Here is a 72,089-nt window from a genome sequence, read left to right as displayed (position 1 = left end):
AGATGTAAGAAATAGAGGAGAGGAGCAGCTTGGACGAGACACTCTGCAGAGGGAAAGCTGAGGATAGTACCCAGGCCAACCGGGTTACTTTGGTAAACTTCAAGTAAAGAAGTGCAAAAAGCAAGAAAGAAAATGTATCCGAGTTGTGGGAGACCCGCGATCTTTACACCAGCAAAACAAAATAGTTTGCACTACACAACAAGGAAATTGTGGATTTGCTCCACCATAAATTAATAGGTTATTAGTAAATTAAAATCTACTAGTCACAGACAAATGACTTGACATGCTGCCATCTTGGATCCTGATCCTTATCACCATCCAATATGTTCTCAATGGTACAGCTGTAGAGAAATTCTGAGGATTTGAGGGCCCATTCCACATTTTTTCAACCTCCTGAGGGGGAAGAGGCACTGTCACACTTCTTCACGACTGTGCGTGTTTGTTTGGACCATTTTAAGTATTTTTCATGATTTGGACACAGAGGAACTTGAAGCAGTCTACATGCTCCACTGCCGCCCCGTCAATGTGGATGGGGGCGTGCTCGCCCCCCCGTTTCCTGTAGTCCAAGATCAGCTCCTTGGTCTTACTGACGTTGAGGGAGAGGTTATTTCTCCAGCACCACACTGCCAGATCTCTGACATCCTCCCTTTATGCTATGCTGACTCATAGTCGCCGGTGATCAGGCCGTCGTGATAGCACCGTCGTGTCGTCAGCGAACTTGATAATGGTGTTGGAGTCGTGCGTGGCCACACGGTCGTGGGTGAACAGGGAGTACAGGAGGGCACTAAGCAGACACCCTTGTGGGGCCCTTGTGTTAAAATTCAGCTTTGCCGGGGTGATGTTGTCTACCCTCACCACCTGGGTTCGGCCCATCAGGAAGTCCAGGATCCAATTGCAGAGGGAGGTGTTCAGACCCAGAGTCCTAAGCTTGATGACGAGCATGGAGGAGACAATGGTGTTGAACGCTGAGCTGTAGTCAATGAACAGCATTCTCACATAGGTATTCTTCTTATCTAGGTCAGTGAGGGCAGCTTGAAGAGCGTAGTCTATGGATCTGTTGGGGCGGTATGCAAATTGGAGTGGGTCTAGTGTGTCTGGGATGGTGGAGTTATTGTGAGCCATAACCAGCCTCTCAAAGCACTTAATGATTACAGAAGTGAGTGCTACAGGGTGGTAGACATTGTGGCATGTTCTTAGGAACACAAATGATTGTGATCATCTTAAAACGTGGGGATTACAGACTGGGACAAGGAGAGGCTAAAAAGTACCGTGAATATGCCTGCTAGGGGTTCTGTGCATGCTCTGGAATACCGTTAGGGCCCGCAGTCATTTTCTAATGAAGCCAGTGTCGGAGGTAGTTAGCTCGTCAATGTTATCGGCGGAGTCTCGAAACATATTCCAATTAGCGCTAGCAAAGCAGTCGTGTAGCATAACCTCTGATTCTGGTGAGCATTTCTCAACGGAGGGATTTGCGGGTACTTCCGTTTTCTGCTACTGCTACTGCAATAGTACAGAGTCATGATCTGATTTGCTGAATGGCGGACGAGGGGGGGCCTTGTATGCTTGCTTGTGGGTAGAATAGCAGGGGTCTCAGACTTTATCGCCCCTAGTGGTGTTGGAGACGTGTTGATGGAAGTTGGGCATCACGTGTCTTAGTGACGACAAATTAAAATCCCCGGCAACCAGAAAGGCAGCCTCAGGGTGTAGGTTTTCCTGCTTGTTTATAGGCTAGTACAGTTTGTTTAGCACCAGCTTGTTATTTTTATTTTCCGGAGGTGGAATGTATACAGCAGTCACGATAACAACTGAAAACTCCCTTGAGAGGTAGAAGGGAGGCCTCCCGGGTGGCGCAGTGGTTAAGGGCGCTGTACTGCAGCGCCAGGTTCGCGCCCAGGCTCTGTCGTAACCGGCCGCGACCGGGAGGTCCGTGGGGCGACGCACAATTGGCCTAGCGTCGTCCGGGTTAGGGAGGGATTGGTCGGTAGGGATCTCCTTGTCTCATCGCACACCAGCGACTCCTGTGGCGGGCCGGGCGCAGTGCGCGCTAGCCAAGGTTGCCAGGTGCACGGTGTAGCCTCCAACACATTGGTGTGGCTGGCTTCCGGGTTGGATGCGCGCTGTGTTAAGAAGCAGTACGGCTGGTTGGGTTGTGTATCGGAGGACGCATGACATTCAGCTTTCGTCTCTCCTGAGCCCGTACGGGAGTTGTAGCAATGAGACAAGATAGTAGCTACTACAACAATTGGATACCACAAAATTGGGGAGAAAAAGGGGTAAAATGTCAACAAAAAAAACAACAAAAAAAAGAGAGGTAGAAGGGTCGGCATTTTACCATCAGGCATTCCAAGACACTTCCACCACGCAGGTATTAGCTTAGCAAACCAGTTGGAGTTGATGAAGAGGCAAAACCCTCCCCCACTTGAGATTTCCCCGACTTCACTGTCCTGTCTGCCTGGTGAATGGAGAATCCCATCAAGTTGGATAGCCGTGGGGGGTTTCTTGTCCGGGAGCCATGTTTCTGAAAAGCAAAGAATATTGCAGTTCTGAGAATCCCGTTGGTAGCAAATCTGTGATCGGATGTCATCGATTTTATTATCAAGTGACTGTACGTTAGCCAGTAGAATGGAGGGAAGAGGTGGTCGGTTTTCCCTTCGCCTTAATCTCAGCAGGATCCCCCCTCTCTTGCCTCTGTAAGGCTGGCGTTTCCTCTTGGGTAGCCCGAAAATTGGGTTGGAATTACATAGAGCCCAATCTGATGTTAAAGACTTCTTGTTGGTTGTAGGAAATAATAGTGGATACATTTAGTGAAAATATAGTAAAAATAAATGCCAAAATAATCACAAAAAAAATGGATCAGAGCTTGCAAAATGGTGGCCATCCAGTACAGAACCATATTAACTAGCAGTAGGCTATATGCCTACATTTCATGTTAATTCAATAGAGTTCTATTTTGCAACATGTAGGCTACTGTCTGTAATTTGTCTCAATATACTGCATTCAATGATATGTGACCTAACATGTGCGCAATGATGTGCCAAATCGGGGATTTTGTGAATTTTTATTGGGTAAAGCATTATAATAAACCGCCTCAATATTTGCAGCCGTAGGTGGTAATATCTCAGTCGTTAGTATTGTGACATAATTCTAATGTTAAGGAAAGCTTTGAATGGAGAAATCTGATATGAAAGCAGCATTGCTCCAACGACGCACTTAGCGACCATTCTCTCTGCATGGCGTTTTGGGAAACACGTTACATTTACGACTGTTGTAGAAAATATGGATAGTTTAAAACACTTGTAAGCCTAAATTCCATCGCTATTGGGAAACGAGCAAAGGAAACGACCCCAGGACCAGAGCTAAGGCAGGCACAGCTCTTTATTTAGGAAACGGGCCCAGGACCAGAGCTAAAGCAGGCACAGCTCTTTATTTAGGAAACGGGCCCAGGACCAGAGCTAAGGCAGGCACAGCTCTTTATTTAGGAAACGGGCCCAGGACCAGAGCTAAGGCAGGCACAGCTCTTTATTTAGGAAACGGGCCCAGGACCAGAGCTAAGCCACGCACAGCTCTTTATTTAGGAAACGGGCCCAGGACCAGAGCTAAGCCACGCACAGCTCTTTATTTGTTAAAAGGATGAGCAGCATCCTAGCGGCAGGTAGCCTAGCAGTTAACAAATATCATACCCCCCCCAAAAATGCTGACCTACCACTAACGGTGAGAGGTTAGCATGTCTAGGGGGTATATCTGTGGGGGGGGGGGGGGGGGGGGTTATGTACAAAAGTGCTGTCATTTCTCAACGGTTCACCCGATATGGATGAAAATACCCTCAAATTAAAGCTGACAATCGGCACGTTAACCTCATAGTCATTATTTGAGTTATAATCCAAACTATTGGGACTTGAAGCGTTTGTCACAATTCCTTTCCCGCCTCTTCAATGTTAAGTGTCAGCAACAACAACCTGCATTGCTTCCTAAGAATGTAACGATGTTTATGTAAGGAATGTAGACCTTTAGGCTACTAAGTTTTATTTCTATTGTCAGCTGTTAACCATATTGTCAATCATCCTCCTGCACTTCAGCTTAATCCCAGATCCGTTTGCTCTCTCGCCAACTCCACTGCTGTCATTGTGAAGCCAAACATGTCATGTCTGGAAGAAAAATCCATAAGGAATTGACAAGAGAGCAGAAACTGACTGACATCCAGGCTACCTCCACTAATTAAAATGCGAAGCAATCGCCATAAAATCATTACAAAATCAGGTTTATTATAGTGTAAAAAAGGAACATAAAATCAATTAGAATGTTGGTTGAACCATTATAAATGCCCACACAGCTTTTAGACACGTGTGAATGTATGTACAATAAGAAAAGAGATGTGATTTGTGCACTTTACTGCATGCACCCATCCATCCACTCCTCCCGCCATCCCATCTGGTCTTTATCAATCACTTTCGCATAATATCCCCCTTTTCTGACAATTCTTCTGCTACTCTAGACTCAGAAGTTGCTAGTTTCCACCCCGGCTCCCAAAAGTAATCCCTTCCTCCCTCTTCAGGCACCTAATCTCTGTCCTATCAGAGAGGTAGAGGTATCTCTCATTATCGCCATCAACATCCAATCAGAGGGCTGTCTGACCACCCTAAGCCAATTACAAGCCAGTGTCTGCGTCGCAAATGGCACCCTATTCCTCATATAGTGCACTCCTTTTGACAAGAGCCCTATCGATCCTGGACTAGTTTTTAACAGAGCCCTAATGAGCCCTGGTCAAAAGTAGCGCACTATATAGGGAGTAGGGTGCCATTTGGGACGCAGGCAGTATCTTAGTGCGGGGACTGTGTGCTGGCCCCGGGAGAGTCTGAGCGATCCATCTTCATCCCGGCCTCCAGCGAGATGGGAGAGGTGGAGGAAGAGGAGGGGGGGAGCATGCCACTCTTACTCTCCAGGGAGGAAGAGGCGGACGTGGGGAGAGACACCACAATGTACTTCTGGAGGGGTCGCGACCCCCCCAGGCCGCCGGCCCCTCTGGACTCCAGCTTGACCAGAGGCTGCAGGGTGGAGGTAGCGCTGGCAACCGTGCTGGTTACCGAGGAGCCCGAGGAGGAACTCAGGGTGATCACCTGGAGGAGAGGGGAATATTACATTCCACATCACAACACTTAACTAGGGCATCGAGATAATCTAGAGGCTTTTATCAGAGAAACTTGAAGGTCTATAAAAAAGGAATGTATAGGATATCAATGACTGTATATTAAATGTGTAGTGAATCTAGGAGGACATAGAGTGAATACAAGAGTTTGTTTTTGTTACTATTTCAAATAATTGCAAATCAATATAAAAAAACAACAACAAGACTACCGTCCAGTACCTGCTGGGTGGAGGACGCCCCTGCACTGGTTGCCATGACGATGTACTTGGTTGCCGGTGGCGATGGCTGTGTTGGGGTGCCTGGTCGGGTGGACATGAGGGTGAGGGAGCTGGGAACCTTGATGATGCTGGGGGAACGGGACCCCCCCGACCCTCCTATCCCGCTCTGAGACACCGTTAGGGTGGGCCGAGGCTGCAACACAGACAGACAGATGGGGTTTTGTAACGTTACGTTGGATCATTACAGATGCTGATATTGTCAGTTCATATCAGCGTTGAGGTCAATTCCATTTCAATTCTGGAAGTTAACAGAAATTTGTATCATTTTTTTAATGAGAAAATTTGAGAAAATTTGAATTGGAATATAAATTGAACTGAAATGGAATTGACTCCGACCTCAAGCAGTTCATATACATGGTTTTACACATCTAGGTGCCCTACCTGTGTGATGGTGAGTGTGGTTCTGTTGACCTGCTGGGCCTGTAGTGCTGCCTGGGCCCGGGCCTTAACCACGTGGGAACAGAGCGTGGGCCCTAGGTAACCGTAGTCTGCCCGGTACTGCTCCATGTTGTCAGGCAGGGGACGAGTCTTGGCGATAACGCTGGCACAGTGTTTCTGAGAGAGAAGAGGATATTAGTCAAGGATGTCTCTCTTCCAGGTGGGTATGTGTAGCCAGTCTTAGACATGTTCAGTGGAGCTTTTTAGTCCAGAACTGGGCTTAATCTGTGTCTGGGAAACCATCCCAAAATGTATGTAGCGGTCAATATGATACGTTGTCTGTGGTCCTAATTAAAACAAAAATGTTTTATCATAAAGATGCATCTTCAATGAAATATTAACATTGTAGTCAACAATAATTCTCGGGCCGACTCTTTTCTCTGTATATATCAATGATGTTGCTCTTGCTGCGGGCGATTCCCTGATCCACCTCTGCGCAGACGACACCATTCTGTATACTTCTGGCCCTTCCTTGGACACTGTGCTATCTAACCTCCAAACGAGCTTCAATGCCATACAACACTCCTTCCGTGGCCTCCAACTGCTCTTAAACGCTAGTAAAACCAAATGCATGCTTTTCAACCATTCGCTGCCTGCACCTGCCCACCCGACTAGCATCACCACCCTGGATGGTTCCGACCTAGAATATGTGGACATCTATAAGTATCTAGGTGTCTGGCTAGACTGCAAACTCTCCTTCCAGACTCATATCAAACATCTCCAATCCAAAATCAAATCTAGTCGGCTTTCTATTTCGCAACAAAGCCTCCTTCACTCACGCCGCCAAACTTACCCTAGTAAAACTGACTATCCTACCGATCCTCGACTTCGGCGATGTCATCTACAAAATAGCTTCCAATACTCTACTCAGCAAACTGGATGCAGTTTATCACAGTGCCATCCGTTTTGTTACTAAAGCATCTTATACCACCCAACACTGCGACCTGTATGCTCTCGTCGGCTGGCCCTCGCTACATGTTCGTCGCCAGACCCACTGGCTCCAGGTCATCTATAAGTCTATGCTAGGTAAAGCTCTGCCTTATCTCAGTTCACTGGTCACGATGGCAACACCCACCCGTAACACGCGCTCCAGCAGGTGTATCTCACTGATCATCCCTAAAGCCAAAACCTCATTTGGCCGCCTTTCCTTCCAGTTCTCTGCTGCCTGCGACTGGAACGAATTGCAAAAATCTCTGAAGTTGGAGACTTTTATCTCCCTCACCAACTTTAAACATCTGCTATCTGAGCAGCTAACCGGTCGCTGCAGCTGTACACAGTCCATCGGTATATAGCCCACCCAATTTACCTACCTCATCCCCATACTGTTTTTATTTATTTACTTTTCTGCTCTTTTGCACACCAGTATCTCTACCTGCACATGTTCATCTGATCATTTATCACTCCAGTGTTAATCTTCTAAATTGTAATTATTCGCTCCTATGGCCTATTTATTGCCTACCTCCTCATGCCTTTTGCACACAATGTATATAGATTTTTTTTTTTCTACTATGTTATTGACTTGTTTATTGTGTTATTGACTTGTTTATTGTTTACTCCATGTGTAACTCTGTGTTGTTGTCTGTTCACACTTCTTTGCTTTATCTTGGCCAGGTCGCAGTTGCAAATGAGAACTTCTTCTCAACTAGGCTACCTGGTTAAATAAAGGTGAAATAAATCAAATAAAATAATAAGTAGAACAATAACAGTCTGTGTTCGGCTCCTCACCAGTAGAAGGCTTTGGACGTGGTCTGCTCCTATCTTATCGATGTTGGAGACCACAGGTCCCTCAGACACAGCTTTGATACGAGCTCCTTCTACAGTGAGCCTGGGCAGGATTAATGTCTTGATCACCTGGAGGGGAGAAAGAGATGAGAGACAGAGTACTCTATTATACCACAGCTCAGACCAGGGTAAGAATATTTCTTCAAATGGCAGAAAGGCAGTACTCACGTCAGGTCCTAGTTCAGACAGTCCAGCGATGCAGCCATACCGTGTCGTCCACTGGGTCTTCTCATCCAACCAGCTCTGAGAGAAAGATGAAGGGAAGGAGATGTTCATGGCTAATAATAACGCTTACTATCTCAATCCCAGTATTATATGTTATTTATTTAAACTAAAAACACATACACTTCCTTCCCAGTAAAAGGTGATCAATCGGACGCATCTCCACATACCTTGGTGAAGGTCTTGGTGATGCGTGACTGGATGTTGTTGGTGGTGGTGCTGAAGGTCTTACAGCTCTGGGCCATCAGACGGGCAGCGAAGTCCCTCAGAGCCCAGTGGTTGTCCACGTCAGGCCGCAAACACAGCTGCTTACTCACTATACACGTCACCACCGCTGGGATCAACTCATGCAGCTAGGCCACCACCAGGGAATCAGGGAGAGGAGCAAGAGAGGGACACATCAAATGGCAGGTGTTATGATCAGCAGTTGAGGTCTGTCTGTGTCAAAATGCTCCAGAAATAATTTGGTTTTCAGTTTACTGTGTGTAATATTGACCTGTGTCATGTGTTTAGTTTTAGTTTTCAGTAAACTGTGTATGATATTTAGTTGTGTTAGAACTCTTACATATTTCTCTAGGTAGAGTGTGGGGTTGTCCATGAGGGCCTTTACCATCCTCATCAGGTAGATGAGCAGGGCCAGGTTGTTCTGCACCACGTTCACACGGACCTACAGGAGGAGAGGAGGACGTAACAGAGAAGAACAAGCTAAAGGTCACAGGGCCAGGTTGTTCTGCACCACGTTCACATGGACCTACAGGAGGAGAGGAGGACGTAAGAGAGAAGAACAAGCTAAAGGTCACAGGGCCAGGTTGTTCTGCACCACGTTCACACGGACCTACAGTAGGAGAGGAGGACGTAAGAGAGAAGAACAAGCTAAAGGTCACGGGGCCATGATCCCTACTGCACTGAAACACTTAGGCTCTATCTAAATAACTTGAAAATGTATTCTCCTCATCTCCTTTCTCTCAGCTGCAATGATTGGAAATGATTGGACAGGTGAAAACAATATAGTGTAAGCTCATCATTAGGTTAGCGTTCACCTGGTCAGTTCTTTCAGATCAGTGCAGTGAATAAGATGAGGATGAAGAAAGGGAAGATTCGTTTCGACAATTGAGAAATAGTGTAGAGATTAGAGATTGACAGAGTAGAGACTAGAGATTGACAGGAAGGAAGAGAACCTCACCCCCTCAGAGATAAATGTGCTGAATCTGGGGAGCATCTGGTAGAGCCCAGGGTCTGTAGCAATACTCTGTAGAGCCTCCTGAAGAAGACAAGAGAGACATACTGGGTCAGAGAGATGGCATTATAACGTGGCAACAATAAGAAAACCATACACACAGAAATACAGTCATGACCCAAATGATTGGCACCCTTGATAAAAATGAGCAAAAAAATACTGTATAAAATAAATAATATTCATAATTAGCTATATTGTATGCAAAAAAATGAAATGAAAATGATTTATTATTTATATTAATACAATTTCTCAAATAAAGATATTTTGTTTAACAAGTAAAACGTATTTTCTATCAAAAAGATAGGGGTCCAAATGATGGCACCCGTTTTCAATACACCCTCCCCTTAAGGGCACTATGCCTGTTTCTACCATGTTTTATGAGATTACAGAATTCAGACCATCCCCCCATACATAATCTGTGGACTGCTCTCTTTAATTCAAACCACAGCTTTTCAATGTTGGTTCAAGTCTGGAGATGGCCATTGCAAAATCACATTCTTCTTTCGACGCCAAACCCACTGGTGTGCTTGGACAAAGAGCTCTCTTTTCATGTCATCTGACCATAGCACCGGTTCCAATCTAAGTGCCAATGCCCTTTAGCAAAATGCACGCATTTACATTTGTTGGATGACATTAAAATATAGCTCAATTGGTCACGCACACCTGTGGTGGTTTTGAGAGAAAGATGTGATAAGCAGAAAATAACCCAAAACCTACGATAAAATATGGTGGTGGATCTCTGATGTTATGGGGCTAGTTTGTTTCCACTGGTCCTGGGCCCTTGTTAAGGTCTACAGCATCATGAACTCTACCCAGTACCAGGACATTTTAGCCAGAAACCTGGTTGACTCAAGACACAAAACTCACAGCTCTCTTGGCCTCACAGGACCCGACGCAGGCCTCCGTGATCTCCTTGTAGTAGAGCTGCTGTTCCACTGAGAGCTCGTGAGTACTGCGGGGCTTCATCCTCATCAGACCCTCCTTCTTACCTGGGAGGGACCAAACCAGAGGGACCACAAACATTGATTAAATAAGAATAGCTTTTCTAGTATCCTTTTCACACTACCGTGCTGAGCCAAGCTGCACTTCACTGGCTTAGTTACACATCTACCATAGCGGCTTGAACCGTGCTGGAAAGGACAATGTGAAAAGAAAATATCAGAGCCAACACAGTATGGTTCAGTTTGACATGTTATGTGTCACATACAATTTTAAGATGGCGTACAGACACATCAGAAGCTCCTGACCTTTAGCCTCTGCAGATATAGCTCCCTGGCCCTTCTGGATGGAGCCCTCCTCCTCCTGACCAGGCTTGACCACCTTGAGGGGCTCTGTAGACTCAGCCTTCTGCTGCTCTTTGGGGGCTGAGGGAAAGAGAAGGGGAAAGAAGTGAGATGGTATATACACAGTGACAATATACACATGATGGAAATGTGGTTGTTTAGAGAAGAATGCTGCTTTACTCAAGTAGATGATAGAGAAGGATGGAAACAGACACAGACAGACATCTCACCTGGGGGTGGGTTTTCTGGTATAGCAGGCTGGACACCTTCAATACTTAACCAGTGAGCTGAGGAACAGAAAACAAGAGAGGAGGTACAACCAGAGCTTGTATAACCAACAAACCCAAACACTTGTTTAAAGATAATACCATCATATGACATATGGATAACAATGGAAGTGGATCTAATAAAATACAATCAACATCAAAGTAAGTAGGTGTATACCTTTGAAATGTTTGAATGCGTCAGTATCATTCTGTGTGGAGGTATATGTTTTTGTCAAATCAATTCAACATTTTTACAAAACAAAATAGAATTATACCTTTGAGTGAAACGTCAAGTGGGACTCTAGGGAGGGGTGTGTTGATGATGTCACTAAGGTCCACCTCCTTCTCCTCGTAGAAGTGAAGCTCCCTCCCTCCTCCGCTGGCAAAGCGGAACGGGATGAACTCCTGCGACTGGAACCCATACAGAGGCTGTGGAGGAGAGGCCTCTATGAAACCGAGCACTGGGATGACTAATACTGTTCGCATAGATACACACTGAAACTGAAATGGTGCATGTATATGTGCAGTGACTTGAAATGTACAAGTCATGTGTAGTGACTGCCATCAATAAGTATGCCACCAATTGACTGATATCAATACATTCTGTCACACTAGCAACCCAAAACAGGTTAAGTTGAATTTGTAGTGGCTTTAATCATTTATCTGAAGATCGCTTAGTAATTGCTCTACTGACATTTTTAACCAAGTCTGTTTATGTAAATAACATCTAAAATGTTGCTTTCAATAAAGCCTATATATTTCATTGAGATCCTGTGAAATGTCCTCCAAAGAAAGAACCATTTCTCCATGATGACGTAGTATAGTCCCCCTCACCTCTACATTCTTCAGTTTAAGAGCATGATCTATGTCGCTTGTTGTCAGTTTACGTCTCTTTCCGTGGTGCATAAACTTCAACGCGTCCTGGAAGACAAAGGGAGGGGGAAAACAGAAAAGGATCACATTTCATAACATAATTACCCTGTGTACATTGGTATTGATATGAACTGAGATGCAACATGTCAGCGTGAGTCATCCAAAAAGAACAGATTCTCATTTTCCGCAAATCACTTTGCTACGGTGTGCCCTACTGAACTCGGCCCTGCTCTTACCTGGGCGATCTCCTTTATTCTGTAGCTGACCTCCTCGCTCAGGGCGGCACAGCTCTCCTCCTGTAGCTGCCCCACTCCTATGGACTCTGCCATGGCCTTCATGGACTCAGTGGGCAGAACCACAGTGCACTGCTTCGGCCTCCGCTCCTCCGCCATGGTGGCTGTGGGATAGAGGGATAGTTGGGAGGTGAACGAGGGACGTCAAGCTGAAAGAAAACTATTTTTCCTATGTTTTGGGTTCTAATGACCATGTTATAACTCACTTCCAGCTGCATCTTAGAAAACACACATTATTCTGATTCATTTAAAACGACTCATCTTGTTTTGAACACAAAGCATGCCTCTGAATCCAGGCTATATCCCAGGCTGTCACTGTATCTAATGTTAGGCTTCTGGAAATTCATGAATGGATGGTGAACGCAAGATTGCATAAATAAAACATAAAAACCTCATGATTAGAGATATTACCGATCAGATGACTGACCACCAGCTTTCCCACTCTACTGTAACGTCATTAAAACACATATTTCACCTCTCATTGAAGGCAGCACAAATATACTAGCTGCCAGTCAGCTTATGTTCCCTCATTCTGTCAGAATGGGCAAAAGCTTAGCATGCATGTGTCTTCAACTTTACATAATAATAATTAGACATTTAATTTGTAAAACTGCTTTTCAGTAGAGTTATCTCAAAGCTCAACTGAGGAAAAAAGTAAAACATTATATACAATAAAAATACCATACATTTAGAATCAATGGAGGTAAAATAGCAATAGTGGGCTAGGTGCGAAATACATTTTACATTGGGTCTAGGACTATGAAAGTCTGTAGTAGTGGGTTTTAAGTCCCGTTTTAAAAGTTCAGTGTGACGGAGCAGCTCTCAGATGGTCAGGGAGAGCATTCCATAGGCGAGGGGCAAGGGAGCAGAAGGCTCGGTCCCCCATAGTTCAGAGACGTGTCTTGGAGACTTGATGCAGCAGGGAGTTGCTGAAGCGGAGAGTGTGAGGTGGCTCGCTGATTGAGATGAGGTCACTGATGTAGGTGCACCTCAATCCATTCAAGGGTTTAAATCCAAGGATGAGGATTTTGAAGTCAATCCTGTAGTTGACCGGTAGCCAGTGGAGTTGGGCCAGGATCGGGGTGATGGAATCTGACTTCTTGGTCCTGGTCAAGTCCCTGGCAGCACTGTTCTGGATTAGTTGGAGCCTCTGTGGTGATTTAGCTGGGAGGCTCCCAAACAACACATTGCCGTAGTCCATCCGAGAGAAGATGAAGGCATGGATTAGGTTATCTGCATCTGGCTGGGAGAGTGAGGGTATGACCAAAAAATATAAATGACCAAAAAATATAAATGCAACATGTAAAGTGTTGGTCCCATGTTTCATGAGCTGAAATAAAAGATTGCAGAAATGTTCCATAGGCAAAAAGCGTATCTCTCTCAAATTTTGAGAGATTTTGTTTACATTCCTGTTAGTGAGCATTTCTCCTTTGCCAAGATAATCCATGCACCTGACAGGTGTGGCATATCAAGAGCTGATTAAACAGCATGATCATTACACAGGTGCACCTTGTGCTGGGGACAACAAAAGGCCACTTTAAAATGTGCTGTTTTGTCACACAACACAATGCCACAGATGTCTCAAGTTGAGGGAGCGTGCAATTGGCATGCTGACTGCAGGAATGTCAGCGAGAGCTGTTGCTAGAGAATTGAATGTTCATTTCTCTACCAACGTCGCTTTATAAAATGTGGCAGTATGTCCAACCGGCCTCACAACCACATGTAACCATCCGGCTTCTTCACTTGCAGGATCGTGTGAGACCAACCACCAAGATAGCTGATAAAACTGGGGGTTTGCACAACCAAAATAATTTCTGCACAAACCGTCTGAGGGAAGCTCATCTGGTCTTGATCTGGTCATCTGGGTCTTGACCTAATTGCAGTTCAGCATCGTAACCAACATCAGAGGGCAAATGCTCACCAACGATGGCCACTGGCACGCTGGAGAAGTGTACTCTTCACAGATGAATCCCAGATTCAACTGTACCGGGCAGATGACAGACGTATGGCGTTGTGGAGACCAGCGATGTCAACATGGTGAACAGAGTGCCCCATGGTGGCGGTGGGGTTATGGTATAGGCAGGCATAAGCTACAGACAACAAACACAATTGCATTATATCAATGGCAATTTGAATGCAGTGATACCGTGATGAGATCCTGAGGCCCATTGTTGTGCCATTCATCCACCACCTGGCCTGCATACTCACCTGACATGTCACTCATTGAGCATGTTTGAGATGCTTTGGATCGATGTGTAAAACAGCGTGTTCCAGTTCCCGCCAATATCCAGCAACTTTGCATAGCCATTGAAGAGGAGTGGGACAACTTTCCACAGGCCACAATCAACAGCCTGATTAACTCTATGAAGGAGATGTGTCGTGCAGCATGATGCAAATGGTGGTCACATCAGATACTGACAGGTTTCCTGATCCACACCCCTACCTTTAAGGTATACGTGACCAACAGATGCAGTCATGTGAAATCCATTGATTAGGGCCTAATTTATTTATTTCAATTGACTGATTTCTTTATATGGACTGTAACTCAGTAAAATCTTAGAAAATGTTGCATTTATATTTGTGTTCAGTGTAAGATGGAAAAATAGTGTTTTAGATATTTGTTTTATGTGGGAATCAAAGGACAGAGACGGATGAAACTTGACTCCTAGGTTGGAGATGACAGAGGACACGTGGATGGCCTGGCCAGTGATTGTAGGGCAGATGTTTGCAGCACTGGTAAACTGTTTGAGTGTCCCAATAAGCAAAGCCTCAGTCTTGCTACTGTTCAATTGGAGAAAGTTACCTTTCATCCATGCCCTGATGTCCTCTAGGCAGCTGCTGAGTTTTGCTTGGGCAGAGATGGTGTCCGGTTTGGTTATCGAAAGCGTGGAAGTCGATGTTATAATCTCTGACGATTTGGCCGAGAGGGAGCATGTAAATTATAAACAGGATTGGCTTGGAGTGGGTCTTGTCAATTGCCTGAGAGTCAGCCTGCAGAACTGGCAAGCGATCTTGGACCCTGGTGTCCATGTTGTACTGCTCGCAGTTCAATTTGCTGATCATTTTCCTACCACCTCGTCTGCATGTTTTCTGTAGACTGAGCTCCTTCCACACACTGTAAAAAAAATACTGTTTTTTTAACGGTAACTTACTTGTAGCCAGTTACCTGTAAGTTCATGTTAAAAAGTACAGTATGTTACCGTAAATTCCAAAGAAACGTTGGTTTAACAGTGCTGTACTGTTAAACCAATGTTTATTTGGAATTTACTGTACTGTTAAACCAAAGTTTATTTGGAATTTAGGGTAACATACTGTACTATTTGTTTACAGTAACTTACAGGTGACTGTCTGCCATTAAGTTACTGTAAAAACAACAGCATTCTTTTTTTTTTACAGTGCAGGGTTGTTCTCATCAGTTCAAAACTCCTTGTGTGTAGTGGAGGAAAATTGCTGCCATTTCTTAATCTTTGAACGAGCCTTCGGTCCAGGAGATAAAATAAAATGAGAAGAAGCTCAAGCCTGGTATTTGAATCCAAACAATTAGCCAATTGATTGATTACATAGGGTCCACAGCCTATAAAGCTACGTTAGGCTTCTTCGTTAAAACTCAAAGAGAGCGAACGGTAGTCATCGAAATGTAATAACAACTTGCAGGCATGCAGGCTAGTTAGCATAGCTAGCTACTAGACCGTTCCAGCCTAAATTACCTACCCGGTCTGAGATTTTACCCGATAGTTTGCAAGCGATTTACATATCAGAACCAAAAACAACATATGCAGCAGATTCTGCGATATGTGTTATTCAAACAATTTGTATACAGTTCCGTGCATGTTGTTGATGTAATGGTTAGCTAATGCTAGCGAGCCAAGTTGATTAGCCTAGCATAGCGCTCTTACCTTCCAAAGTTACCAATACGGTCGTAATACAGCAACAGGAGAAAATACAAAATTATTCAAAACAAACAAATACTATTTAAATATTTGACAGTGGTTCGTTTGCCAACCTAACTAATTACAGTATTTATTTATTTGTAGATTTATTTTTAACTGATTTAGCTATGGTTTGCAGCTCCGAACCCTTTTTCAGAAAATCCGCCATCTTGTTTTGTTTTTCAAGGTCCTCAAACATGTTTACTTGAATGTAATGTCATCCTATATTTTGAACCGTGGTAAATTTGTATCTATGGTGGTATACATTTTTATGAAGTTGGTCTTATTGTAAAATGTAGTTCCAATAATTATTTCCCTACAATATACTATTTTTTAAAACGATTTTAGAAATATTTCATACTACACATCTGTAAAGATTAGTTGGATGTTTTCACCAATCGGCTAGTTCTGCCTGTCAGTGATGGTTCTAGTTTTATTCTGAGCTATTTGCCCTAAATTTACATCCTACAACTCATTCCAACACTAATCCACAGGTTTGAAAGGAATGCAATCATAATATTTCTTACACCTATCCACTTCTTTTTAATCTGGGGACCAATCTATAATCCGAATTGGGCTCCCGAGTGGCACAGCGGTCTAAGCCACTGTATCTCAGTACTAGAGGCGTCACTACAGACCCTGGTTTGATTTCAGGCTGTATCACAACAGGCCGTGATTGGCCCAGCATCGTCCGGGTTAGGGTTTGGGCGGGATAGGCCATCATTGTAAATAAGAATTTGTTCTTAGCTGACTTGCCTAGTTAAATAAAGGTTAAATAAAATAAAAAATTCAGTAGAGCTGCTGAGGTGAGGACAGCTCATAATAATGTCTGTAATGGAGTATAATGGCTGGAATGGAGTGAATGGAATGGTATCAATACCATTCCATTTACTCTATTCCAGTCATTCTGAGCCGCCCTCCCCTCAGCAGCCTCCACTGGTTGAGTTACAGGTAATCTTTATTAATGAACAGGGACATGGGATGTCTCACTCCACAAAAGGGGTGCTACAGGTATAATGGGAACATGAATGTGGTTAGAATATAACAAAGTACAGGTCATACTTTGATGTACAGCAGATGGGCCACTGGCGGTCAACCCAATATGTCCCCCCTTTTGTAGGTCCGCAGACCAATTCCACACAAACAAATATATACATATATATATATACACCAGTCAAAAGTTTGGACAAACCTACTCATTGAAGGGTTTTTCTTAATTTTTTACTATTTTCTACATTGTAGAATACTAGTGAAGACATCAACACTATGAAATAACACATATGGAATCATATAACCAAAAAAGTGTTAGCCATCGTTTGCCTTCATGACAGCTTTGCACACTCTCTGCATTCTCTCAACCAGCTTCACCTAGAATACTTTTCCAACAGTCTTGAAGGAGTTCCCACATATGCTGAGCACCTGTTGGCTGCTTTTCCTTCACTCTGCAGTCCAATTCATCCCAAACCATCTCAATTGGGTTGAGGTCAAGTGATTGTGGAGGCCAGGTCATCTGATACAGCACCATCACTCTGCTTCTTGGTCAAATAGCCTTTACACAGCTTGGAGGTGTGTTTGTTCATTGCCCTGTTGAAAAACAAATGATAGTCCCTCTAGTGGTGTGGGGGCTGTACTTTGGCAAAGTGGGTGGGGTTATATCCTGTCTGTTTGGCCCTGTCAGGGGGTATCGTCGGCTGGGGCCACAGTGTCTCCCGACCCCTCCTGTCTCAACCTCCAGTATTTACGCTGCAGTAGTTTATGTGTCGGGGTCAGTCTGTTATACTGTATCTGGTATGTATATATATATATACATTTTTTTTTTCTCTCTCTCTCTCTCTCTCTCTCTCTCTCTCTCTCTCTCTCTCTCTCTCTCTCTCTCTCTCTCTCTCTCTCTCTCTCTCTCTCTCTCTCTCTCTCTCTCTCTCTCTCTCTCTCTCTCTCTCTCTCTCTCTCTCTCTCTCTCTCTCTCTCTCTCTCTCTCTCTCTCTCTCTCTCTCTCTCTCTCTCTCTCTCTCTCTTCTCTCTCCTCTCTCTCTCTCTCTCTCTCTCTCTCTCTCTCTCTCTCTCTCTCTCTCTCTCTCTCTCTCTCTCTCTCTCTCTCTCTCTCTCTCTCTCTCTCTCTCTCTCTCTCTCTCTCTCTCTCTCTCTCTCTCAGAGGACCTGAGCCCTAGGACCATGCCTCAGGACTCCCTGTCCCAGACCTGCTGTTTTCAACTCTCTCGAGACATCAAGCGCGGTAGAGATACTCTCTACTGACATTTACTCCTGAGGTGCTGACCTGTTGCACCCTCGACAACCACTGTGATTATTATTATTTGACCCTGCTGGTCTTCTATGAACATTTGAACATCTTGGCCATGTTCTGTTATAATCTCCACCTGGCACAGCCAGAAGAGGACTGGCCACCACACATAGCCTGGTTCCTCTCTAGGTTTCTTCCTAGGTTTTGGCCTTTCTAGGGAGTTTTTCCTAGCCACCATGCTTCTACACCTGCATTGCTTGCTGTTTGGGGTTTTAGGCTGGGTTTGTGAAGACACTGGAGGAAAAAAGTATCTATATCCACAGTAAACCGAGTCCTATATCGACATAACCTGAAAGGCCGCTCAGCAAGGAAGAAGCCACTGTTCCAAAACCGCCATAAAAAAAGGCAAACTACGGTTTGCAACTGCACATGGGGACAAAGATTGTACTTTTTGGAGAAACGTCTTCTGTTCTGATGAAACAAAAATAGAACTGTTTGGCCATAATGACCATTGTTATGTTTGGAGGAAAAAGGGGGAGGCTTGCAAGCTGAAGAATACCATCCCAACCGTGAAGCACGGGGGTGGCAGCATCATGTTGTGGGGGTGCTGTGCTGCAGGAGGGACTGGTGCACTTCACAAAATAGATGGCATCATAAGGAAGGACAATTAGGTGGTTATATTGAAGCAACATCTCAAGACATCCGTCAGGAAGTTACAGCTTGGTCGCAAGTAGGTCTTCCAAATGGACAATGACCCCAAGCATACTTTCAAAGTTGTGGCAAAAAGGCTTAAGGACAACAAAGTCAAGGTATTGAAGTGGCCATCACAAAGTCCTGAACTCAATCCTATAGAAAATTTGTGGGCAGAACTGAACAAGCGTTTGTGAGCAAGGAGGCCTACAAACCTGATTCAGTTACAGCAGCTCTGTCAGCAGGAATGGGACAAAATTCACCCAACGTATTGTGGGAAGCTAGTGGAAGCCTACCCGAAACGTTAGACCCAAGTTAAACCATTTAAAGGCCATGCTACCAAATACTAATCGAGTGTATAGAAACTTCTGACCCACTGGGAATGTGATGAAAGAAATAAAAGTTTAAATAAATCATTATCTCTACTAATATTCTGACATTTCACATTCTTAAAATAAAGTGGTGATCCTAACTGACCTAAGACTGGGAATTGTTACTAGGATTAAATGTCAGGAATTGTGAAAAACTGAGTTTAAATGTATTTGGCTAAGTTGTATGTAAACTTCTGACTTCAACTGTAGGTATTTGTGGTTGACCAGATATTCAAGGTCAGACCCATCCAGAGTAGTGATGATAGTTGGGCGGGAGGGTGGGGGCAGCAATCGGTTGAAAAGCATGCACTTAGTTTTACTAGCATTTAAAATCAGTTGGAGGCCACGGAAGGAGTGTTGTATGGCATTGAAGCTAGTTTGGAAGTTAGTTAACACAGTGTCCAAAGACGGGCCAGATGTATACAGAATGGTGTCGTCTGCGTAAAGGTGTTTCAGAGAATCACCAGCAGCAAGAGTGACATCATTGAACCCTGTGGCACCCCATAGAGACTGCCAGAGGTCCGGGCAACAGGCCCTCCGATTTGACACACTGAACTCTATCTGAGAAGTAGTTGGTGAACCAGACGAGGCAGTCATTTGAGAAGCCAAGGCCGTTGAGTCTGCCGATAAGAATACGGTGATTGACAAGCCAAAGCTATTGAGTCTGCTGATAAGAATACGGTGAGTGAGTCAAAAGCCTTGGCCAGGTCGTTAAAGACAGCTGCACAGTACTGTCTTTTATTGATGGCGGTTATGATATAGTTTGGGACGTTGGGCGTGGCTGAGGTGCAACCATAACCAGCTCGGAAACCAGATTGCATAGTGGAGAAGGTAATGTGGGATTCGAAATGGTCGGGGATCTGTTTGTTAACTTGGCTTTCGAAGATTTTAGAAAGGCAGGGCAGGATGGATATAGGTCTATAACAGTTTGGGTCTGGAGTGTCTCCCCCTTTGAAGAGGGGGATGACCGTGGCAGCTTTTCAATCTTTTGGGATATTTGACGATAAGAAAGAGAGGTTGAATAGGCTAGTAATAGGGGTTGCAACAATTTTGACAGGTCATTTTAGAAAGACAGGGTTCAGATTGTCTAGCCCAGCTGATTTGTAGGGATCCAGATTTTGTAGCTCTTTCAGAACATCAGCTGTCTGGATTTGGGTGCTCGCTGAAGTGTTTAAGGGAGCGTTTGACAGTGATGAGGGGTGGTCGTTTGACCGCGGACCCATTACGCACGCAGGCAATGATCACTGAGATCCTGGTTGAAGACAGTCAAGGTGTATTTAGAGGGCAAGTTGGTCAGGATGATATCTAAGAGGGTGCCCATGGTTACGGATTTAGGGTTGTACCTGGTAGGTTCCTTGATCATTTGTGTGTGATTGAGGACATCTAGCTTAGATTGTAGGATGGCCAGAGTGTTAAGCATGTCCCAGTTTAGGTCACCTAACAGTACAAACACTGAAGATAGATGGGGGCAATCAATTCACATATGGTGTCCAGGGCACAGCTGGGGGCTGAAGGGGCTCTATAACCAGTGGCAACGGTGAGAGACTTGTTTCTGGAAAGGTGGATTTTTAAAAGTAGAAGCTTGAATTGTTTGGGCACAGACCTGGATAGTATGACAGAACTCTGCAGGCTATCTCTGCAGTAGATAGTTAGGGATGGACATTTCAGGATTTTTGGTGGCCTTCCTAAGCCAGGATTCAGGACACGGCTAGGACATCTGGGGTGGCAGAGTGTGCTAAAGCAGTGAATAAAACAAACTTAGGGAGGAGGCTTCTAATGTTAACATTCATGAAACCAATTATTTTCCCATTACAGAAGTCAACAAATGAGAGTGCCTATGGGAATGGGAGCTTGGGGCTGCAGGGCCTGGGTTAACCTCCACATCACCAGAGGAACATAGGGGGAGTAGGATAAGAGTATGGCTAAAGGCTACTAAAAGAACTGGTCGTCTAGTGCGTTTGGAACAGAGAGTAAAAGGAGCAGGTTTCTGGGCGTGGAAGAATAGATTCAAGGCATCATGTACAGACAAGGGTACGGTAGGATGTGAGTACAGTGGAGGTAAGCCTAGGCATGGAGTAACGATGAGAGAGGTTTTGTCTGTAGAGGCACCATTTAAGCCAGGTGAGTCACCGCATGTGTGGGGGGTGGAACAAAAGGGCCACCAAAAGCTAAGGCATATTGAGCAGGGCTGGAGGCTCTACAGTGAAATAAGACAAAAATCACTAACCAGAACAGCAATAGACAAGGCATGTTGACATTAGGGAGAGGCATGTGTAGCCGAGTGATCATAGGGTTCAGTGAGTAGCTAGGCGAGCTGGAGGCACGGTGATTCAGACAGCTAGCGGGCCGGGGCTAGCAGATGGTCCTCGTGGGGACGTCGCAACAAGAGAGCCTGTTGAAACCCCCTCGGACGGTTATGTCGGCAGACCAGTCGTGATGGATCGGAGGGGCTCCGGGCCGGCAGCAAAGTGTCCAGGCAATTGGCAAAAGAAGTATTGAAGCCCAGGAATTGTCTGATGGATCTCTTCGGCTAGCCGGGGGATGGGCCTAGCTCGAGGCTAGCTCCAGGCTAACTGGAAGCTAGCTAGCTGCAATGATCCGGAGTAAAGGTTAAGAGCTTGCGGTATGAATCCGAAGATTTGGTAGAGAAATGCAGTCCGATATGCTCTGCGTTGATATCGCGCTGTGCAGACTGGCAGGAATTGCACCAGTTGAGGCTGGCAGATGTCCGAGTTAACGGGGATGACTGCTAGCAGTGGCTAACTGACTAGTAGCTAGTTAGCTGGCTAGCTACTGAGGGGGGTCCGGTTCTAAAGTATAAAGAATAGCAGATCCATACCACATTGGGTGAGGCGGGTTGCAGGAGAGTATGTTCAGTCTTTAGATAAGAAATTGAAATAAAAAATATAAAAAACATATATGAAATATATACAAAGTAAAACGCTATATATATATATAAGCTATACAAGCTAGAACCGCCAGTGCTAGCTTCACCAATTGGCACCAAAATTAGCTGTTCGAGTTTCGACGTTTACCCCCCCACCCGCGCCTCCTCGCTTGGATTGGCTAGTGTTCCTGTCAATCATGACTTCCAGGTCTCACTGCCATAGGCTACTTGAGCGCAGGTAAAACGACATATGAGCCAGAGGGAGGCATTTGGAATTACCGGGCGTTCCTGGATCCGATAAAGACGCGCTTATCACGCAGCAGTTGTCAAATCTATATGTACTTTACATAAGTTATATTTATAAATAAAGAGCTATTTGAATACGTTTTATCCAGGAGATGGTTATGGAAACTAGTATAGGACAGGCCATGAATCCGGCACACACAGAAGAGAGCACGGTTTTCACGCAACCTGTGCGGCTGTCTGGAGCGGACGGCGCAGATGACTCGTCCGTTTTTGAAGAAGTGAAACCCCGGGTGAGAATTAGTCGACATCTTAACCCGGTGGAGGGTAGGTCAGGTACGCGGTTCCACCCTATCCCGCTCTTCTCCTGGTTTATATTTTGTAGTCAGTTGGATCGTGGGCACATCCACTCAATAAAATAAACTATGTGTCCCCATCTATTCTCTAACCCCAATAAACATTGTTGTATATACATACATAATAATGAATTCATTATTTCAATGTTCTTGGGAGAAAGAGCACATTCAATATACATGATTTTCCATAAATTGTTAGCCTATAGAAAAGCCTAAAGCGTTATTACCCGTGCATTAGGCTAGTCTTCTCGACCCAAGCATGCTTCCATACTTGGAATAATGTTGTTGAAAGGGCATACAAATTGATTCGTATTGTTTATGTCTTTAGATTTGTTAGTCACTTCGTTATAAATGCATATTTTTTTTGTGCATTTAATTCGTTTAAAGATTGTTTTATGAATAGAAGTGGACTAAAGTAGGACCACGACTATCTATTTAGCCGGGACGAACAAGTGTGCATTAAAACAGTGAGTAGCCTACTTCGAATATTATAGCAGAGGATCGAACAAGGGGCAAGTAAACTGTACAGTGTAATATCATTGAACACATCGAAAAATGATTCATTTATGGTTCAAGACAATACGAATGAATTAACCTCAATTTGACCACGTTTTTCTCATTAAAATGTCATTATAATTAAATAATAATACTATAGACCTCAGTTTTTGCACATGATCTGTCTACTGCTATTTTGCTGCTGATTTTAAGAGGGTGTGTGTGAGGTTCTCCCCAGTTTCCGACCCCCAACTGCAGAAAGTTCAGTTTCCTTTCTGGTGTCGTGTTTTATGTTTACCCTGCAACATCTGGCGGAATGCCAACTGTTGAATGGGATCTGACGGTGTCCAATTACTCTTGATGCTCTCTTTTGGTCATGGAAGTTTCTTTGGAATTCACAGCTATTAACTTTGATGTGGATGTATGTGATCTATTTATAGCCTCTGGTGTGTTTATGATAGTCATTTGACTGTCTGTGTTCATGGATGGATTTAGGCTAATGATAGAAAGAATAAGAATAGGGCCCATTTCCTTTCTCTATACAGAGATTCAGGAATTGTTTTAGTAATCAGACTATTGAAAGTTCAAAAAGCCTTCTCTTCTTGATTAGTATTTGTATTTATTAAGGATCCCCATTCCTGGGGTCCAGCAACATTAAAGCAGTTATATAGAATGTAAAATATTACATCACATTTCACAAGACAGTAAGTGTGTTTCCTCAGGCCACTACTCTACTATCACATTATTTACACTACAAAATCCAATTGGCGCGTGTGTAGAGTGCGTGTCTTATCATGTGTATGTGTGTCTGTGCTGTTGTGTGTGTCTCTTCACAGTCCCCGCTGTGTATTTTTAACAGTTTTTAAAATCTGATTCTACTGCTTGCATTCGTTACCTGACGTGGAATAGAGTTCCATGTAGCCATGGCTCTATGTGGTACTGTGCACCTCCCGTAGTCTGTGATTGACTTGGGGATTAGTAATAAACGTGGCCTCCCTTCATAGGCCCAGTCAGTATAGTTTAAGTGTCCCCCCAAATATTCCAGAGTGCTATGTTGTTGTCCCCCCCCCCCCCCAATAACAAATCCACCGAATGCCCCGGAGTTTATAGAACCTGGGTTACGCAAGTAACCTCCAATAGCCGCTAAATGTGATTGTGAAAAACAGAGCGGTTTCAGTTTTCTTCCTATAGATTTGGCTCTAACTTTTGAATGGTTGGAGCTAACTATTATGACCCCATCACTGAGAACTATGACTCTCAAGCCGAAATCACATTGAGAGACGCCCGCCATGGTGGGAAATTTGTGTGCGAGAGTAGCCAGCATCAATTCACATGCACTGCACAGCATATGCCAATGTAATTGTCATGAAAATCCATAGTAAGCAGTTGATTTAGTTTGATATCTAGCCCCTGGGAGTTATTGTTGTGAGATCCTTTCAACTCATCTTAGATGTCCTATGGGAGCCACCATACCTGTGCTAAACGGTTGTTGCTTATAGCTTACAAGGAAGTTGTAGTTAATAAACCCGAGTTGTTCATAAACACCCAAGTCTCTCCTTACAAAAAAAAGATTGACGTTTTGAAACTGCAGTAAAGTACAGTAACTGCAGTCCACTGTGTTATTTTGGATGCAGTAATTGCATAGCACTGCCGTTGAACTGCAGTTATACTGCAGTGTACTGTAATTATACTGCACTCTGACTGAAAGTTTTGTTTTCGTAAGGGTCGTTCTTCTAGATGAACAGTATTCTCTATTGAAATCAGAGTCCCCCAGTTTTCCTGCTGTAGCCTGCTAAGGCTACATACCTAGGGTTGATATCAACACAGGTAGCCTGCCAAGGCTACATGCCTAGGGTTGAAATCAGCACAGGTAGGCTGCCAAGGCTACATGCCTAGGGTTGATATCAACACAGGTAGCCTGCCAAGGCTACATGCCTAGGGTTGAAATCAACACAGGTAGGCTGCCAAGGCTACATGCCTAGGGTTGAAATCAACACAGGTAGCCTGCCAAGGCTACATGCCTAGGGTTGAAATCAACACAGGTAGCCTGCCAAGGCTACATGCCTAGGGTTGAAATCAACACAGGTAGCCTGCCAAGGCTACATGCCTAGGGTTGATATCAACACAGGTAGGCTGCAATTGTTTCAAATATGTACAGTGGGCATAGAAAGTCCCCACCCCCTTTCAAAATGTACACCTTTTGTTGCCTTACAGCCTGAAATGGAAACACATACAGTTATACCTTTTTTGGCTTTATATACACACAGTAACCCACAATATCCAAGTGAAAAAAATGAAAAACTTCTGAAAATGTAGTAAAACACCTAGACTGTGCAATATTTGCCCTTTCTTCCATGCAGAATTTGAAAGCAGTGTGACTTTCTATTCCCACTGTAGCCTATTTGACTGATACACCTTAGATTACAGCCCAATACATTTTAAACTACATCTTAAATCTACTTATTTTAGGGAAGATCGTAACAATTCCTCTCATACATTTTCTTCAAATGATCGCGGCTTGTCTGTTTTCTCTCATTCACTCATATGCATTTTATTTCCAGTGACAAAATTGCATTTGACAGCAATGCAGATGTACTTTTACACATACACACACTTTTTACCAGATGACCTGAATACCTTTCTTATGCATTTCAGTCACTACAAACCATAGATCCTTCGGATATTTGTGTATCTTTGTTTGTTATTTAGTGCATTTATTGAGGTAATGGCAGTAAGGCCAAATTCAAAAGTTTCACCAAATAATCTTTACATATTTGTTTCTAATACACCCAGGTGTCTTAAAATAGAGAATAAAATAGCTTGATTGTGTCGTGGAAATTACGTCCAGGGACACCTGAAGTCAATCTTAAATAAATTTTTATTTATTATCAGCAAGCTGGAGAGGTCACAGTCAACTTAGATGCATAAAGTACCGGTCTGAAGATAGCTCTGCCGTGGCAGTCCCGTTAGTTGTCTTATATACTGCTTACACAGACAAGTAGCATAGGCATAGTTCATAGGGTTGGTTCCTGCATGTGTCTGGCACCGTCTCCTATCTTAACTTATAGAACATGTTCTGGGCGTTCTGCCAAAAAGTCTGAGGAGGGGGTCATGACCGTTTCCCCCTCATATCTCTACCCAGCACCTACAGGAACCAATGATTGTAGGAGACAAGATGTACAATTCAAGGCTGTCCTTCAAGACTATATAGTTTTCCTCCACATTCCCTACTTCTATCTTTTATCACTTCAATGATAGTAATCGTCAAACCCTTCATTCTGGGTGATACAATCTACACTGCCTTCGGAAAGTATTCAGACCCCTTGACTTTTTCCAAATGTTGTTACATTACAGCCTTATTCTATAATTTATTAAATAAAAACATATCCTCTGCAATCTACACACAATACCCCATGATGACATCCCAATACCCCATGATGACAAAGCGAAAACAGGTTTTTAGACATTTTAGCAAATGTATTAAACATAAAAAAAAACAGAAATACCTTATTTACATAAGTATTCAGACCCTTTGCTATGAGACTTGAAATTGAGGTCAGGTGCATCCTGTTTCCATTGATCATCCTTGAGATGTTACTACAACTTGATTGGAGTCCACCTGTGGTAAATTAAATGTATTGGACATGATTTGGAAAGTCTGTAAAAGGTCCCACAGTTGACAGTGCATGTCAGAGCAAAAACCAAGCCATGAGGTTTGAAGGAATTGTCCGTAGTGCTCCGAGGCAGGATTGTGTCGAATCACAGATCTGGGGAAGGGTACCAAAAAAGTCTGCAGCAAACTGAGCAAACCGGGGAGAAGGGCCTTGGTTAAGGGAGGTGACCAAGAACCCTATGGTCACTCTGACAGAGCTCCAGAGTTCCTCTGTGGAAATGGGAGAACCTTCCAGAAGGGCTTTATGGTAGAGGGGCCAGACAGAAGCCACTCCTCAATAAAAGTCACATGACAGCCTGCTTGGAGTTTGCGGGCTGTCATATGTGGCACCTAAAGACTCTCACACTATGAGAAACAAGATTTTCTGGTCTGATGAAACCAAGATTGAACTCTTTGGCCTGAATGCCAAACGTCAAGTCTGGAGGAAACCTGGCACCATGTCACCGGCATCGACTGAGATACTAGTCAGGATCGAGGCAAAGATGAATGGAGCAAAGTACAGAGAGATCCTTGATGAAAACCTGCTCCAGAGCGCTCAGGACCTCAAACTGTTGCACATTTAACATGCTGATAGAAATGAGGTACAACTTATTTAAGGTTCCCTGCATTAAAGTCCCCGGCCACTAGGAGCACCGCCTCTGGATGAGCATTTTCCTGTTTGCTTATGGCCGTATACAGCTCATTGAGTGAGGTTTTAGTGCCAGTATCAGTCTGTGGTGGTATGTAGACAGCTACGAAAAATACAGATGAAAACTCTCTAGTTAGATAGTGTGGTCTACAGCTTTTCATGAGATACTCTACCTCAGGCGAGCAACACCTCGAGACTTCCTTAGATATTGTGCACCACCTGTAATTTACATATATGCATAGGCCCCCGCTCTGTGTCTTACCAGAGGCTGCTGTTCTATCCTGCCGATAGAGTGCATAACCCGCCAGCTGTATGTTCTTAATGTTGTCGTTCAGCCACAACTCACACAAGATATTACAGTTTTTAATGTCCTGTTGGTAGGATATACGTGCTTTCAGTACATCCCATTTATATTTCCAGTGATTGAACGTTAGCTAGCAGGACGGAAGGCAAAGGTAGAAATAATAGGTCTCCCCCAGGAAACCTCCTCCGGGTTACCATATTCTGGGCTCCGGTCTCCTTTGGGGAAAAGACCGAGCCCCTCGGTTCTAGCAGACCGTGAGGACGACTATACAGGAGCAACCTTTAACCAGCAGCGTGCATCGACAGTCTCCCCCTGGTGGCTAATCCATGCTACTCCACACCCCCCAGCCCTAATGGGGAGGACGCTGTATGTCTCCTTTCTCGATGGGGCATCCGCGTTCTCATGCTTTGCCCCTGACCTGTGCACAAAAGAAAAATAGAAGCGTTGAAGGGACAAGAACACCCTGGTGACCCGATCGTTTGTGTCACTTCCCCTGGTAATCCAGACCAGGGGAGCATGGTCTGTGACCAGGGTGAGGTAGGTGCCCAACAGCGCCCACTTCACCGCTCGACACTCTGTCTCGATGATCAAGTACTTTTTTTCTCTAGGTATCAGCTTTCGGGTTATGTACATGATGGGTTGTTCTTCCCAAGGAAGGAAGGACTGGACCTGTGTTTTGGTGCGTGGATGGGCCAATCACGTACCACGTGGACCTTCCTCTCCTGGGGCTTGACGTTCCCCTGTCCGATCAAATACCCCAGGTACTCCACCTCCTCAAACACCATCTTGCATTTATTGGGGTTTTCTGTCAACAGGGCATGCCTGAGCTCGTCCAGTACCGCCTGGAGGCACATCAGGTGCTCTTCCCAACCTTGGCTATGGATGATGATATCATCCAAATAGGCCACTGTGTACCTTCGGGCCTCTGGGATCCGGTATGGCCTCTTTCATAACGTTTTCCCGGGCTGGGTGTGGACCTGGTGTTCGATGTTCTCGGCGAATACGGCCGTGTTCCGATCAATGAACTCCCGGAGCTCTTGCTTCTGGGCCGGGCCGAGGTCCTCATTGCTCGGGACAACCACTGGTACCCTTGGCGTCCTGGGTCTTGACCATAACACAGCCAAGGCTGTCCTCACGTGCCACCTCTTCAATAGGTTCACGTAGTAAATATGTTGGGGTTTCCATCTTCCTGGCTGCCGTATGTGGTAATTGACAGGTCCCAGCTTCTCGATCACCTCATACGGCCCGTGCCATGTTGCCAAGAACTTACATGGGGGATGAAGACCAGCACCTTGTCAACCACCTGGAACTCTCGGGGTTAGGTTCCCGATTGTAGACCTTGACTTGGGCGCATTTGGCCTTCTCCATTTCTTCCCTTACCACTGGCCATACTGCTGTCATTCGCTCACTTATAGTCTCCATGTGTTCCACCACGCTGCGTAAGGGGTTTGGCTGGGATACCCACACGTCCCTGGCGAGGTTCAGTAGGATGTGTTATCTCCTCCCGTAGAGGAGTTTGAAAGTGGAAAAAACATTGGAGGACTGGGGTACTTCTCAGACCGAGAACATTAGGTGGGGTAGTAGCTGATTCCAGTTATTCCTGTCCTGCTCAATGACCTTCTGCAGCATTAGCTTGAGCATTATAGTGAAACATTCAACAAGCCCATCCATCTGTGGGTGAAAGACCAGAATGTACTGGTGTCCTCGTGCCGTTTTTACCAGGGAACCCACAATGTCCATGGCGATGTGCTCAAATGGCACCCAATGATCGATAAGGGATACCAGCGGGTTTTGGAATGTGCTTTTGGGGCGGTGATTTGACACTCCGGACATCTGCGGCTATAGTCTTCCACGGCCAGTGGAACTGGGCCGCGATCTGTTCCCAGGTTTTCTCCATTCCCAGGTGTGCCCCCATTAACAGCACCTCTCGACATTCCCCCTGTTTGTGCGACATCTGAAACGAAAGGTTAATCTTGATTTGGAAATTGGTGTATCGCCAGTCATCCACTGCTATCCTCCCACTGGGTGGTCCTGAACTGTCCCCTCATTTGGCCCATAGTAGGTGTCTCAGTTGGTCCCTCAAAATAGATGAGGGGGAGAATGAGCTCCTCCTCCGGTTGTTCACTAGGGGAGTTTGGTTCCGGTGCCCCTGCCTCCACAGTGCCGCGAACAGTGGACAATCTCGTCCCACGAGGATGGGTACCAGCAACTCGGGTACAGCACTGACAACAACATCATCCAGCAGCTTCCTTGTGGTGTCACGATGTTGGCCTGTACGGTCGGATACTGCTTGGTGTCGCTGTGGACACAGGAGACGGACATCTCCTGGGCCAGCAGGCACGTGTTTGCAAGCGTAACCATACTCCTGGAGTCCAACAGAACTTGGGTGTTGTGTCCGTCGACTTTCACCATGACCATGGGTGGGCCCAAGAGGAGATGACGTAGTTTAGTGCGTGACCCGTCTCGTCTCCGGGGCTCTCTGATGGCATTGACTCGTCTCGACCCAAGCAATTCCATGGGAGGTGTCTCAGGTCGCCACACTCAAAACACCTCCTTTGGTCTCCATTCACCTGTGGTTGTCAGCGGCGGGTCGGCTCTCACCCGGCTGTTTTTCCGATGGTCTGTGGCCCTTTAGCCTGGCTGATTGTTGGTCCGGGGAATACTGCGGTGGGGGTGTCCTTCCATCCACTCGAACGGTTCCCCAACTCGGCCCGGCTCCCCTTCAGCAGAGCATCTGTGTTCTGATGCATCGCTAATGCTCCCAGGAGGTCCTCCAAGGTCTAGGGCTCGCATAGACTCATCACACTCTTCATGTCATGGGGTAGTGCCCTTAAGAAGCGATCCGTGACCACTCTGTCTATCATGGAGAGGGTGGCATCATTGGTTAGAAGCCATGCCCTGGTGATGCGCAATAGGTCGCTCATCTAGGCTTGGGGGGAGGTGTCGGCCACGAACCTCCAGTTGTGGACCAGTTGGGCCTGACGGGCCAGGTTGTACCCGTAATGGCTGAGTATCTCCCGTTTGAGATCGTCATAGTTAGCCGCCTGTTCAGCGTTGAGGTCAGAATATGCCTTTAGGGTGTTACCGAATCGCATCCAAACCTGTTTTTAATAAAGCTAATGGAGGACAACGACATCAAAACCTACCTTTGCACATTTGAACGGACCAAAGTACAAGTGGGCGGAGAGGAACGGGTACGGACAGGAACGGGGACAGTCAGGTTTTGATGATGTTGTTTTCCATTAGCTTTATTAAAAACTGGTTTGGGGGGGGGATGAAAATGGTGCCGTAGAGAGAACACGGTGTTTCAGCGAGCTCTCGTGGCATTCGTAAATTTATATTTTTACATTAATCTCCTAGCTTGAAAAAGTGGTAGAATTGGCTAAATAAGTTACCATATAATGAGTCTTGACGGCTTTTCCGCAAAAATCTCAGACAACATGCCCAACAGAACTACTAAGAAGTCGACCAAAATCACCACCCCTGTGGATGTGCATGAGGAGCTAGCTAACGTTAGCGAGGCTAGCACCATTGCGGATACAGGCACAATGGACCTGGTGATTCAAAAGATGACTGATAACATTACTAAAGTGATCGATGCTAAGATAAGAACGGTCTTGGAAGCAATAGCAGGCCATTCAGCTGAACTACAGAGGGTTGTGGAACGTGTTGTTGAGGCGGAAGGAAGAATTGATGCAGTGGAAACTTCAACTACATCTATGGACGCTAAGATAAAAGCACTTGAGAAACAGGTGCGCGAAATGGCGGAGCACATTGACGACTTGGATAATCGAGGACGCAGATGCAATATTCGTGTTGTGGGACTCCAGGGAAATTCTGAAGGGACACGTTCAGTAAAATTCTTTGAGGAATGGATCCCTGGCTACCTACAAATGGACACTAAGGCTGGCCGTGTGAAGCTGGACAGGGCCCATCGCTCTCAAGCACCGATACCCGGTCCCAATCAGTGCCCACGGCCGGTGGTTATAAAGTTCCACAACTTCACCGACAAGCAGCGCGTCATGGATGCGGCTAGAAACATCGGCTCTGATGGTAGTCAACGTAAAAGTCTTAAAGTCTCATTCTTCAATGATTATTCCACTGCGGTTGTATGAAGACGCAAAGCGTTTGATGAGACGAAGGCTCGACTCAGGAGAATGAAGATGGATTACGCACTGTTATACCCGGCCACATTGAAGATTATGGTCAACGGATTACCTAAAAAGCTCTACACACCTGAAGAGGCTGCTGCGTTTATTGACTCTCTCGGGTAAATAACTTTTAAGCTGCACCTCAGCAGCATTGGATAACTTTGTTTATTTTTGGTTGAATCTGATCATGAAACAGTGACGTGAGTCCTCACGTACTCCGGCTCAGTAATATTCGTATCTTTATTATTTTTCTTGCTAAAGTAATAGCCGCTATAGCTCAGGCTGAGATATGTGTGAATCCATATTGGTGCCCAGGTTTGGTTTTAGGTGGAAGAGCCTCAATATTCTCCTATTGATTTTATTTTCTATACATATAAAGGATGAGGCTATGGAGCGGCGATGCAGACATAAGAGTCTACATTGGAGAGTTGAAATCCCCTGCATGTTAGCTAGTGGGAAAAAACCCTTTTGGATCTTTACATGTTTAATTTTTGGGTTTAGTATAGTTCGAGTTCAGGGTTCATATCGTTTGTTTATGCTCGGTGAGATAGAGGAGAGTTCAACACATGGAAAAAGGTAGCACCCCACTTTTACAGTGGGATCCAGCCTGGATATTGAATGGTCAAGATACAATGGCAGGTAACGGACTGCGTGTATGTACATGGAACATTAGAGGGAGCCATAACCCCATTAAGAGGAAGAAGGTACTATCTTTTTTGAAAAAAGAAAATATTGATATTGCCCTGTTGCAAGAAACTAATTTGGATGATAAGGAGCACCTGAAATTACAACAAGGGGGGTTTGGTCAAGTGTTTTTCTCATCATTTACATCCAGAAGTAGAGGTGTAGCAATTCTGGTGAAAAAGAACTTACCACTTAAGGTCTTGAATTGTGTGAAAGATACATTTGGTCGCTTTGTTATAATTAATGGTACTTTACAAGGGCAGAACATTTCTATAATGAATATTTACTTCCCCCCTGCTCACCCCCCTGATTTCCTCACTAAGGTTTTTCTAGACTTTTCAGAATTAAACTCGGACACTGCAGTGGTTGGAGGAGATTTTACTGCTTGTTGAACCCCCTTATTGATAGGTTCCCCAGCGGTATAGCTTCACTCTCTCCTCAAGCTAAGTCACTTAAAGCTATTTGTGATGATCTGGGGTATGCGGATGTCTGGAGAGCTTTTCATCCCTCCAACAGAGAGTTCACTTTTTTCTCTGCACCTCATGGATGTCAGACTAGAATAGATTATTTTTTTGTGCCCAGGACGTCTCTGCAGTCTGTTTTATCCGCTAGGATAGGAAGCATAGTCATATCTGATCATGCTGAGGTGATCCTGGACATAAAACTCAACGGGGCATTCAATCGGTCAAGACATTGGAGGTTTAACACAACCATTCTTAAAGACCATAAATTCACATCATATTTCATTACAGAGTTTAAAGCATTTTTCTCTATTAACTCTCAATCAACAGATAACCCCTCGCTCCTTTGGGAGACCTGTAAAGCGTATACCAGGGGTCTGATTATGTCATACACAGCTACTAAGAGACGGAAAAAGCGTGAAAAGCAAAAAATGTTAGAGGGTGAATTAGGAACTAAAGAGAAGGACTACATTAAAACGCCCACTCCTGCCCTATTAAAGGAAATATCAGTCATTAGATCAACGTTAGACTCTCTCCTAACACAGGACGCTGAAAAGAAAATGAGATTTGTCAGGCAAAAGCTATATGAACATGGCGATAAGCCAGGAAAGTACTTGGCATACCTAGCTAAAAAGAGAGCTGACTCTCAGTCAATTGCTACTATTACTGACTCTGATGGTAATCATTTATATGAAAATAAATTGATAAGTGACTAATTTAAGAAATTTTATACAAATCTTTATGCCTCAGAACTGCCAAATGATGCACCCAAATTAATGGAGAACTTATTTTGTAAGATTGAGCTCCCTACTATCTCCGAAAAGCAGCGGTCCCTCCTTAATGCCCCTATTACCAAGGAAGAGATAATGTTCGCAATTAAGAATCTGCAAAATGGTAAGGCCCCAGGACCAGACGGGTTTTGTAGTGAGTTCTATAAAGAGTTCCATGGCCTGATCCTTGAGCCATTGCGTGATATGTTTAATCACTAATTTTCAAATGACCAACTCCCTCAAACGCTGAGAGAAGCCAACATTTCACTTATTCTCAAAAAGGGAAAATGTCCAGAGTCTTGTTCCTCATACAGACCAATTTCCCTTCTGAATGTGGATAGAAAATTGCTTTCTAAAGTTCTAGCCACAAGATTAGAGGACTCACTGCCACTAATTGTGAAAGGAGACCAAACTGGCTTCATTAAGGGCCGTAAGTCATGCAAGAATGTCAGGCGGCTTCTTAATGTAATTCAAGCTTACCAACAAAGTGCTGTGGATGGTCTTGTGCTCTCCCTAGATGCTGAGAAAGCATTTGATCGTGTGGAGTGGTCTTACCTATTATTTGCTCTAAATAAATTTGGTCTGGGTGACAACTTTATAAAATGGGTGAAAGTTTTATATGATGATCCTTAGGCTGCTGTCCTTACTAATGGGCTAAGGTCAAATAGCTTTTCTATACACAGAGGTACCAGACAGGGCTGTCCTTTATCCCCCCTCCTCTTTGCACTCGTTATGGAACCACTGGCCGAGGCCATCAGGGTAACGCCTGCTATACAGGGGCTGCTCACTGGTGATGTTCACCATAAAATAAGCTTGTATGCTGATGATGTCCTGATATTCATCTCTAGTCCCGAGACTTCAATTACAGCTCTTATTAATATTATTGAATTATTCAGCGAATTCTCAGGCTACAAGATTAACCTAACTAAGTCAGAGGCTATGCCACTTGGTAGCCTGCACTCTGTACCTAATACTTCTCCCCCCTTCCCTTTTAAATGGTCTCCCTCAGGTTTCATGTATCTGGGTATATTTGTTACTCCTAAATTCCAGCAAATGTACAAAGCCAATTGTGTTCCCTTGTTTGATACAATAAGACAGGATCTGGAGCGCTGGAACTCTCTCCCGATTTCTTGGTTGGGTAGAATATCCCTCTTGAAAATGAACATTTTACCTAGACTACTTTACCCAATCCAAATGATCCCAGTATTACTCTCCAATAAGGTAATAAAGGATGTAAATGGATGGTTAAGTTCCTTTATATGGAGTAAACACAAGCCAAGACTTAAGATGGCAATATTGCAGCTGCCAAGTTCTATGGGCGGCTTGGACCTGCCCAATATCAGGTTCTATCAATGGTGTGCCCACCTTTGTTATATTTCTGACTGGATCACAAATGATGACTCCTCTATTTGGTTAGACATTGAAACTTCTCTTACCCCTTACAGGATCTTTTATTTTTCAGAAGTTTCAAGTCCGTAGAAGATCACTGCAATAATCCCGTTACACTTAACACACTCAAAGTATGGAGGTCAGTTCAACGCTTCCTGGGAAGGTCCAAACTAACCTCTGCTCTTACCCCAATTCTTAACAATCCAGATTTCAGTCCAGGATTGCTGGATGCCGGCTTTAACTTTTGGCTTAATAAGGGCATACGCAGGCTAAATGACTTATTTGTTGATAAGATTTTGTTGTCATTTGAGCAGATGGTCGAGAAATATCGACTCCCAAAGCAGAACTTTTTCCGCTTCCTACAAGTAAGACATTATATCCTGAAGATCACCACCTTAATTGGTAACCCTGATGTGTCTGTCATTGAAAGAATGCTTTTTTTCCCACAAAGGAAAATGTCTGTAAGTCTGTTTTATGATAATTTAAGGTCCCTTTCTGCTGTCAACACACAGAGGGTGAAACAAGTGTGGGAGAAAGAATTGTCTGTTACTATTGACGAAGAGATGTGGGAGGACATTTGGAGATATGCAAAAACAATATCTATATGTAATCGTACTAGAGCAATCCAATTAAGAATAATACACAGATTGCATATATCCCCAAATCGCAGACATGCTTTTAGCCCCACTTCCTCTTCCCCTCAGTGTCTTAAATGCAAGACTGATACAGGCACTCTAACACATTGTTTATGGTCATGTACCAAAATACAAAGATACTGGTCTGGTGTTCTGCAAGAAATTGAAAAGATCCTAGGGGTAGATCTAGAATTGGACCCAGTTTCTTTACTATTAGGTCTCCCTAGTAGGCAGGTTACTTCTGTGGGTAAAAGGAGGCTTTACAACATCCTTACCTTCGCAGCGAGGAAAAACATCATTTTACAGTGGATTAGTGATAAGGTTCCTTCTATTAAAGATTGGCATAAGATACTATTTGAATGTGTGCCTCTGGAATATCTGACATGTATATTGCATTCTAAAACAGACCGGTTCTACAAAGTATGGGAACCTTATCTAAATTACCTAGAACCTGAGGTATCAGCTATTATGCTGCAAGGATTCTCGTAGAATGACGGGGATGTATGTATTTCAGAACTACACTGTACGTTCCATGTGGGGAACCCAACCTCTTGGTTTAAACTGAGCTTTTTTGTTTAATTTCTGTTTGTAAGTTTGTTAAAATTGTGAAATTCTAATAAAAATACTGTTTAAAAAAAAAAAAAAAAAAAACTGGTTTGGATGCGATTCGGTAGACGTTCCTCCTTGCAGCTTCCTGATTTCCTCAACCAGGCGGACATTTTGTAGGCATTGTTCCTCCAGCATTCGTTCCTGAACCGCCTGTTGCGCTTGTTGGGCCCGGACGAACTGAGCTATCAACTCGTCCATACTGATGCGCCGTAAATGTCAACCCTGATCTGACCACGTTGTCAAATGCCCGCATTCTCCACCACTTGTGGCAGACAAGGGTGGTGGATACAAATGTTTACACTGATCAGACACAAGTGTGATAGTTTCAAGGGTGCTTATTAAAACAATAAAGAAAAAGAAAATAATTGGTCTCTACAAGGAGACCTCCTCCAGGTTACCGTCTTCTTGGCTCCTGGGTATTGCTGTCTCCTTTGGGGAAAAGACCTGTTGACCCGTTCTAGCAGACCGTGAGGAGGACTATAAAGAATCAATCTCTCTCCCTGAAAAAAACCCCTGTGTGCTACCCTTATGGCAGCTTTATGGGACTCGTATGGTTGGTGAGCAATCTGCCCCTTGATCACTCAACAGCCTCAATCATCCCCAACTAATCCTGGCCGGAGGGCCCGTCGAGACCTGGCACGTCCAGCAGAGGGAACCAGAGCCGCGTGATGTATACTCCGTCTGCAGTGGTGGAAAAAGAACCCCAAATAAATTTGAATACAAGTGTAGACCTTACAGTGAAATGCTTACTTTACGAGCCCCTAACCATCCAGGCAGTTAAAAAAAAATATGGATATGAATAAGATAACAATAGCGAGACTATATCGGCACCGGTTAGTTGAGATAGAATGTACACGTAGGTAAAGTTATTAAAGTGACTATGCATAGATGACAACAGAGAGTAGCAGTGGTGTAAAGATGGGGTGAGGGGGAGGCACTGCAAATAGTCTTGGTAGCCATTTGTCTAGATATACCGAGAGTTTTCATCTGTATTATTTGTAGCTGTCAATATTCAACACCAGTCAGAGGATGGCACTAAGACAGCATTGAATGAGCTGTATTCCGCCATAAGCCATCAAGAAAACGCTCACCCAGAGGTGGCGCTGAAAAAAAGTCTGGGTAGCCATTTGTTTTCTTGTTCAGGAGTCTTATAGCTTGGGGGTAGAAGCTGTTTAGAAGCCTCTTGGACCTAGTTGTCCTACTTGAGTAATAGTAAAGATACCTTAATATGAAATGACTCAAGTAAAAGTTAAAGTCAATCAGTAAAATACTACTTGATTAAAAGTCTAAAAGTATTTGGTTTTAAATATACTTAAGTATTAAAAGTATAAATCATTTAAAATTCCTTATATTAAGCCAACCAGACCACGATTCTCTTGTTTTTTAAATGTGTGGATAGCCATGGTCACAATCCATAGCTAAGACCTCATTTACATGCAAAGCATTTGTGTTTAGTGATAGAGAAAATCTCTGGTCATCCCTACACTAAGTGCATGATGTTCAACTAGATGGCGCCGGAGAAGGGTTTAGTGAGTGTTTAGTGAATGTTTTGTCCCAAATACAATGCTTTTAGTTTTAGAAATATTTTGGGCTAACTTATTCATTTCCACCCACTCTGAAAATAACTGCAGCTCTTCGTTAAGTGTTGCAGTCACTTCAGTCACTGTAGTAGCTGACGTGTATAGTGTTGAGTCATCCGCATACATAGACACGTGGCCTTACTCAAAGTCAGTGGCATGTCGTTAGTAAAAAGTTTAAAAAGTAAGGGGCCTAAACAGCTACCCTGGGAATTTCTGATTCTACCTGGATTATGTTTGTGAGGCTTCCATTAAAGAACACCCTTTGTGTTTCGCTAGACAAGTAACTCTTTATCCACATTATAGCAGGGGGTGTAAAGCCATAACACACGTTTTTCCAGAAACAGACTATCATCGAAAATGTCAAAAGCTGCACTGAAGTCTAGTGTAGGGTTTCCGGGATGATCGTGTTGATGTGAGCCGTGACGAGCCTTTGAAAGCACTTCATGGCCACCGACATGAGTGCTACGGGGCGGTAGTCATTTAAGCATCTTACTTACGCATTCTTGGGCACAGGGACTAAGGTGGTCTGCTTGAAACGTGGGTTTTACAGACTCGGTCAGGGAGAGGTTGAAAATGGCAGTGAAGGCACTTGCCAATTGGTCCTCGCATGCTCTGAGTACATGTCCTGGTTATCCGTCTGGCCCTGCAGCATTGTGAATGTGGACCTGTTTAAAGATCTTGCTCACATCGGATACGGAGATAGTGATCACAGAGTCATCCTGAAAAGCTAGTGCTCTCATGCGTGCTCCAGTGTTGCTGGCCTCGCAGCGAGCATAAAAGGCATTTCGCTCGTCTGGTAGGCTCACGTCACTGGGCAGCTCGCGGCTGGATTTCCCTTTGTAGTCTGTAATAGTTTGTAATAGATATTACAGTTTTTTGCCACATCCGGCGAGCGTCAGAGCCGGCATAGTAGGATTCAATCTTAGTCCTGTATTGACGCTTTGCCTGTTTAATGGTTCGTCTGAGGGAATAGCGGGATTTCTTATAAGTGTCCAGATTAGTGTCCCGCTCCTTGAAAGTGGCAGCTCTAGCCTTTACCTCAGTGCGGACGTTGCCTCTAATCCATGGCTTCTGGTTGGGATATGTGGGGACGATGTCGACAATGCACTTATTGATGAAGCTAGTGACTGAGGTGGTTTACTCCTCAATGCCATTGGATCAATCACAGAACATATTCCAGTCTGTGTTATCAAAACAGTCCTGCAGCGTAGCATCCGCGTCATCTGACCACTTCCATATCGAACGAGTCACTGGTACTTCCTGCTTTTAGTTTTTGCTTGTGTAAGAAGGAATCAGAAGGAAAGAGTTATGGTCATATTTGCCAAGTGGAGGGCAAATGAGAGCTTTGTATGCATCTCTGTGTGTGGAGTAAAGGTGGTCTAGAGTTTTTTTCCTTTTCCTTTTTTCTCTGGTTGCACATGTGACATGCTGGTAGAAATGAGGTAAAACAGATTTAAGTTTGACTGCGTTAAATTCCCCGGCCACTAGGCGGGATGAGCATTTTCTTATTTGATTATGGCCTTATACAGCTCGTTGAGTGCGGTCTTAGTGCCAGCATCGGTTTGTGGTGGTAAATAGACGGCTATGAATAATATAGATAAGAACTCTCTTGGTAGATAGTGTGGTCTACAGCTTATCATTAGGTACACAACCTCAGGCGAGCAATACCTCCAGACTTCTTTAATATTAGACATCGCTCACCATCTGTTATTGACAAATAGACACCACCCCCAGCCCCTTGTCTCACCAGACGTAGCTGCTCTGTCCTGCTGATGCACCGAAAACCCAGCCAACTCTATATTATCCGTGTCGTCATTGAGCCACGTCTCAGTGAAACGCAAGATATTACAGTTTTTAATGTCCTGTTGGTAGGACAGTCTCGACTGTAGATCATCGAGTTTGTTTTACAGTGATTGCACTTTGGCCAATAGAACCGATGGTAATGGCGATTTACTCACTCGCCTACAAATCCTAACAAGAAACCCCAAATTTCTCCCTCTGCTCCGCCTTTTCTTCACGCAACTGACAGGGATTTGGGCCTGGTCTCCGGAGAGCCTTATATCCTTCACATCAGACTCATTAAAGAAAGAATCTTTGTCCAGTTCGAATTGAGTAATTGCTGTCGAGATGCTCTTTTCAGTCATAAGAGACGCTAGCAGCAACTATATGTACAAAATAAGTTACAAACAAACAAAATAGCACAGTTGGTTAGGAGGCTGTAAAACGGCAGCCATCTCCTCCGGTGCTATCTTGGCCTTCCAATGACACCGGGTGCTGTAATTGTCCTGGAGGGGAGGCAGTGTGCCCACAGGGATGCATTGGGCTGACCGCACAACCCTCTGGAGAGACCTGCGGTTGCGGATAGTGCAATTGCCGTACCAGGAGAGGATACAGCCCGACAGGATGCTCTCAATGATGCATCTTTAGAAGTTTGTGAGGGTCTTAGGGGCGAAGCCAAATATCTTTATCCTTCTGAGGTTGAAGAGTAGCTGTTGCACCGTCTTCACCCCACTCTTTGTGTGAATTTATCATTTGAGGTACGCCGAGTAACTTTTTAGCTTTTTACCACTGCGGCCCCGTCAATGTGGGTTGGGGCGTGCTCTGTCTGCTGTCTCCTGAAGTCCACCATCAGCGCCTTAATTGTGTTGATGTTGAGGAAGAGGTTATTTTCCTGGCACCAAATCAAATACAATTGTATTGGTCACTTACGCATGGTTAGCAGATGTTATTGCAAGTGTAGCGAAATGCTTGGGCTTCTAGTTCCTGACAGTGCAACAATATCTAACATGTAATCTAATAATTCCACAACAACTACCTAATACACACAAATCGAAGTAAAGGGATGGAATAAGAATATGTAAATATAAATATATGGATGGGCCATGACCGACCGGCATAGACGAGATGCAATAGATGGTATAAAATACAGTATATACATCTGGGATGAGTAGTGCAAGGTATGTAAAGATCATTTTTAAAGTGGCATTAATAAAGTGACTAACTATGAATTTGTTTGAGTGGCTAATGATTTCAACTCTGTATGTAGGCAGCAGCCTCTCTGTGTTAGTGAAGGCTGTTCAACAGTCTGATGGCCTTGAGATAGAATATATTTCTCAGTCTCCTGTGACATTGGATGCTGTAGGTGTCCTGGAAGGCAGGTAGTTTGCCCCCGGTGATGAGTTGTGCAGACCTCACTACCCTCTGGAGAGCCCTACGGTTGTGGGCGGTGCAGTTGCCGTACCAGGTGGTGAAACAGCCCGACAGGATGCTCTCAATTGTGGATAGGGGGGTCCGCTCTCTGCTGTTTCCACGATCCTCTCCTTTGTTTTGTTGAGTGACAGGTTGTTTTCCTGACACCACAATCCAAGTGCCTTCACCTCCTCCCTATGGGCTGTCTCGTCGTTGTTGGTGATCAAGTTGGAGGCGTGCATGACCACTCAGTCATGGGTGAACAGGGAGTACAGGAGGGGGCTGAGCACACACCCTTATTGGGCCCCAGTGTTGAGGATCAGCGAAGTGGGGATGTTGTTTCCTACCTTCACAACCCGGGGGTGTCCTGTCAGGAAGTCCAGGACCCAATCACACAGGGTAGGGTTGTGACCCAGGGCCTCAAGCTTAATGATGAGCTTGGAGTGTACTATGGTGTTGAAGGCTGAGCTGTAGTCAATGAACTGCATTCTTACATAGGTATATTTTCACACCCTGATCTGTTTCACCTGTCCTTGTTATTGTCTCCACCCCCTCCAGGTGTTGCTTATTTTCCCTGGTGTATTTATCCCTGTGTTTCCTGTCTCGTCGTGTATGTTCCAAGTCAACCAGCGTGTTTTTCCCGTGCTCCTGCCTTTTCTAATCTCTTTTACTAGTCCTCCCGGGTTTTGACACTTACCTGTTTTATGGACTCTGTACCCGCCTGCCTGACCATACTGCCTGCCCTGACCTCAAGCCTGCCTGCCACACTGTACCTCCTGGACTGGTTTTGACTTTTTGCCTGTCCACGACCATTCTCTTGCCTACCCCTTTTGGATATAATAAATATCAAAGACTCAAACCATCTGCCTCCCATGTCTGCATCTGGGTCTCGCCTTGTGCCCTTATAGTATTTCTCTTGTCCAGATGTTATAGGGCAGTGTGCAGTGTGATGGCGATTGCATTGTCTGTGGACCTATTGTGGCGGTATGCAAATTGCAGTAGGTCTCGGTCGACAGGTAAGGTGGATATAATCCTTGACTAGTCTCTCGAAGCAGTCTCTCGAAGTGAGTGCTATACGGCGATAGACATTTAGTTCAGTTACCTTTTGCCTTCTTGTGTACGGGAACAATGGTGGCCATCTTGAAGCATGTGGGGACAGCAGACTGGGATATGGAGAGATTGAATATAGTTTTATTTTTGTAGTCCGTGATTGCCTTTAGACCCTGCCACATTCGTCTTGTGTCTGAGCCATTGAATTGTGACTCCACTTTGTCCCTATACTGATGTTTCTCCTGTTTAAGTGCCTTGCGGAGGGAATAGCTACACTGTTTGTATTCGACCATGTTCCCGGTCATCTTTCCGTGCTTAAATGCGATAGTTTGCACTTTCAGTTTTGCGCGAATGCCAACACCTATCCACGGTTTCTGGTTAGTGTAGATTTTAATAGTCACAGTGGGAACAACATCTCCTATGCCACTTCCTTATAAACTCACTCACTGAATCTGCGTATAAATCTATATTATTCTCTGAGGCTATCCTGAACATGTCCCAGTCCACGTGATCAAAACAATCTTGACGCGTGGAGCTAGACACGGATACATCCTTTCTGAGTTTCTGCCCATAGGAGGGGAGAAGCAAAAGGGAGTCGTGGTTGGATTTGCCGAACAGAGCGCGGGGGAGGGCGTTGTATGCATCGCAGAAGATATAGTAGCAGTGATCCAGTCTGGGTACTACAATTGATATGCTGTTAGACTTTAGGTAGCCTTGTTCCCAAATTTGCTTTATTAAAATCCCCAGCTACAATAAATACAGCCTCCGGATATAGAGTCCAGTGAAGTTCCTTAAGGGCCGTCATGGTGTCGGATTGGTGGGGATATACACCATGGTGACAATAACCGACTAAGATTATATTGGGAGATAATATGGACGGCATTTGATTGTGAGGAATTCTAGGTCTGATGAGCAGAAGGACTTGAGCTCCTGTATGTTATTACAATTACACCATGAGTCGTTAATCATGAAACATACACCCCCACCTTTCTTCTTCCCCGAGAGATGTTTATTCCTGTCTGCGTGACGCATAAAGAATCCAGGTGGCTGTTTCGACTCCGACAGCATGTCCCAAGAGAGCCATGTTTCCGTGAAACAGAGTATGTTAAAGTCCCTGATGTCTCTCTGGAAAGCAACACTAGCCTTAATTTCATCTACCTTGTTATCTAGAGACTGGACATTAGTAATATACTCTGCGGCGACATTGTTCTGGGTCAGCCTCTGGAAACAGTTTGAATGCCTTGGGTGGTTCGAACAAAGAATCCTCTTCGGGAAAGCAGTATTCCTGGTCGTAGTGCTGGTAAGTTGACGTCGCTCTGATATCCAATAGTTCTTCCCAGCTGTATGTATTAACACTTATGATTTTCTGGGCAAACAATGTAAGAAATAATACATAATCAACTAAATAATGTAGAGTTTCCTTAGGACTAGAAATGAGGGAACCCTTTCTGTCGGCACCATCTTGTCATCTGTGTTGATAGATCCTAACTCCACTCCACCAGGGCCCTCACCTCCTCCCTGTAGGCTGTCTCGTCGTTGTTAGTAATCAGGTCTACCACGGTTGAGTCATCAGCAAACTTGATTATTGTGTTGGAAACATGCGTGTCCACGCAGTCATGGGTGAACATGGAGCTGAGGGCTGAGCACACACTGTTGTGGATCCCCGGTTTTGAGGATCAGCGTGGCGCAGGTGTTGTTTTCTACCTTCACCACCTGGGGTTGGCCCATCAGGAAGTCCAGGACCTAGTTTACGTGTGTGTACATTGCGTATGCTAACGTATGTATTATTATGCGTGTGTGTTCCTGTGTGTGTCTCTTCTCAGTCCATGATGTTCCATAAGGTGTAGCTTTATCTGTTTTTTAAATCAGATTTTACTGCTTGCATGAGTTACTTGATGTGGAATAGAGTTCCATGTAGTCATGGCTCTGTGTAGTACGGTATGTTTCCCGAGTCTGTTCTGGACTTGGGGACTGTGAAAAGACCCCTTTTGGCATATCTTGTGGGGTATGCATGGGTGTCTGAGCTTGGTGCTAGTCTTTTGAAAAGACCGCTCAGTGGTTTCAACATGTAAATACCTCTCACAAAGACAAGTAGTGATGCAGTCAATCTCTCCTCTACTTTGAGCCAGGAGAGATTGACATGTACAGTATTTGCATGGCTAACCATGGACAAAGGATTTTTTATTGCATTATCGTATTGTTGGACAACAAAAGTTTCTTATTGGACCAATCCAGGTAGTCCATGGGCACGCAGGCAAGAGGGAGGACTCTGCCAAGTACTCGGTTAAGCTGCTTGCCAGAACATAATCAACCAACACAAGACCTGTTTGTGCCCTGTTTTGAAAGCAGCAGCTTCATACAGGAGGATCTCGCAATAAAAAATCAAAATAAGGAATTTTCCAAGTATTATTGACCTCACACACAGGTTGAAGTGCCCTTCAAGAGAGGTAGAGATACTCTGAATGATCGGCTATGAAAAGCCAACTGACATTTACTTCTGAGGTGCTGACTTGCTGCACCCTCGACAACCACTGTGATTATTATTATTTGACCATGTTGGTCATCTATGAACATTTGAACATCTTGGCCATGTTCTGTTAAAATCTCCACCCGGCACAGCCAGAAGAGGACTGGCCACCCCTCATATCCTGGTTCCTCTGTAGGTTTCTTCCTAGGTTCTGGCCTTTTTAGGGAGTTTTTCCTAGCCACTGTGCTTCTACACCTGCATTGCTTGCTGTTTGGGGTTTTAGGCTGGGTTCCTGTACAGCACTTTGTGACATCAGCTGATGTAAGAAGGGCTTTATAAATACATTTGATTGAATTTGATTGAAAAGCACATCAACACTAGAGTTGCTAGGGAAGAGATTTGGAAATATACTGTACAGACATAGCTGGCACTTCAAATAGCTGTGGAGGCATAATAGGCCTGATGAATTCTTTTATTCCCTCCATTGTATCTGATGTTGGGGAAGCCATTGTGCACAGCTGGATAGGGCTTAAGTGTATCAACAGCTCAGTGAATTATTTTTACACAACTGATTGGCTGGGCTTTGGCTTGGATTAACTCCCTGTGCCCTAGCGTTTGGCCTCAGTAACTCACAGTTAAAGTTGCGGCTGATTTGTTTTGGGCTGCATTTCCATATTTATCCGGCATTAACTTTCCTAGAAAAAATAACAATAGCTTAATATGTCCCATTTTTGCTTCTAGGGATTCAATTAAACACAGTTTAAAAAAAGAACCTAGTTTGTAAATGAAAAGCAAGTCAATGTCACGTGTCTCCCTCTCCGGTCTCTAAGTCACCAGGCTTCTAGTTATGGCGTACACCTGTCACCATCGTTGCGCGCACCTGCACGTCTTCACTCACCTGGACTCCATCACCTCCTTGATTACCTGCCCTATATATGTCACTTCCTTAAGCTCCTTCCCCAGGCCTTACTGTTTCTGTTCCAGTGTCATGTATGTGTGTTGTTTGTGGTTCTTGTTTTGTATTGAGATGCGTTTATTTATTAAAACACTCACTCCCTGAACTTGCTTCCTGACTCTCAGCGCACATCATGAATCCATAAAAAAAAACTTCTGTCTGAAAATTTCAACAAATGATCTAAAAGTGAGCAGCAGATATTCTTCTTTGGAAACACATTCCCAACACAGCTACAAGAGACTCTTCCTAGATACACAACATTGCACTAGGAAGTGTCCCCATCTAATCTAATCTCTCTCCCTCTCCCATCCCTCCCCATCTATCCCACTTCCTCCTCCTCCCTCTCTCTAGACCCAGTTGGAGATGGAAAAGTTCCTCCCCCAGACCACAAGCAGTCTCCTCCATCCTCCATCCATGGCCCACACAGACAAGAAGAACTGCGGAGAGAGCGCCTCATTGGTGGACAAGTACTTCTCAGAGGAGAAGCACAACACAGCTCCCTACAGCATCAACATCAACCTCATCCTCCCCAAAACCACCCACCTCTGCACCGGCCTGAACCGGCCCAACAAGCCCCAGCAGCACCACCCGACCCATCTCCTCCCGCACATCAAGACAGAGCCTCGGTTGGACGTCCCAGTGTCCTGCTCCATCCAGACCCTGCCTGACTTCATGTCTGTCTTCAGCATTCCCCAGACCGTCAACACTATGTTTATCAAACCCGATATGGCCACCAGCGGACACCCAGTTTCAGATACCGAGCTGCATATTGGCCCCCAACAACTGCAGGTCTACCAGATGCCCATCCCCGTCAGCGGAGCTGACCTCACAATGACACTCTCCCGCAGCAATCAATCAGGGACCAGCGGAGCCGGCAACGGTAGAACCATGCTCAACCTGAACAGTGTCTCCTTGACAACGGTGGGTCATGGCGGTGGTGACTCGTTGTTTGCAATGCCGGAGCATTTCTACCACCACCACGCCAAGGTGTCGCCCCAGTCACAGCCCCACAGCCTACCTCCCTCACCCCCCAACTCGCAGCCGGGTAGTCCTGAGAACCAGGCTGAGCTGCTGACCACTCCACCGCCCTTCCAGGCCTCTAGCAGACTGGGGTTAAAGGTCACTCAGATGTCCCACCACTCCATGCGTATGGCCCACGGACAATGGGTGCTGACAGGACCCAGGTACAACCGACGGAACAACCCTGAGCTCGAGAAGAGACGGATCCACTTCTGTGACTTTCCTGGTGAGCCTCCTGATTCTGGATGGATAGATGAATAAATGAATGGATGGATTGATGAATGAATGAATGAATGAATGCATGAATGCATGAATGAATGCACCCACAGTGCCATTTAGACCATTGATATAGATACTTTGCAGGCTAATGTGGTAAAGGCTAAAGCGTGTTTGGTCAAAGATACAGAAGATGCGTTTCATGATGCTGTTTGTTTGCTTACCGAGACGTGCTGGAAATAAATACCTCAGGAGGCCAATGTTGAGTACTTCTCCATGGTATCCATTCAGTGATACTAACATCCATTTTCTCTCCTTGTAGGCTGCTCAAAGGTTTACACAAAGAGCTCTCACTTGAAAGCACACCAAAGGACACACACAGGTAAGAAAGAGTAACTTCCTCTGTACAATTACACAAATAGAAATGTACAGACTATAACTACTCTTCTCTGAAGATGGGAAACGAGGTACAACACAGCTATGGAAAGTTTAGGCACTAGTGCCCTCTACTGAAGAACATGAGAATCAAGCCTGACAAGGACAATGAGGTAAGGTTGAGGTGAGGTTTATCCTCAGGTGATAAACTCGAGGCACAGATTCATTCCTTCAATTCAGTATCACTCTTCACTGGGGGCAGTCACATCCAAGCAATAAAAAAATCTGTCACATAATGGAAGCCATTAGATACAGTTTATCATAGCACACTGCTCTTTATTACGGGCGACAATTTTAGTACTCATCACTGCATTCTCTACCAGAAAGTTGGTTGGCCCTCTTTGATGTCATGTAGGTTGATGCTATGTTTTAATTTATACATTTTACAAAAAGTCCCACTCTACCTAAAACTAAACTTTAGATATACGAGTTGCCACACCCAGTCTCTGGAATATCCTTTAGTCTCTACTGAGTTAAGCTTAGACTGACACACAGATTAATCAATAGACTCTTAAAATAAAATTCCACCCCAAAACAATATTTTGCTATTTGTTTCATTAGTCCATTGTTGACATTGTCCCAAAATATTTTCCTTGTCAGCAATCGAATTTAAGATATGTAACTTTCAAAATACAGAAATCATCCCCCATATGATGCAAAACGCAGAATCATATGAAAAAGGCGAACAATATCCTCAAACCAAGGTTGTTTGGGCCAACGGCAAGCCCTCCCAACTCACCTTAACCAGTGTGGGCTGAATAAGGTACACAGAGGGAAACGCATAAAGGAGGGTCTGAGGCCACTGGTGCGTGAGAGCTTCCGCTCCCAACGGAGCCAGCAATGCGTGTTTTCTCGCGATGTGTAAAGCGTTACATCGAACATTTCCCATACAGTGGGGCAAAAAAAGTATTTAGTCAGCCACCAATTGTGCAAGTACTCCCACTTAAAAAGATGAGAGAGGCCTGTAATTTTCATCATAGGTACACCAACTATGACAGACAAAATGAGAAAAAAAAATCCAGAAAATCACATTGTAGGATTTTTAATTATTTTATTTGCAAATTATGGTGGAAAATAAGTATTTGGTCACCTACAAACAAGCAAGATTTCTGGCTCTCACAGACCTTTAACTTCTTCTTTAAGATGCTCCTCTGTCCTCCACTAGTTACCTGTATTAATGGCACCTGTTTGAACTTGTTATCAGTATAAAAGGCACCTGTCCACAATCTCAAACAGTCACACTCCAAACTCCACTATGGCCAAGACCAAAGAGCTGTCAAAGGACACCAGAAACAAAATTGTAGACCTGTACCAGGCTGGGAAGAATGAATCTGCAATAGGTAAGCAGCTTGGTTTGAAGAAATCAACTGTGGGAGCAATTATTAGGAAATGGAAGACATACAAGACCACTGATAATCTCCCGAGGTTTGGGGCTCCACGAAAGATCTCACCCCGTGGGGTCAAAATGATCACAAGAACGGTGAGCAAAAATCCCAGAACCACACGGGGGGACCTAGTGAATGACTTGCAGAGAGCTGGGACCAAAGTAACAAAGCCTACCATCAGTAACACACTACGCCGCCAGGGACTCAAATCCTGCAGTACCAGACGTGTCCCCCTGCTTAAGCCAGTACAAGCCAGGCCCGTCTGAAGTTTGCTAGAGAGCATTTGGATGATCCAGAAGAAGATTGGGAGAATGTCATATGGTCAGATGAAACCAAAATATAACTTTTTGGTAAAAACTCAACTCGTCGTGTTTGGAGGACAAAGAATGCTGAGTTGTATCCAAAGAACACCATACCTACTGTGAAGCATGGGGGTGGAAACATCATGCTTTGGGGCTGTTTTTCTGCAAAGGGACCAGGACGACTGATCTGTGTAAAGGAAAGAATTATTGGGGCCATGAATCGTGATATTTTGAGTGAAAACCTCCTTCCATCAGCAAGGGCATTGAAGATGAAACGTGGCTGGGTCTTTCAGCATGACAATGATCCCAAACACACCGCCCGGGCAAAGAAGGAGTGGCTTTGTAAGAAGCATTTCAAGATCCTGGAGTGTCCTAGCCAGTCTCCAGATCTCAACCTCATAGAAAATCTTTGGAGGGAGTTGAAAGTCCGTGTTGCCCAGCAACAGCCCCAAAACATCACTGCTCTAGAGGAGATCTGCATGGAGGAATGGGCCAAAATACCAGCAACAGTGTGTGAAAACCTTGTGAAGGCTTACAGAAAACGTTTGACCTCTGTCATTGCCAACAAAGGGAATATAACAAAGTATTAAGAAACTTTTGTTATTGACCAAATACTTATTTTCCACCATAATTTGCAAATAATTTAATTAAAAATCCTACAATGTGATTTTCTGGAGAAAAAAAATCTCATTTTGTCTGTCATAGTTGGTGTACCTATGATGAAAATTACAGGCCTCTCTCATCTTTTTAAGTGGGAGAACTTGCACAATTGGTGGCTGACTAAATACTTTTTTGCCCCACTGTATATGTTTGACCGAAGTTAAACCATTGAAAGGCAATGCTACCAAATACTAATTGAGTGTATTTAAACTTCTGTCCGACTTGGAATGTGATGAAAGAAATAAAAGCTGAAATAAATCATTCTCTCTACTATTATTCTCTATTTCATATTCTTAAAATAAAGTGGTGATCCAGGTCATTTTTACTATGATTAAATGTCAGGAATTGTGAAAAACTGAGTTTAAATGTATTTGGCTAAGGTGTATGTAAACTTCCGACTTCAACTGTATATACACTTGGATCAATCGTTTCGGGTAGCCTTCCACAAGCTCCCCACAATAAGTTGGTGAATTTTTTTGCATTCCTCCTGACAGAGCTGGTGTAACTGAGTCAGGTTTGTAGGCCTCCTTGCTCGCACACGCTTTTTCAGTTCTGCCCACAAATTTTCTATAGGATTGAGGTCAGGGCTTTGTGATGGCCACTCCAAAACCTTGACTTTCTTGTCCTTAAGCCATTTTGCAACAACTTTGGAAGTATGCTTGGGTCATTGTCCATTTGGAAGACCCATTTGTGACCAAGCTTTAACTTCCTGACTGATGTCTTGATATGTTGCTTCAATATATACACATCTTTTTCCTGCCTCATGATGCCATCTATTTTATGAAGTGCACCAGTCCCTCCTGCAGCAAAGCACCCCCACAACATAATTGCTGCCTCCCCCGTGCTTCATGGTTGGGATGATGTTTTTTGGATTGCAAGCCCTCCCCTTTTTCCTCCAAACATAACAATGGTCATTATGGCCAAAAAGTTATATTTTTGTTTCATCAAACCAGAGGGCATTTCTCCAAAAAGTACTATCTTTGTCCCCATGTGCAGTTGCAAATCATAGTCTGCCGTTTTTATGGCGTTTTTGGAGCAGTCCTTGCTAAGCGGCCTTTCAGGTTATGTCGATTTAGGACTCGGTTTACTGTGGATATAGATACTTTTGTACCTATTTCCTCCAGCATCTTCACAAGTTCCTTTGCTGTTGTTCTGAGATTGATTTGCACTTTTCCCACCAAAATACTTAATCTCTAGGAGACTGAACGCGTCTCCTTCCTGAGCGGTATGATGGCTGCGTGGTCCCATGGTGATTATACTTGCATACTATTGTTTGCACAGATGAACGTGGTACCTTCAGGCGTTTGGAAATTGCTCCCAAGGATGAACCAGACTTGTAGAGGTCTACAATTGTTTTTCAGAGGTCTTGGCTGATTTCTTTTGATTTTTCCCATGATGTCAAGGAAAGAGACACTGAGTTTGAAGGTAGGCCTTGAAATACATCCACAGGTATCCCTCCAATTGACTCAAATGACGTCAATTAGCCAAACAGAAGTTTCTAAAGCCATGACATCATTTTCTGGAATTTTCCAAGCTGTTTAATGGTACAGTCCACTTAGTGTATGTAAAGTTCTGACTCACTGGAATTTAGAAACAGTGAATTACAAGTGAAATTGGCCTGTAAACAATTGCTGTAAAAATGACTTGTGTCATGCACAAAGTAGATGTCCTAACCGACTTGCCAAAATTATAGTTTGTTAACAAGAAATTTGTGGAGTGGTTGAAAAACGAGTTTTAATGACTCCAACCTAACTTTATGTAAACTTCTGACTTCAACTGTAACTGTCCGATAGAGGGCATCCTTGTCTAATGCCCTGTCTCACCCAGACTGGCCTACTGAGCCCCCCTCCCACCTTGACCATATATGACGCCCCAGCATACAACATCTTCACACAGGTCAAAATCCTTTCCCCAAACCCAAACACATACATTAAACAGATACTCATGGCCCACTCTATCAAAAGCCTTACCTTGATCTAAAGAGACCAGTGAAAAAAGTTAACATTAGAACCTCTCGACAAGTCTTGACAAGTCCAACTAGTCCCTGATTAAGAACAAGTTGTCCGTGATTGAGCGTCCCGGTACGCAATATGTCTGGTCCTTGTGTACTATAGAGTCCAGATGGTACTTCAGTCTATTAGTGAGGACCTTGGCAAATATCTTGTTATCCGCACAGAGCAATGCCACAGGCCTCCAGCTCTTAAGTTCACACAAGTCTCCTTTTCTTGGGCAGGGGAGTCAGAGCCGCCCAATGGCAGCTCATCGGCAACTCTCCTACCTTGACGCACTCATGCAAAATGCAAAAGAGGTCCAGTCTAATTATTCTCCAGAATTTAAAAAAAAACTCCACTGGGAGTCCATCAACCCCCGGTGCACGGCCGGGGGGACTTCTGAGTTACCGCCTCTGCCAGTTCATGGGACAACAGGGGAATGTCCATTTCATCCCTCTGTGCCAGAGCTTAGGGAGTTCTGCAAACAGAAACCTGAGCACACATAGGATCACACAGTTCTGCCCTATACAACTCAGTATAAAACTCCACAGTCCGCTCCTGCATCTCCCCAACCACAGAGGTCACCCGCACATCCGAAAGCCGTAGGCAACACTCACCCTTGGCTTCACCACTCTGTCTTTCCAAACTGAAGGAAGAGGAGGAGCTGGGAGCATTTCAGACAAATTAGCCTGGAGGCCTACATTGCCTTGTCCCACCAGCTCTACCTCCATCTCATTAATACTATGCTCGAGTTCCCCCAAAACTCTCCTAGCCTCTGAGGATGAGAGAGCTGTATACTGTTGACAGAAAAGCCCAATTTGGACTTTTCCCAACCTGAGAAAAAAGTGGCATCTGGGAGACCACCTAGGGGTGCAGCCTCCACTCCCGAGTGCGGGGGCCCCCACTGGATATTAGATTCACACCTGTGTTCAGGCGCCCGGGAGATGAGTCACCCGGAGCGAGGGAAAGTGTGCATTGCTCTACAGCAGTACAGAGTCCTCACGAGCACATGCTGGACTGCTATGTACACCTCCAACAGCTCCATGTAACTGATGTGAAACTGTCGACAACCCCCGAATTCAGCTGCCCACGCACAACGCACCCTCTGGGGGATGCGTCTGTCGTGATCAGCCTGCGGGATATAACTTGACCCATGGGGGTCCCCAGAGACAAATGCTGCGGGTCCCTCCACTGAGCCAGAGTCGGAAGGGGAGACGGGGACACCCTGAGCGACCGGTTTAGGTGGAGCAAGTGCGTCCAAGCTATTGTCTATCACCCACTGCTGGAAAGGTCGCAGTGGGTGATAGAAGCGAAGGGAAAAGCTCTTCTCTTGATTCACAATAAACCCAGAGACTGAACATGGGATACCAGCATGTGTGGAACTCCACCTGCTCCCTCGGCCCGGCTAGCACCTGCCAGTCATCCAGGTAGTCCAATATCCTGAGCCCACAACTTTGGAGCCACTCATTCAATTGGCTCAATCATCCAACCTCCTCTGCCATGAACTATTCACCAGGTCATTGCTATAAATTACAATGGTTCCTCAATCAACTTCCCTGGTATAATAAGGGTAAAATAAAAAACATTAAGTGCGAGTAAAGAGGGAAAGCCCAAAAGGGAGGACCAGAAACTTGAAGGCTAGAGCCTCAAAATGTAAACTCAGGAACTTTCTGTGAGGGAGATATATGGTCATATGAAAGTATGCGTCTCTCGGTCCCAGCTTTGATGCACTTGTACTAACCTCATCTTCTGGATAATAGCGGGGTGAATAGGCCATGGATAGGGTGGTTAATGTCAGATCTTTTTGGCCTTCTTATGACATCGGGTACTGTAGGTGTCCTGGAGGGCAGGCAGTGTGCCCACAGTTGATGCGTTGGCCAGACTGCACCACCTTCTGGAGAGCCCTGGGGTTGCAGACGGTGCAGTTGCCATACCAGGCGGTGACATAGTCTGACAGGATGCTCTCTATGGTGCATCTGTAAAAGTTTGTGAGGGTCATAGGGGCCAAGTCGTATTTCTTCAGCCTCCTGAGGTTGAAGAGAGGCTGTTGAGCCTTCTTCACCACACTCTCTGTGTGGGTGGACCATTTCAGATTGTCAGGGAGGTGTATGCAGAGGATCTTTCATTTCCCACCTTCTCCACTGCGGTCCTGTCGATGTGGATAGGGGCATGCTCCCTCTGCTGTTTCCTGAAGTATGCCATCATCTCCTTTGTTTTGTTGACGTTGAGGGAGAGGTTATTTTCTTTGCACCACTCTGCCAGGGCCAACAACTCCTCCCTGTAGGCTGTCTCATCATTGTTGGTAGTCAGGCCTACTACTGTTGTGTCATCCGCAAACTTGATGATTGAGTGTGAGGTATGCGTGGCCACGCAGTCATGTGTTTACAGGGAGTACGGGAGGGGGCTAAGCACGCACCCTTGTGGGGTCCCTGTGTTGAGGATCAGCAAAGTGGTGTTTCCTACCTTCACCACCTGGGGGCAGCCCGTCAGGAAGTCCAGGGCCTGAGCTTAATGATGAGCTTGCGGTAAACTGAGGGTCTAGGGTGTCAGGTAAGGTGGAGATTATATGATCGGTGGCACTGTGTTATCCTCAAAGCGGGCAATAGTGTTAAGCTTGTCCGGGAGCAAGACAACGGTATCCGCGACATGGCTGGTTTTCCCTTTGTAATCCGTGATTGTTTGTAAACCCTGCCACATACATCTCGTGTCTGAGCTGTTGAATTACGACTCCACTTTGTCTTGGTACTGGCATTTTTCCTGTTTGATTGCCTAATAGAGGGAATAACTACACTGTATGTATTCAAACATATTCCCAGTCATCTTGCCATGGTTAAATGCGGTGGTTTGCGCTTTCAGTTTTGTGTGAATGGTGCCATCTATCTACGGTTTCTGGTTTTGGTAGGCTTTAATAATCACAGTGGGAACAACATCCCATATACAGTTCCTGATAAACTCAGTCACCGTGTCCGTGTATACGTCAATGTTATTCTCAGAGGCTACCCGGTACATTTCCCAGTCAGCATGATCAAAACAATCTTGACGCATGGATTCCGATTGGTCAGACTATATCACGGGTACTTCCTGTTTGAGTTTCTTCCTATAGGAAGGGAAGAACAAAATGGAGTCGTGATCTGATTTGCCGAAGGGAGGGTGGGGGAGGGCCTTGTAGGCATATTGAAAGGGGGAGTAGCAGTGGTGTTTTACAAGTGTGAGTACTACAGTTAATGTGTTGATAGAACTTCGTTAGTGTTTTCCTCAAATTTGCTTTGTTAAAATCCCCCAGCTACTATAAATGCAGCCTCGGGATATGTGGTTTCCAGTTTGCATAAAGTCCAGTGTAGTTCTTTAAGGGCCGTCGTGGTATCGGCTTGATGGGGAATATACAAGGCTGTGACTATAACCGAAAATAGTTATCTTGGGAGGTAATACAGTCAGGATTTGATTGTGAGGTATTCTAGGTCGGGTGAACAAAAGGACTTGAGTTTCTGTATGTTAGCACAATCACACCATAAGTAGTTCATCATGAAACATACAGCACCGCCCTTCTTCTTCCCGGAGAGGTCTTTATTCCTGTCTGCAAGATGTACTGTGAACCCAGCTGGCTGTATGGATGGGGACAGTATATCCCTAGAGAGCCATCATTCCTTTAAAGTCATGGCTGCCTCATGTATTTTACAGTCCCCGATGTGTCTCTGGAAGGAGACCCTTGCCCAGAGACTGAATATTAGCGAGTAATATACTCTGAAGCAATTTGTCGGACTAGTCCACTCCGAATACCTCTTCTCCACTGGCAGAGCGGCTTCTTGGAGCAGCCTCTGGGTTAAGTTCAATTGCCCTGAGGGTTACGAACAAAGAATCAAATTCTGGAAAGTAGTATTCCTGGTTGTAATGCTGGTGAGTTACCGCCGCTCTGATATCCAATAGTTTCCAGCTGTATGTAATAACACAAAAAATGTTCTGGGCTAATAATGTAAGAAATAACACACACACAAATAAAAATACTGCAAAGTTGCTTAAGAGCTAAAAGCAAATCTGCCATGTCTGTCTGTCGGCGCCATCTTGGCAGTAAAACAGCGCCTGTGCCAAGCAGACTGGCGCTGCTCTTGTGTAACAGGACAAACAGAAGCAGACTTTGGGGTGGCCCTGGAAGCCAGGGAAGCCTGCTTAGCTGCTTGGTCTGCTTCTGCAGACCCTCTAGAAGACGATGCAGCAGCAAAAGTTCTCCAAGGAAGAAAGACGCACAGCGCCGCATTCTGCTTCTTTTTCTCCTCATAACGAGACTGCATAGACTACAGGGCCAAGCCGAACAAATGGGCAGAGGAGCAGAGCAAGGTGGATCGCGCTCTGATCCAGATGCGGCAACATCGTTGAATGAACGCCTCAGCTGATGGCACCCCCACTTCGGCCTCTTGTTCAGGATACGGGAGGGCAAACCCGAACTGACACTTGAACAGCAACACTCCAGTGGACGAGTTTGGCAGTGTGTTGTGAGCATCCTCCGCCCAGATGAGGTTCTTGCTCCAATTGCTGGCCTGGGTGGAGACGAAACAGCAGAGTGATTTCTCCAGCTCCAGGTTGGCCCGCTGTATTTGCCCACTTAACCGCCAAGAGCTCCCAGTAGCCTACATCGTAGTTGCGTTCCATTGGCGAGAACCGCTTGGAGAGAAAGGCACATGGGTGCAATTTCTTGTCCTATTCGTTCCGCTGTGAAAGGACCGCCCCTGCTCCGGTGTCTGAGGCATCCACCTCTACCACAAAGAGATGAGTAGGATTAGTATGAACGAGGATGGGTCCAGAGGTGAAATGTCCCTTGAGCACCATGAATGCCCTGTCAGCCTCGGGAGTCCGGCAAAAACGGGTCTAGAACTTGTGGGCTATGACTGTGGGAGGCGCTGTCACCGCACCAATGTTGCGTATAAAAATGGGCTCATCAGTGCTCCTTGGTGGGTTACAACATTCTTGATCCGGTCTTTGCTGGGTCCATGTTTAGGCAGAAGCTTGCTGTGATGTAATAAGGTTGGAACCCAGGTGCAGAGAAGAGACCAGATGAGGAATCACTGGTTAAGGATAAACATAATACTTCACTGAGAAACGGTAGCCACAGGATCACAGTACACTTGCAAAAACAACAAACACTAAGTCTCAAAAACTCACTCAGGAAACAAACGCACACGGTAAACAATTCAAGCTTCTGCAAAGGACAACAGAAAACACACCTCTTTTAACAGGGAAATCATAATGAGTAAATTGGGCACAGCTAAGTGTTGTTAAAGTCTCTAGGACGGTCTCTGCCGCACTCTGGTGACAGGTGGAACCATGACAGGTGTAAGCCAATTTAAGTAAAAGTCCAGTAAAACAACCAATTCAGATGTGGGGCGGTAAATCCCTGCAACAAATAAATGTGTATTTTAGCTTATGGCCACATCTACACCCAAAAGCTACAATTTTGGGGGAAAGTGATATTTAGAGAACATGAAGCCACAAGAGTTTATTTTAAATTTTTTAAAGGGGTGGATCAGCTAAATATTGCGGAAAGAATATTGGTTCCATCAATGTAATTGTCTGCATCATATATTTTTGGGGTAAATATATATATCCATACATACATGCATACATATACACATATATACATATATACATACACATACCTATATAGACATACATACTTTTTTAAAAGAATATACCTTTATTAATATTCCCCGCAAACCCTACCACCGATCCCCCAATTGGAGTAAACTAATAAACATTTAGGGTTTTATCTTAAATTTATACATCTTATACACATTTTACATTCACAGTTTATTTTACAATAGTTATTTTTTTGTTTGTTTTTAGTCCTTCCTCTATTTCTGATGTTCGTCCAGTTTGATTTATATTTGTAACTGTGCTATTTCACAAAAGTTCTGAACATATATACATTTTACTCCATGTTTTATCTTGCTATTAGTCCCACCCTTCAGCTCCATTCAACCTCTCCCATCTATCTCTCAACATCATCCATTTTGGATTTCTATTTGCCATATATCTTTCAACTGTGCTGTGATGCCTCACAAACGACTTGAACATTTCTATTCTCATAGCTTCTACAGATTGTAAATTAAAAATAAACATTTTTGCTAAAATAATAATTATATTATTGATTGATTGACTATGGCTTTTCAAATCACCCAGTATTGCTGCCTGCAGCGTTAGTTCTAGGCAAATGTTGCAATTCTTCAGCCATTCCTGGACCTGTGACCAAAAATGAGCTACATATGGACAATACCAAAATAAATGATCTAAAGACTCCTCACAGCAGAATCTGCAGAGCTGGGAAGATTGTATCCCCCATATATATAACATTCTATTAGTTGCAAGAATTTTGTATAGTAATTTAAATTGAAAAATTTGAAGTTTTGCATCCGGCGTTGTTTTGCGTATCAATTCATAAACCATGTGCCATGGAATGGGGACATCGCAAATCTCTTCCCAACTATTTTGCAATTTATTTGGCACATCTGTCAGTTTTTGGTCCTTAAATGAAATTGGTATATGTTTTTATTTATCACACTTTTCTTTAACCATTTATATTCTTTAATACAGGGCCGACATACAAGTTCCTTACTTTTTTCCCCTTCTACTTGCCTCTTCCATTTTTGTGGTAATGCTCCAATTAATTGGTTGTAATTTTGGGTGGGGCAGACATCTCCATATGTCTGTGTTAGCTGCATGTGTGACATAACTCCACCAGTCATATTTATGATATCATTCACAAAAAATAGACCTTTTTTTAAACATTTCTTCGATTTAAAAAAAAAAAATTAATCAATAAATATATTTGAATTTAACCACAATATTTGTTGCATTATTTGTTCTGTCTTTTCAGGTGGATTAAACTGAAATTGCAACCAACTTTCTAAGGCTTGTTTAAAAAAAGAAAGATTTTGGAGATTATTTCCTTTTCAAACAATCGAAAGTGGGCCGGTGTAATCTGAATAAAGGGGAAAAGGCCCTTCTTGAACATAGGATGAGACATTCGTACCAATTTACTAGAGAACCCGTTTGGATTTAAGTATAACTTTTATATGACTGATGCCTTTAGTGAGAGGTTCTAATGCTTTAATATTTAATCATTTCTGCCCTCCTAATTCATATTCGTTATATAAATAGGCCCTTTTCATTTTATCTGGCTTGCCTATCCAAATAAAATGGAATATTTTATGTTCATATAATTTAAAAAGCAGGTCACTAGGTGTAGGCAAAACCATAAGCAAATAGGTAAACTGTGATATGACTAAAGAGTTAATCAGGGTGATTTTTCCACAAATAGACAGGTATTTTCCTTTCCATGGTAGCAAGATCTCATCTATTTTTGCTAACTTTCTATAAAAATGTATTGGATGTATTGGAGATCATTTCTTTCTTTTGGGATTTGTATACCGAGTATGTCCACATCTCCTTCAGACCATTTAATTGGTAAACTACATGGTAATGTAAAATGTGTATTTTTTAGTGATCCAATACGTAATATAGTACACTCATAATTTGGTTTTAATCCTGAGAGAATAGCAAAAGTGTCTAGATCCTCTATGAGGCCATGGAGAGACTCTAATTGTGCTTTTAAAAGAACATGAATCATCAGCGTACAGTGACACCTTTAGTTTTTAAGCCACGGATTTCTAATCCCTTAATATTATTGTTTGATCTAATCTTAACAGCTAACATTTCGATGGCAATAATACATAGATATGCCGACAGTGGACAACCTTGTTATACTCCTCTAGAGAGTTTAAAACTTTCTGAGATGTAGCCACTATTTACTATTTTACACCTAGGGTTACTATACATAACTTTAACCCATTTTATAAAAGATTCCCCAAAATTGAAATATTCTAGGCATTTATATATAAACTCCAGTCGTACTTTATCAAAAGCCTTTTCAAAATCAGCTATGAAAACCAGGCCTGGTGTCCCCAATAATTCATAGTATTCTATTGTTTCCAGTACTTGTCTTATATTATCTCCAATGTATCGTCCATGTAAAAAACCTGTCTGATTAGGATGAATAATATCTGACAATACTTTTTTAATTCTATGCGCCAAGCATTTTGCTAGGATTTTTAATCACAACACTGAAGTGTTAGAGGTCTCGTATTTTTTAAATGGACTGGATCTTTATATATATACCCCTTGGGTCCTGTTTCAGTAATAATGATATCAGACCTTCTTGTTGCGTGTCTGATAATCTACCAGTTATGTAGGAGTGGTTAAAACATGCCAATAATTGTCTTGTGAGGCACAATAAGTTAGAGGAAAAACAAAAAGAAATGGAGGAACTTATTCTAGAAAGATTCAGTGTAATAGATTATAAAAATAAAGCAAACTGGATGGAATATGGGGAAAAATGCACCAAATTCGTTTTCAATCTTCAATATAGAAATGCTACCAAAAAAAATGTATTAAAACTTGTTACAAATGACAGTCACGCATGATTCACCAAATTATATTTTGAAAGGGGAAGTAAAGTACTTTAAGAATATGTTTTCATTTCAGGTTCCTCCATCTCCTCTAACTGAAACTAATTGTATGGATTTTTTTCCTAATAATATTGTAAAATTAACATCTGTACAGAAAGACTCATGTAAAGGCCAAATGACAGAGGAACTGCTTGATGCAATTGGGGCCTTTATGGTTGGGAAAACTCCAGGGCTGGATGGCATACCAGTGGAAGTATACAAAAAATATATATATACTCAAAGGACCATTATTAGCATGTTTTAAGCCACAAGAGTTGATTTCATATACAGTACCAGCCAAAAGTTTGGACACATCTAGACATTTGCGGGTTTTTCTTTATTTTTTATACTATGTTCTACATTGTACACAAAGGACCCCAGGAAGACTTGCAGGAGAGAGGAGAAGAAGGTTCCTATTTGAAAGCTTGACATTTTTTTTTAGCTCACGACATGTTTTATTTTTGAAAGCCATGCTAGAAAGGTTTGGAGACCCCTGGTTTATGGGCTTCACAGAGTTGGTATTGTTTGCTGGCTTTTAGTAAAACCATGTAGATACCTCATAAAACAGGCATGTGTTTGTGCATGCGCGTGTGTTGTACATGCGTGCATAATTTGAGGCAGTTTTATTTTAAAGTGTATTCACATCCCTATCTAACAGCCACACAGGCCTCACCAATTGTAACCCATACTGATAGGTATTTTACAGTGTATTCACATCCCTGTCTAACAGCCACACAGGCCTCACCAATTGTAACCCATACTATTAGGTATTTTACAGTGTATTTACATCCCTGGTCTCTCTCTGTGTGTGTTTCAGGAGAGAAACCATACTCTTGCAACTGGGAGGGCTGTGACTGGCGTTTCGCCCGCTCTGACGAGCTGACACGACACTATCGTAAACACACGGGAGCCAAGCCCTTCAAGTGTGTAGCCTGCAGGCGCTGTTTCTCCCGGTCCGATCACCTTGCCCTACACATGAAGCGCCACCAGAACTAAACACACGCACACGCGCACGCTACGACCACCTGAAATGTCACCAGAACTAAACACGCACACATACGTACATGCACGTGAGCATGTGCACCGGCATAAACACCCAACCACCAACACATCCACCCACACACATGCTACGACCACCTGAAGCTTCACCAGAAGAGAGGGACACATGACCACCATCCTGAAGCCCCAGAATGCATTGCACTGCATGAGGGCCAACACAAAGATCAAAATGTCTGCTCCTCCTTTCAAAGAAACAGGGGACCATGGACACCTGCCTCCAATTGCTCCATGTATTAATGCATGCACATTGTATACCTGTCTGTCTGTATATACAGTTGAAGTTGGAAGTTTACATACACTTAGGTCGTTTTTCAACCACTCCACAAATTTCTTGTTAACAAACTATAGTTTTGGCAAGTCGGTTAGGACATCTACTTTGTGCATGACACAAGTAATTATGCCAACAGTTGTTTACAGACAGATTATTTCACTTATAATTCACTGTATCACAAATCCAGTGGGTCAGAAGTTTACACACATTAAGTTGACATTGCCTTTAAACAGCTTGGAAAATTACAGAAAATTATGTCATGGCTTTAGAAGCTTCTGATAGGCTAATTTACATAATTTGAATCAATTGGAGGTGTACCTGTGGATGTATTTCAAGACCTACGTTCAAACTCAATGCCTCTTTGCTTGACATCATGGGAAAATCAAAGTAATCAGCCAAGACCTCAGAAAAAAAATTTAGACCACAAGTCTGGTTCATCCTTGGGAGCAATCACCACATTCAACTGTACAAACAATAGTACGCAAGTATAAACACCATGGGACCACGCAGCCGTCATACCGCTTAGGAAGGAGATGCATTCTGTCTCCTCGAGATGAACTTACTTTGGTGCGAAAAGTGAAAATCAATTCCACAACAACAGCAAAGGACCTTGTGTAGATGCCGGAGGAAACAGGTACAAAATTATCTATATCCACAGTAAAACAAGTCCTATATTGAATTACCCTGAAAGGCCTCTCAGCAAGGAAGAAGCCACTTCTCCAAAACCGCTATAAAAAAGCCAGACTACGGTTTTCAACTGCACATGGGGACAAAGATAATACATTTTGGAGAAATGTCCTCTGAACTGTTTGGCAAGAATGTCCGTCATTATGTTTGGGGAAAAAGGGGGAGGATTGCAAGCCAAAAGCACCATCCCAACCGTGAAGAACAGGGGTGGCAGCATCATGTTGTGGGGGTGCTTTGCTGCAGGAGGGACTGGTGCACTTCACAAAATAGATGGCATCATGAGGATGGACAATTATGTGGATATATTGAAGCAAATGTTTCTTCCAAATGGACAATGAACAAAGCATACTTCCAAAGTTGTGGCAAAATGGCTTAAGGACAACAAAGTCAAGGTATTGGAGTGGTCATCACAAAGCCCTGACCTCAATCCTATAGAAAATTTGTGGGCAGAACTGAAAAAGCGTGTGGTCAGGCCTACACACCTGACTTAGTTACACCAGCTCTGTCAGGAGGAATGGGCAAAAATTCACCAATTTATTGTGGGAAGCTTGTGGAAGGCTACCCAAAACGTTTGACCCAAGTTAAACAATTTGAAGGCAATGCTTCCAAATACTATTTGAGTTTGTAAACTTCTGACCCACTGGGAATGTGATGAAAGAAATAAAAGCTGAAATAAATCCTTCACTCAACTATTATTCTGACATTTCACATTCTTAAAATAAAGTGGTGACCCTAACTGACCTAAGACAGGGAATTTGTACTTGGATTAAATGTCAGGCATTGTGAAAACTAAGTTTTAATGTATTTTCTAAGGTGTATATAAACTTCCGACTTCAACTGTATATACAGGTTAAAATTCAGACTACTAGGATTGCCCACAAATGTTATATATACAGTTGAACTTCAACTGTGGAACTTCAGCTGTGGCACCAGGGCCTTCCACTGTGGAGTGGGAGGCCCTGGTGCGCAAATGAGCAAGAGGACATTAGTGTCTAGTTTAAGAAACCGATTCCTCACGAGTCCTCAACTGGCAGCTTCATTAAATAGTACCCCCAAAACACCAGTCTCAACGTCAACAGTGAAGAGGCGAATCCGGCCAATAAAATAAAAGATTATGATGGGCAAAAGAACACAGACACTGGACAGAGGAACTCTGACTAGAGGGCCAGCATCCCGGAGTTGCCTCTTCACTATTTAAGTTGAGACTGATGTTGTCCACTTGCTCAGTTAGTTACGCCATCCCATCTGGTTTGCCCTTCGTCGGACCATAAATTGTTTTTCAACAGGACAATTACCCAAAACACACTTCCTGGCTGTGTAAGGAGAGAGTGATGGTGCTGCATCAGATGACTTGGCCTCCACATTCAATAGAATCTTTCGGAAGTAATGTTTATATTTAGAAACAGTCATGTAATGTTTATTATTATTCCATATCACTATTTATGTATAAATGAAGAGTTTCATTCCAAAATCCTGTGTGTATATATATACATTTTAAGAAATGTTGGTAAATTAGCTTTCATTGTTTACAGAAATTATGAAAGAGATGGGTGTTTTTTCACTATCTAATCATGGCATGGGGTTGTTCAATGACAGACATCTATAAAATATATTACTTGATAATAATAATGTTTTTTGGCTAAATGAAATATATGTGCCCCACTCTCAGTGTAATAAGTAGTACTGCTAGGTTTTACATAGTCAAGCGTAACAAATAACATATTTTTTTTATAAAGAATTGTACAAATTATACATTATAAAAAGTAGCAAATACGGTAATATGAGATCTGTATGTAAAACATTTACACTTGTAATTTAGCAGGCGCTATTATCCAGGGCGACTTACAGTAAGTGCATTAATCTTAAGATGGTCAGGTGAGAACACCACATATCAGTCAAATGCTGTAGGATATGAGCATTCCATTCCAGCTAAACAATTGTTGTATAGTGTTTTGTAAAAATGTATTCATAAAAAAATCGGAGAACATTCATATTTTACACACACATGAAGGTACCCATAAGCAATCATGATGAAGTCAATTCTGATGAAAAAACACAGATGTGAAAAATTGGTCAATAGTGTTTTTTTAGATAAACTCTAAATTTATTGAGTTCAACCTACTACAGCTCAAAATACATTCTATAGCCATATACATTTTTTTTTACCTTAATACATTTTGAAAATAGAATCGTCCCATACAGACTTTGATATTTACAAATCTGTTTTTATATTATGTATTGTAGCCTGATGAGAGTTTATCTTTTTCTAGTGTGCCAATGTGATTCGTTCAGGTTACCATGTTCAAAGATATTGGCAGCAGGGTATGAGACGATGCCCAACCACTCCATGGAAATGTCACTTTTTTTACACTATTGGTCACAATAATTATTCATTAACGTAATGATGTTGGATGGACACATTTTTGGTATATATAGTACAATGTATACATATTGGTCAAAGCAGAGTACATTTAGGGATGGGTTCCCAGGAAACCACCCCTGTATGCTGTGAATTGTTTTCACCTGCAAGTGACGATTGGCTGACCTTTGAAAGAGGGCTGGTAACTGTTCACCCTAAGTTGCCCTTATACCTATGTAACTACTTAGTAATAACTGAACTAAAGGGCTTAAGTCATATCTGTTTGGGCAAAACCCACAAATGGTTTTATACTGTGTGTCTGTCATTCTGTCTTTATGAATGGAATCTGTCTGTCTCCTCTGTTATGACCTTATCAATGTTTATACCATAAAGCATTCTTCCAGTTTATACCATAAAATCCATTCTTCCAGCCAGTACCGTAGGCTACCTATCCCTGACTTCCCACTAGGACTGAGTGTCTGTACCTGTGTTGAAACATGAAGGCACAATTTCCTTGACACCGCTTAAGTTAAAACATCAATAGGCCTCCCGAGTGGCACAGCTGTCTAAGGCACTGCATTGCAGTCTGGGTTAGGGGAGGGTTTGGCCAGCATGTCCCATCGCGCTCTAGCGACTCCTTGTGGTGGGACGAGGGCATGCACGCTAACTTCGGTCGTCAGCTGTACAGTGTTTTCTCCAACACATTGGTGTGGCTGGCTTCCGGGTTGAGCAAGCCGTTTGTCAAGTGCTTCTTGGCAGGGTTGTGTTTCGGAGGACGCATGGCTCTCGACGTTCGCCTCTCCTGAGTCGGTACGGGAGTTGCAGCGATGGAACAAGACTGTGACTAACAATTATAGTCACATTGTCTGTCATCATGGATCAAACTCTATGAACTTGACAATGACATACTCAAACCCTTTCAGTGGAGGGAAAGGTGTTTGGCCATGGTTTCATTTATGTGGCCATGCAGAGCAGACGGGGATGAGTAACCTGACAGAAAATGGCATATAGGCAACTACAATATTTGGTGCATGTTGGATAGGACAGAATGTTACTCTGCTAAACACAGAAGTGCGAAATTGAGGGATGAACTAATTTCACTAGCAACATACACTTTGAAAGCTAGCTAGCTAATTTAAACATAATTATGTTTTGTCCTAAAACTTTTACCTGAATTGTATTTCCTTTGACAGCTAGGTTTATTATTGTAGAGACACCTTTGCGTTGGTAACAAAACTAAGGTCATGCAGCAGCGTTAGTACTGGTAAAGCAGTGATTTACTCACTGAGCTACATAATAACTTATTTCAAATGGATTTGCTTCACTGCACAGTTAGCTATGCTAGCTATAGCTAGATAGCCAGCCAAACTTGTATAGTTATTGAGCAACTGCTACTTGTTAGCAAGCTAGCTACACTCTTGCTGTAGCGCCGCCGTGCACGTCTCCAGAAACAACGGTGTCCCAGCTGCATTAACATTTACCTATCCACTCAGAATAATATAGCTGATTTCTACCGTTTCACCAGCGTCAGCCCAGCCAACATCTCTTAACAGTTTAAGTGAATTTCAGACCGCAGTAAGCTACAGTAGCAACAGGTTGGTAACAGAACACCTATACAGATTTTTTAAAATTAAAATACATTTTTGGGATGCAAAAACGGGATAAATAATTTCTTTTTTATGCATTTTTAAAATGTATTTTCATGTGTGACATACATCTGTAAATGTATTTGGAATACATATATGTGTGGAAATAAATTATTTATATTTCACATATATTAAACATTTTCACATGCATTTTTCTCTGTATATAAGGAGCCCATACTTGTTAGCTCGAAAATGTTTGTAAGGAAGGTAGTTCCAAATTGACTAAAGCCTGCCCCATAACTGTCACGTAAGTCAAAGGACTTACACGTCATTGACACGGATTTCCACAAAGTTCCCACTTCGTATTTCCCACTTCAAACCCAAATATATCATACTTTGACTTAAACAATCAATTATTGATTTGCATCGTTGCAAAAATCATGGGTAAGCTCTGCTGGCATCTTCCAGTTGGATTTTCGCTGGTGTGGGCTTTTAATATCTATTTATTATATAATGTTCTTTATGTGACCATTAGTTGAAAAACAATTCTTCTGAGGATACATTTTCATCAAGCGATCTAAGGAAAGTCTGCTCACATCATTCAGAATGCTATTGGAGCAATATATTAGGGCTATTGGAGAATTTTATGCATCTCTCATATGAAAAAGATGCTTTCTACTGTGTGGCTGTAGCCTGTATCTGCTGTTCCCTACTGAACATGTCTATGGCTGGGATTCAATCCAAGACGCACTAAAAAGCAGCATGTTGCTGTTGACTTTTAAAGGTACATTACGCTTGAGCCGACATGCGTAGCATTTACCATTAATGTGATAACTGCAAACGTTTGGGAAATGTCCTTTATAGGGCACATGGTCAGCTGTCTAATGCGCTGCTATATAAGACGACTTGGAGAATCCCGGCCTCTGAACTGTTCTCAGTTCATGGCCATTTCTCTTCCGAAGAGTAGAACCTATTGATTTTGGTTTCCATGGAAGTGGAATAGAAGTCCACGGAACTATTAACCCAATTTCTGATGTCAGGTTTGATTGCTAAATAGTCACTCCTCCTACAATATCTCATAGCAGATAACACTTAGATAAGTAACAGAGAAATCATATCCAGCTTTAAAAATGAAGGAACATCAACACGAAAACTGTATCTAGTTGAAATCTCTTTATTCATTCTCAGGATTTCACAACAACAAAAATAATACAATACACAAAAAAGTTGTTCTTTCAAATTTGTACAGAACTGATTTTGTTGCATACTGTAAGTATCAAAACAAAATTAACAACCAGCCATTCAAAACAACCCACGTAAAATCCCCTTTTGTTTGTACATAATTCCAATTTAAGTGTTCTCTTAAAAAACGACAGTATACAGTGATTTGTCATACCTCCCTCTCAAATGAAATTAATACAGAGAACTTGTTCCTCGAGTGAAGGAAGTGCTTTAGACATTCAGCAAACCGGTCTCTCTGTCAGAAAATATACAAATTGTATAAAGTGTTTAAAGTGTTGAACACTCCGAGACTTTTTCTCGGACCCAGATTAACTACTACTCAGTCCACAACCAAAAGGCTTTATGGAGAACCTCCATTGAAAGAGCTGGTTCGTCTAAGAGTAGGTTTAAAGAGGTAAAACACAGAGCTAATAATTTTCTCAACATGGACTTCTCCGCTATTATCGCCCATGTAGGTTCCAGATTCTTTATTGTCCCTGGCCTGCATGTTCCAACAGGTGAAAAGAGAGATTGCCAACAGGTCTGTAGAGTTTTGGAACAGAAAATCCCAGATTGAAAATACCACAACAGCGGAGGAAAATAGAGAGAGAGAGAGACAGAGACAGAGAGAGAGAATCGAGAGAGAAAGAAAGCCAGAAGGGTGGAGTCCCTCCATGCAGTTAGCTGCTGCTGACATTAAAAATAATAATTATGTTGATTCCCTCAGCCACGCCCTGTTGTTGAAGGGAGAGTGTATGTGGTATGTGTGTGCGTTCTTATGACAACTAAACAAACTGGAATTGTACAGAAAGACAAATATCTTATGTCTCATTAACCTTCAAAGGAGAAGAGCACGTAAATGTTTTCAAATTACAATTACCTTTAAATGTCTCCAGTGTCTTTAGGCCCAAAGACTGCAGGGTTAAATAGTACTGTAAATGTAAGGATTATAGGTTTAAACTAGAAACTTGTCTAAAATTTGATACATAGATTGGTGTCCAAAATTATTGACAACCTAAATAAAGATTAGCAAAAATGACTGTATATAATAAATTATTAAAATAGAGCTATATTGTGTTTTGTCCTATATATATATATATATATATATGTATTTTTTTTAAATCCCAGCTCCCATCCTTGAAAGGAGGCCTTTTGGTAGGCCGTGATTGTAAATAAAAATGTGTTCTTAACTGACTTGCCTAGTTAAATAAAGGTTAAATAAAGGTTAAATAAATAATACATTTGTAATGGTCATCGTATGAAGGAGAGGAGGACCAATGCGCAGCGTGGTAAGTGTTCATAGCTTTTAATGAAGTACTAGAACACTGAACAAAACAATAAATAACAAACGAACAGTCCCGTAAGGTGAATGACAAAAACACTAAACAGGAAATAATCACCCACAACTCAAGGGTGAAAACAGGCTACCTAAGTATGGTTCTCAATCAGGGACAACGATTGACAGCTGCCTCTGATTGAGAACCATACCAGGCCAAACACAGAAATCCCAAATCATAGAAAAATGAACATAGACTGCCCACCCCAACTCACGCCCTGACCATACTAAAACAAAGACAAAACAAAGGAACTAAGGTCAGAACGTGACAACATTGTATGCAACAAGGTGACTTTTATCAATATATTCGCCTCTATTTACTCTCAGATTTGAAAATGCTAATCAGCATCGAAGTAGACATTATGCAAGACAAGCTCTTGCATGTCACCTTTGCTAACAGGTATTGTGTAAATTTAAAAACTTGCCGAAGTGTCACGTCAAATCCCACTCTGGCGCACGATGTTGCCGCTCTACTAACCCGCGGTACTGGCAACCCACATTGCACATACCAGCTCCCCATCGTTAAGCACACCTGGACTTCATCACCACCCTGATTATTCTTCCTTCATATAGCCCTTAGTGATCAGGCAGTATTGGTTACATTCAGGTTACATTCAGTACGCAGCTCCTGTCTTGTATTATCTTCATGATTATTATTACACAGACCTTCTGCATCTGTTTCCTGACTCCCTGCGCTACAGAATACTGCCTCAGCAAAAGATAAGGACATCTCCCAGCCAGTCAATGAACAAGGACACCTAATCCGCCAACACCACATCCACCACCGTCTCGACACCACCCAAGAGGATTCACCTCCAACCAGCAGAGGGCCTTCTACCACAAGCCGTCCAAGTGAGCCAGTCCCCCAGACTACCCAGCAGGCCGCCTAGGTCAGTGATTCCATGGCTTCCTACTACAGTGTTCCCTCTATTTCGCTCACCAGATGGGAGCCCCCACCACCTTGAGGTCCAAGGTTGCCACGGTCATTTCCCTGCTGACCGGGCGGGCGCTGGCGTGGACTACGGCTGCCTGGGAGAGAGGAGAGGAAGATCTGGGTTCTTACGAGGGGTTCATAGCTATGTTCAGGGCGTTTTTTGACCATCCACCAGAAGGCAGAGAGGAAGGTGAGAAACTATTCCAATTCCGGCAGGGTGCCCAGACTGCTGCAGAGTACACCCTCACCTTCCGGACCATGGCAGCCTCCAACGGATGGAATGAATAGGGTGCACTCCACACCCTATTCCGAAGAGGACTGCACGAGGAGGTCCAGACATAGTTGGCGTGAGACACCTGGGGCTGTGTCCCTATTGAGGCCAGGAGGGGCACTGGCTCCAGCAGTGTCCGGTGCATCCCAACCCGGAGTCCACTGGGACAGAGGGACTGCCCCGTGATCATCCATCTCCCAGGGTTGGCGTGAGTGTTCCTTCATCATCGTTTTACACCATACCCTTCATGGTTTCCATTTCACTGGCTGGCTGTCTCCCAGGTGTTGTCTCTAAAGCTCTAGTGGACTCTGGTGTCGCTGGGAATTTTATCAACCAGGCCCTTATCTCCTTCCTGAACATCACCGCGTACCTGCTCTCCTCTCCTTTTGCGGTCCTTGATAAACAACCATTGGAATCCGGCACTATCACGCACATCACAGCACCACTCACCCTTACCGTGGGACCCATGCACCAAGAAAGCCTTCCATTCCTCATCCTCGGCCTTCCGTGGCTCCAACGTCATGACCCCACCATCTCCTGGTCGAGGATGAAAATCACTGCCTGGGCACCTGAATGTCCCTTACCTTGCAGTTCCACATCTATTGAGAGTCATGTGAGTGACCTCCAGCCCATCAATCCGTCCTCCCATATTGTTGGCCCTGTGTTTTGGGACGTAGATGTGGACATCCACCAGGCTCTGGAGAGTGAACCTGCGCCTGCTACCTGCCCTCCTGACCACATCTACGTCCCCACGGAGGTGAGGGATCGGCTGTTGACTGATAAACCTCACACTCAGAATAAGAAATACAACCATGCAGTAGGCATATTAACTTTCAATGTTGTACTTGAAACAATGTGCATTAGTTAAACAGGTAAACAATGCTACCACTGGTGACAGAACAAATAAGTTACAGAGGTAACAAGATAAATAGCACTACCAACGTATCAGTAGCATGCAGTACACATCCACAATGATCCCCAACAATATAAACCCAGACTTACAGTGCAGATGTAACAAGATAAATAGCACTACCAACGTATCAGTAGCATGCAGTAAACATCCATAATGATCCCCAACAATATAAACCCACAGACTGACAGTGCAGATGTAACAAGATAAATAGCACTACCAATGTATCAGTAGCATGCAGTAAACATCCACAATGATCCCCAACAATATAAACCCAGACTTACAGTGCAGATGTAACAAGATAAATAGCACTACCAACGTATCAGTAGCATGCAGTAAACATCCAATGATCACCAACAATATAAACCCAGACTTACAGTGCAGATGTAACAAGATAAATAGCACTACCAACGTATCAGTAGCATGCAGTAAACATCCACAATGATCCCCAACAATATAAACCCACAGGCTGACAGTGCAGATGTAACAAGATAACTAGCACTACCAACGTATCAGTAGCATGCAGTAAACATCCACAATGATCCCCAACAATATAAACCCACAGGCTGACAGTGCAGATGTAACAAGATAAATAGCACTACCAACGTATCAGTAGCATGCAGTAAACATCCACAATGATCCCCAACAATATAAACCCACAGGCTGACAGTGCAGATGTAACAAGATAAATAGCACTACCAACGTATCAGTAGCATGCAGTAAACATCCACAATGATCCCCAACAATATAAACCCACAGACTGACAGTGCAGATGTAACAAGATAAATAGCACTACCAACGTATCAGTAGCATGCAGTAAACATCCACAATGATCCCCAACAATATAAACCCACAGGCTGACAGTGCAGATGTAACAAGATAAATAGCACTACCAACGTATCAGTAGCATGCAGTAAACATCCACAATGATCCCCAACAATATAAACCCACAGGCTGACAGTGCAGATGTAACAAGATAAATAGCACTACCAACGTATCAGTAGCATGCAGTAAACATCCACAATGATCCCCAACAATATAAACCCACAGACTTACATTGCAGATGCACGTATGATAAAGCATTGATTGTTCTACATAAATGATAACACACATTTTTTAAAACATTTGAACTTGACAGAGGAATCTACAGGATGAAGCAGGTCTGGCTGGAAACATTGAGGACTCATAATACAAGAAACTAAACCAAGGGACCTGAAGAATTGTCAATACTGTGGACAGAGAAGAATTTATGCAGCAACATTTGGCTTCAATTGAATGACAAGAGATTTATACGTTTACATGTTGAAATGGTATGTTTTAGTTTTTGTTGTTTTTTGTGTGGGACATTTAGACACCACTTTTTGACAGATAATGAATGCAA

The 72,089-nt window shown here is 43.6% G+C and overlaps 2 protein-coding genes across 3 annotated transcripts; one reads left to right on the top strand and one right to left on the bottom strand.

Annotated features, from left to right (window-relative positions):
• Positions 1-4,242: 4,242 nt before the first annotated feature.
• On the bottom strand, positions 4,243-15,960 carry LOC110491193 (transcription initiation factor TFIID subunit 6). Of its 2 annotated transcripts, none has more exons than XM_021564551.3 (15): positions 15,712-15,960; positions 11,759-11,919; positions 11,484-11,570; positions 10,925-11,078; positions 10,614-10,670; positions 10,348-10,464; positions 9,968-10,089; positions 9,047-9,124; positions 8,429-8,530; positions 8,034-8,216; positions 7,810-7,884; positions 7,585-7,710; positions 5,803-5,976; positions 5,363-5,554; positions 4,243-5,114 (listed from the first exon to the last, which is right to left on the bottom strand). In XM_021564551.3, exons 2-15 carry the CDS (start codon positions 11,912-11,914, stop codon positions 4,818-4,820), a joined length of 1,920 nt encoding a protein of 639 aa, XP_021420226.1. In that variant the 5' UTR covers positions 11,915-11,919; positions 15,712-15,960; the 3' UTR covers positions 4,243-4,817. The 2 variants fall into 2 exon arrangements, with proteins under 2 accessions (XP_021420226.1, XP_021420218.1); XM_021564543.3 differs by having other exon boundaries at positions 14,619-15,921.
• Positions 15,961-22,171: 6,211 nt separating this feature from the next.
• On the top strand, positions 22,172-64,856 carry LOC110491182 (Krueppel-like factor 5). Its single transcript, XM_036950164.2, has 4 exons — positions 22,172-22,467; positions 45,922-46,816; positions 47,129-47,188; positions 60,892-64,856. The coding sequence occupies exons 1-4, from the start codon at positions 22,330-22,332 to the stop codon at positions 61,068-61,070; spliced, it is 1,272 nt and encodes a 423-aa protein (XP_036806059.2). The 5' UTR covers positions 22,172-22,329; the 3' UTR covers positions 61,071-64,856.
• Positions 64,857-72,089: the final 7,233 nt, after the last annotated feature.

Source organism: Oncorhynchus mykiss, chromosome 2 (assembly GCF_057628025.1).
Source record: "Oncorhynchus mykiss isolate SJ-2025 chromosome 2, ASM5762802v1, whole genome shotgun sequence".
NCBI lineage: Eukaryota > Metazoa > Chordata > Actinopteri > Salmoniformes > Salmonidae > Oncorhynchus > Oncorhynchus mykiss.
Note: the sequence above shows the minus strand (reverse complement) of the source record. Positions and strands in the feature narration are given on the sequence as shown.

Excerpts from the sequence above, each read along its gene's own strand:
- LOC110491193 (XM_021564543.3), bottom strand. Across the intron at positions 10,671-10,924 it reads ACTTGACGTTTCACTCAAAG|CTCACTGGTTAAGTATTGAA; the intron begins GTATAATTCTAT and ends TCTGTTCCTCAG. Across the intron at positions 8,217-8,428 it reads CACTCTACCTAGAGAAATAT|CTGCATGAGTTGATCCCAGC; the intron begins GTAAGAGTTCTA and ends GTGGTGGCCTAG.
- LOC110491182 (XM_036950164.2), top strand. The coding sequence starts at position 22,330 with ATGGTTATGGAAACTAGTATAGGACAGGCCATGAATCCGGCACACACA. Across the intron at positions 22,468-45,921 it reads TTGAAGAAGTGAAACCCCGG|ACCCAGTTGGAGATGGAAAA; the intron begins GTGAGAATTAGT and ends CCCTCTCTCTAG. Across the intron at positions 47,189-60,891 it reads ACACCAAAGGACACACACAG|GAGAGAAACCATACTCTTGC; the intron begins GTAAGAAAGAGT and ends TGTGTGTTTCAG.